Source organism: Tursiops truncatus, chromosome 3 (genome assembly GCF_011762595.2).
Source record: "Tursiops truncatus isolate mTurTru1 chromosome 3, mTurTru1.mat.Y, whole genome shotgun sequence".
Lineage (NCBI taxonomy): Eukaryota > Metazoa > Chordata > Mammalia > Artiodactyla > Delphinidae > Tursiops > Tursiops truncatus.
Genome location: NC_047036.1, coordinates 165,467,596 through 165,530,933, shown reverse-complemented (window position 1 = coordinate 165,530,933; position 63,338 = coordinate 165,467,596). Strand labels below are relative to the sequence as shown.

The 63,338-nt window shown below is 58.3% G+C and overlaps 6 protein-coding genes and 2 long non-coding RNA genes across 26 annotated transcripts; 5 read left to right on the top strand and 3 right to left on the bottom strand.

Moving 5' to 3' along the window:
* Positions 1-3,183: 3,183 nt before the first annotated feature.
* LRRC8E (leucine rich repeat containing 8 VRAC subunit E) lies at positions 3,184-11,251 on the top strand. 2 transcript variants are annotated; one of them, XM_033854477.2, is made up of 4 exons: positions 3,184-3,319; positions 3,433-3,513; positions 6,903-7,045; positions 7,720-11,251. In XM_033854477.2, the coding sequence occupies exons 3-4, from the start codon at positions 6,908-6,910 to the stop codon at positions 9,967-9,969; spliced, it is 2,388 nt and encodes a 795-aa protein (XP_033710368.1). In that variant the 5' UTR covers positions 3,184-3,319; positions 3,433-3,513; positions 6,903-6,907; the 3' UTR covers positions 9,970-11,251. The 2 variants fall into 2 exon arrangements, with proteins under 2 accessions (XP_033710368.1, XP_033710367.1); XM_033854476.2 differs by lacking the exons at positions 3,184-3,319; positions 3,433-3,513 and having other exon boundaries at positions 4,250-7,045.
* Positions 11,252-11,370: 119 nt separating this feature from the next.
* MAP2K7 (mitogen-activated protein kinase kinase 7) lies at positions 11,371-22,388 on the top strand. Of its 5 annotated transcripts, none has more exons than XM_073803309.1 (13): positions 11,371-12,762; positions 14,568-14,615; positions 17,599-17,740; positions 17,904-17,970; positions 18,087-18,200; positions 18,273-18,392; positions 18,517-18,624; positions 18,760-18,912; positions 19,017-19,097; positions 19,220-19,362; positions 20,003-20,048; positions 20,171-20,301; positions 20,477-22,388. In XM_073803309.1, the coding sequence occupies exons 1-13, from the start codon at positions 12,639-12,641 to the stop codon at positions 20,841-20,843; spliced, it is 1,644 nt and encodes a 547-aa protein (XP_073659410.1). In that variant the 5' UTR covers positions 11,371-12,638; the 3' UTR covers positions 20,844-22,388. The 5 variants fall into 5 exon arrangements, with proteins under 5 accessions (XP_073659410.1, XP_073659409.1, XP_073659411.1 ...); XM_073803308.1 differs by having other exon boundaries at positions 12,292-12,762; positions 18,733-18,912; XM_073803310.1 differs by lacking the exon at positions 14,568-14,615 and having other exon boundaries at positions 12,300-12,762; positions 18,733-18,912.
* On the top strand, positions 21,606-26,945 carry TGFBR3L (transforming growth factor beta receptor 3 like). Of its 9 annotated transcripts, none has more exons than XM_073803315.1 (9): positions 21,606-21,742; positions 22,631-22,854; positions 23,376-23,522; positions 23,853-23,989; positions 24,067-24,375; positions 24,718-24,844; positions 24,947-25,105; positions 25,313-25,385; positions 26,811-26,945. In XM_073803315.1, the coding sequence occupies exons 2-8, from the start codon at positions 22,671-22,673 to the stop codon at positions 25,378-25,380; spliced, it is 1,131 nt and encodes a 376-aa protein (XP_073659416.1). In that variant the 5' UTR covers positions 21,606-21,742; positions 22,631-22,670; the 3' UTR covers positions 25,381-25,385; positions 26,811-26,945. The 9 variants fall into 9 exon arrangements, with proteins under 9 accessions (XP_073659416.1, XP_073659417.1, XP_073659418.1 ...); XM_073803316.1 differs by having other exon boundaries at positions 26,786-26,918; XM_073803317.1 differs by having other exon boundaries at positions 26,713-26,841.
* LOC141278393 (uncharacterized) lies at positions 22,064-24,953 on the bottom strand. Its single transcript, XR_012331105.1, has 2 exons — positions 24,793-24,953; positions 22,064-24,445 (listed from the first exon to the last, which is right to left on the bottom strand). It is a non-coding gene; the product is annotated as an uncharacterized lncRNA (long non-coding RNA).
* On the top strand, positions 26,858-29,555 carry SNAPC2 (small nuclear RNA activating complex polypeptide 2). Its single transcript, XM_004324578.4, has 5 exons — positions 26,858-27,040; positions 27,738-27,857; positions 28,007-28,075; positions 28,369-28,660; positions 28,753-29,555. The coding sequence occupies exons 1-5, from the start codon at positions 26,858-26,860 to the stop codon at positions 29,082-29,084; spliced, it is 996 nt and encodes a 331-aa protein (XP_004324626.1). The 3' UTR covers positions 29,085-29,555.
* A 1,313-nt stretch (positions 29,556-30,868) lies between these two features.
* CTXN1 (cortexin 1) lies at positions 30,869-32,674 on the bottom strand. Its single transcript, XM_033854467.2, has 2 exons — positions 32,356-32,674; positions 30,869-31,992 (listed from the first exon to the last, which is right to left on the bottom strand). Exon 2 carries the CDS (start codon positions 31,970-31,972, stop codon positions 31,724-31,726), a length of 249 nt encoding a protein of 82 aa, XP_033710358.1. The 5' UTR covers positions 31,973-31,992; positions 32,356-32,674; the 3' UTR covers positions 30,869-31,723.
* A 451-nt stretch (positions 32,675-33,125) lies between these two features.
* Positions 33,126-60,708, bottom strand: TIMM44 (translocase of inner mitochondrial membrane 44). Of its 4 annotated transcripts, XM_033854455.2 has the most exons (16): positions 53,005-60,705; positions 51,748-51,838; positions 49,461-49,509; positions 47,170-47,298; positions 45,281-45,382; positions 42,322-42,492; positions 41,246-41,326; positions 40,374-40,523; positions 39,271-39,410; positions 38,891-38,976; positions 38,177-38,269; positions 37,956-38,080; positions 36,538-36,588; positions 34,714-34,803; positions 33,989-34,099; positions 33,126-33,676 (listed from the first exon to the last, which is right to left on the bottom strand). In XM_033854455.2, exons 4-16 carry the CDS (start codon positions 47,254-47,256, stop codon positions 33,557-33,559), a joined length of 1,407 nt encoding a protein of 468 aa, XP_033710346.1. In that variant the 5' UTR covers positions 47,257-47,298; positions 49,461-49,509; positions 51,748-51,838; positions 53,005-60,705; the 3' UTR covers positions 33,126-33,556. The 4 variants fall into 4 exon arrangements, with proteins under 4 accessions (XP_033710346.1, XP_073659400.1, XP_073659401.1 ...); XM_073803299.1 differs by having other exon boundaries at positions 51,748-60,705; XM_073803300.1 differs by lacking the exon at positions 49,461-49,509.
* On the top strand, positions 47,458-49,804 carry LOC109549611 (uncharacterized). 3 transcript variants are annotated; one of them, XR_012331103.1, is made up of 3 exons: positions 47,567-47,726; positions 48,660-48,802; positions 49,650-49,804. It is a non-coding gene; the product is annotated as an uncharacterized lncRNA (long non-coding RNA). The 3 variants fall into 3 exon arrangements; XR_012331102.1 differs by lacking the exon at positions 49,650-49,804 and adding an exon at positions 49,373-49,587; XR_002175949.3 differs by lacking the exon at positions 49,650-49,804 and having other exon boundaries at positions 47,458-47,726; positions 48,660-48,819.
* Positions 60,709-63,338: the final 2,630 nt, after the last annotated feature.

The window sequence follows — 63,338 nt, the reverse complement described above, 5'->3', positions numbered from 1 at the left end:
CCTCTCCCCACCCCCTGCCATACACACCTGCCCCGGCCCCCACCCCAACTGCTTGGCGACCAAGGCCCGCCTGGACGCGGATAGGTTGGGCCCTGGCAACCAGGGGGCGGGACCATCGCACCTCGTGCCCAATTGACCAATCCGGCCGCTCGGTGTCCCAGGCCCTGTCCTCGCTTTTGCGACCGCAGAGGCAGGCCCCCCAGGATTCTTGGGGCTTCCGCCCCTCTCATACCCAAAGGGTTTTCACAAACCCCAGGAAACCCCGTGCCTGGTTGGGCTAGGGGGACTGGTGGGAGAATGCAGCCCTGGGAATGTAGGGGTAGACCCCAGATTTGGGGGAAGAGAGGAAGAAAGGACAAGAGCGAGAGACGGAGGATGGTGAGAGATGACCCAGCCTTCTGCAGGGCAGAGCACCCCCCCCACTCGCCACACCCTCCCAGGTCACACGAAGTCAAGTCAGCAAAGGTTTCCTGGCAGAGCCGGGATTTGTGGGGATGAGATTATGGGGGGCCTGGAGGTATAAAAACGGGTGCAAGAGGAGCCGAGAAGATCCCGTCTGAGGTTTCCCAGCCCAACCTGAGGGAGTAAGAGGTGTCATTTTGGTGACCCGCCAAACTGGTGCAGAGGCCTCATGGAGGACCTTGGTAGGGGACTGTGGCATTGAGGGGGTTGAAGCAAGAAGAGGAAGATGGCCATCCTCAGCTGCCCACAGCTGGCCAACAGTGCCAGGTGCCCTCTTGCACCTCTGCTTATACTCAAGGCCACATGGCTCCCCACACACACACTCACACACACTGTGCTCTCTGCCCCCAAGCCCCATCTCTTCAGACTCTTAGCCACTCACTACCCCATCCCAAAGAACCAGCTCCTTCTGCCTCACCCCTTCCCCCATCACATTTGTACATACATACACAAACACAGAGTATCCACCGTACGATTCCATTTATATAATGTTCTGGAAAACACAAGCTAATCTATAGTGACAGAAAGCGAATCAGTGGTTGTTGGGGACAACCGGGGGAGGGAAACTTTTGAACCACCAATTGAAGCCACTCTGATTGATTCCTGACCCTCAGAAACTATGTGAGACAATAAATTCTTGTTGTCTTAAGGTGCTAGGTTTGGGGGCAATTTGTTACACAGCACAGTAATATGTAACTATCTCAGGCTCAGAAAACCTTAAAAGCTGGGTATAAAATATCAAGTGTTGGTGAGAATGTGGAGAAATTGGAACAGTTGTACTGTTGGTGGGAATGTAAAATGGTGCAACCACTGTGATTCCACTTATATGGGGTCCCCAGAGGATTCAAACTCATAGAGATGGATGGTAGAATGGTGGGTGCCAGGAGCTAGGGAGAGGAATGAGGAATATGAGTTCAATGGGGACAGAGTTTCAGTTCTGCAAAACAAAAAACGTTCTGAAGATGGATGGTGGCAATGGTTGCCCAACACTGAATGTACTTAATGGCACTGAACTGTAAACTTAAAAATGGTTAGGATGACAAATTCTATGTTATGTGTGTGCTCTACCACAATTGTTTAAAACCTGGACAGTGTCCATGCGGGAAAACTCACAAACTACCTGTGGGAATGTAAAGGGGGCAGGCTTTCTGGAGGACAGCTGGAGAGCATTGTATGCGTGTCATATGACTGAGACATTCCACTCAAGCGTCTGTACCTGTGGCAGTGCCATACAGCTCCTTCCATATCTCCTGAGCACCCAGAGTCCCCACCTGCAGGAAAGTCAGAAGTGTCAGGGCCTTAACACTCCCTCCATCCCCCTCTCCAGAGCAGCCCTCAGCCACGACAGGCAGGAGCTGGTACATCAATGCTTCAACTCCCTCACTTCTTGGGTGGGAAAACTTGGAGGTGTGTCCTCCACCATCTCCCAGAGCTCCCCCGCACAATGGAACCCCAGTTGCCTATATTGGCAGCCTGCTCCTTCACCCTCATTAACACTACTGGCTTCCTTCCCTTCCCCACTGCCTCACCTTCCAGAGAAACTATTTGCATCTAATTCCTTGCCTCAGGATCTGCATCTAGAAGGGCCCGAACTAAGCATCCATCCGTCCATCATTTACTGAATGCCCACTGTGTGCCAGGCACCATCCCAAGTGCTGGGGACACAGTAGGGAACAGAAGAGACACGTGTCTGGGGATCACGGGGCTTCGATTCCAGTCACCACAGAGACTCTTGCACAAGTGCGCAAAGCGTCGTTTATGAAAACACTTATCCCAACATAAAGCCGGAAACAAACCGCCAGGGTATGGATCTCAAGGAGCTTCTCCCGAGGCTAGAGGAAAGGGAGAAACTACTCACCTCAAAAGGCCCCTGCCCCCTTGCTACCACCTCACCTCACCCTATTTTGTTATATACACAGCATTTGTCACAAGCTGACATTACCTTGTTCCTTACTTATTTGCTTCCTTATCTCTGTCTCCGCCAACCGCACTCCACCCCCAATCCACACACACAGCAATAGAGCAGAAGCTCTGAGAGAGAAGGTTTGCCTTTGGGTAGCCTGTGGCCGAGCCCACAGGGACTTCTTCAAGGGTCGCGCCCATTGCAGGGTTTCACAGGGGAACTGAAGCTTAGGGGATCCCAACCCTCAAGGTTTCGGAGTGTCTCTACCCTGGTGAACTTGTTTTCTTTTTCCCCATGGGAGATGGGGCCTCCCTCTGCCACCTGGTCCAGGTCCCCTCTCCCTTGAGTTTTGCAGACAGGGCAGACCAAGGTCAACTGTCGCCTAAGACCCAGCTCAGGCCTCCCAAAGTGGGGAGGAAATCATGGTGTGGAGGGGAGGCAGAGTCTCCCTTTGAGAAGCCGGCCTCCCAGACCGGACTCCAACCCCGGCTCCCAGAGCCCTCTGACCCCTGTGCCCAACCCCACCAGGACCCAGGAGCGGCTCACTCCCTCTCCTCCCCCAGTGGAGAGCTTCCCCTGGCTGGGTGGTCAGAGCAGGAAGGGGGAAGCGCCGTGCCCTCTCTTGGGCCCTGGTCACTGATTCCTTGGGTGAGCCTCCAGGCCAGGTAGCTGCACCTGGGAGTGAAGGGAGGAGGAGGGGAAGGAGGACTTCCACGCGTTCCTGACAAGGTCTATGCAGCTGGGCTCCCGGAAGCGTGCCTTCAGGTCGGCTTTGGGAGCCCAGCGCCTCCAGCCCTCCTCAGTTTCCCCCGTGCCAGGTTTGCCTCACTGAAGCGGAGCCCAGAATTCTACGGTCCCCGCTCTTCCGACCAGCCCCTCGCCCACCTCGGAGACACCAGGATTAGGATCGCCCTCCTCCCGCGATCCCGCGGTACCAGGAGTCGGGGGCGACCTGTGAGCGCCCTAAGGGAGGCGGGGCCGAGACGGCTGGTGGGCGGGGCCTGGCGGGGCGGAGCTGCTCCCGGCTCTTGTTCAGGTCGCCCGCCCTCCCGCCCTGACTCACCCAGCCTGTCCCGCGAACTCAGCGGGAGTCCCGGCCGCTCCGCTCCCAGAGACACAGGAGTTGGAACAAGCGTCCGGCCCGTGAGGTGAGTAGGTGGCTCTCCGCCCCTGGGGACCAGGTGGCGGGGTGAGGATCTGGCCCACGGGAGGACCGCCCCAGGTGCGGCTGGCCCTGTGACCTGAGCCCAACGCCGTCTGGGGCACAGAAGGAGCTAGGGGGTGGGCTGGGGGGGTGCAGAGAGAGGCCCCGCCGTGGCCAGCCCAAGGGCGCCCGTCAGGGAGCCCGGCAGGCCTGGCCAAGGACGGAGTGAAGATAAACAGGCTGGGGTCCACCCGAGGGTCTTGACCGTGCTCCCCTCTCCTCCGCTGCTGACGACTCAACCCTGTGAGCCCCTCAATTCCCAGAACCCTACCACTTGGGAGCCTCACCAGGCTGTCCCTTCTGGGACTCTTGAACCTCAAGACTCCCCAGACGCCCCTAGTCCTGGCAGGACAGCTTGGAAAAGTACTGGGTTGGGAGTCCCCAGGCCTGGGGCCCAGAGCAGGATCCGCCACTACGGGGCCACCCTCCCCCACCCAGGCCACGGTTTCTCACTTGTGTAAAAGTCCAGAGTTGGACCCTGTGTCCTCCAAGACCCATTTCAGGGCTGACAACAGTCACTGTTTCTTCTTTGCCCCTTAGCATGGGCTGTGGGTGGGGACGGTGTGGGATGGCGCGCTGGTCCAGGAGCACCCGCCACCGCCACGTGGTCAGAGGCAAGCTGGGGGCTTGGGGAAGGCCTGAGAGAGAAGCAGAAGCAGGGTGAGGCATGGGTGAGTGGAGCTAAGGCTGGGTAGGGGGCATGTTCCTGGCCCTAGGCTCAGCCTGCTGGGCAGAGCAGCCGTCCTCCCTCCATTTCTTCTGCCTGAAGGAACCCCTTCTGAGGTTCTTTTGGCAAAGATGCTTCAACTCAGCGAGACGTTCTCGCTCAACAACGTGATCAGACAGACGGGACTTGGGGGAGTCTCGCCTCGAATGCCACGTGTCACAAGCTGTGACACGTTGAGCAAGTTATTTCACTCTCCTGAGTCTGGAAAAGGAGGGTCCCAACATCCACACTCCCAGAGCTGGGATAAAACGAGACACTGAAGGCATCTGGTGGTCATAAGTTCTCTGCTCCCACACCCCCATGAAGCCTTCTCCCCAAGCCCTCCCACCAGCCCTGTTCAGACACAGGGGGGCCAGCCTCGTGTCTGGGGAAACTTAATGGCAGATTCGGGACGATCAAGATTGAGTCGTGGAGGCAGATAATGATAACCCCATGTCTGCTTCTGAGGCTGTTGCGTATACACTTTGCTCTGTGGGTGCATCCCCTGGGCCATCTGCTGGGGACCCTGGGTGTGTCTCTGCCTTCTTGCCTTTGATTGTGGACCCGGGATGGCCAGTGGGGAGCTTCCACCATTATGAGATGGGTCCTGAAGGGTGGCAAGGACTCGGGGGCAGGCAGTTGGTCCCTGCCTCTCTGTGTGGCATTTTTGCTAACAGTTACCATTCTCAGGTGAAGCAGCTAAGCAGTGTCCCTCGCAGGGGTAGGTGGCCAGGGCAGGGAGAACAGTGGGTGGCCAGAACTGGAAGAGGGCATATGGCCGGCTCCCTGGTCCTGGGTCTCTCCTCAACTTAGTGTGTACTTGCCCTTTGTACACACATGCCCTGAGGTGCACGCTCCAGAATGCCCCCAGGGTGTCCCTTTCGGTGGCTGCAATTTGGCTCCTGGGGGCTGTTGAGCTGCCCTGAGTGTGTTTCTAGCAGATTCCCTGGTGTTTGAGCCTGTGACGCATGGGAGGCATCTTTACTCGGCTTATTGTTTAGGACAGGGTGTGAAACTGAGCACGAGGGATGAGCCATTGGGTGAGGGATCCTGTGCTCTGTCTGCACACCCCCTTGCATGTGCCGGCTGCTGGGTGAGTCAGGGCCTGAGTCAGGAGGCCCCGGAGCCTGGGTGTGGGCAGGCGTGTCCCTGTCCCTTACATATTATCCCGGGTACTGAGGTGGGAGCCTCTGATGGGATTAAGGGGATTAAGGACTGCCCCGACTTCAGCCTGGCGGGTGGGGCCTGCATCCCATATCCCCGCCCACTTCCACCTTGTCCTCACTCAGGAGTAACCCTAAGGCCTTCAAGGGTTGTGGAGACCAAAAAGGGAGGCAAGGAGGTGTCAGAGCGATTGACTGAGGTGTGGGACAGAGGCCAGTTTCCCTCCCACCCAGGAGACGGGTGGGAGGCTGGAGGACCAGCTGGTGGCCCAGATGCCTCCCTTCTTTGCCCAGCCTGTGCCCAGTGACAGGTTGTCAGGATGAGGACCGCAGGCCGCAGGAAACCTGCCTGATATAAAACAAGATCTTTATATTTGGGAGCATGGATACTGGGGAGGGGGGCAGACGCCTAGGAGCCCCCCCAGAGGCGGCGAGGGGCTTGCTGCCTCCCTTTCCTTCGCCCCTCCAGCCTCGGAGGTGGGGGAAAAGGCTCCCGACTGCCTGTCGGGGAGGGTGATGTCCCAGCCCGTGGCCCACGCCCCCGTGTGACTTGCGCCTAGTTGTCTGTATCTGGAATAATGATACCTTGGTCTAAAATGAAAGCCTGGGACAGACAGAGTGGGCTGGCCGCCCAGGAGCCTGGCAGCCCAGCCCTGTCCCAGTCGTAGGTGTCACCCTGGCTCTCTCCCTGTGAGTTTTCCATTTCCTGATCCTCTGCCCTGTCCTTGCACCCCCCTGCCCCTGACTCTCAGAGGCCAGGTCTCTGTTTTCTGCCGCAGATCCTAGGCACTTGCCCCACTAGAAACCCAGGTGTCCTAGTCACTCCCACCCCCCAGGGCTGACCAGCCTTCAGCTTTGCCACTCCCTGCCCCTGGGGCCCGAAACCAGAGCCAGGCTCCAGCCAGGCTCCAGCCAGGCTCCAGCCGGCTTTTCCGGTTGGAGGTTGGAGGTGGTGCCCGGAGCGCCCCTGAAGGGAGTGCGGGGCCCATGCCCCGGAAGTCTCCGTGTCTCTGGGACTCTCTCCGGTCCAGTGGTGGAGGGAGCCGGGGCTGGCCGCCTGGATACCGGGTACCTGGGGTCAGAGAAGCAGAGCGAAGTGTTTCCAATTGGCGTCAAGGGTGGGAGAAGATGCCTGGGCCCCGGGAGAAGGCCACACGGGCAAGCTGTGGGGCAGCGGCCCCGTGGACTGCCCCTCCTGAGCTCTGAGGGCAAGCAGAGTCCGACCGAGGCAGGGGTCCCTGGGAGCAGAGGTGGTGAGGACAGTAGTTGCCCGGCTCCAGGAAGGAGGCGAGGTCTGTGGGGGGAGGGGAAGGAAGCGCACAGCTTGTGGGTTCTGCCAGAGTTTGGCAGGGCCGAGCGCGGATTGGGAGCAGATGCGTGTGTCTGGCTCTTCTGGGGACCCGGCACCGGGCGCCCTTTCCTGAGGGTCTCTCTCTGCACCCTCCACTTCCCGCTCTCCCACAGGCGGGATGATTCCGGTGGCGGAGTTCAAGCAGTTCGCGGAGCACCAGCCCAACTTCAAGGTGCTCAAACCTTGGTGGGACGTGCTGGCCGAGTACCTCACCGTGGCTATGCTCATGATCGGGGTCTTCGGCTGCACCCTCCAGGTAAGGGGCGGGGCAGGGGCGGGGTCTCTAGGGGCGGGGTCTGGGAAGTTCCGGAAGTCTTCCGTTATCCTCTCTTAGTTCTGGAGACTGGAAGTCTGAAATCAAAGTGTTGACAGGGTTGGTTCCTTCCGAAAGCTGTGAGGGAGAATGTGTTCCACGGCTCCCTTCTAGACTCTGGTGGCCTCAGGCATTCCTTGGTTTACAGATAACGTTCTCCCTGTATCTTCAAAGCATCTTCCGTGTGTGTGTGTGTGTGTGTGTGTGTGTGTGTGTGTGTGTGTGTGTCTGTGTGTGTCTGTGTGAGTCTGTGTCCAGATTTCTCCCTTTTATAAGGCCAGAGTCCTATTGGGTTAGGGCCCACCCCCAATGACCTCATCTTAACTTGATTACATCTGCTCTGCAAAGACTATTTCCAAACAAGGCAACATTCACAGGTATTTGGGGGTTAGGACTTCAACATCTTTTCGAAGGACACAAATCAACCCAGCCCTTTTTTTCAGACAAAGTCCGACGCTCAGAGGTTTACTGACTCTTCCAAAGCTGGGGAACAAACTGGGGACAGTTGGGGGTTGATGGAAACCCCTCTTGCCTTCAGCCTGCTTCCTCCCCCACCCCACAACTTCCCAGGCCGCCCCAGATCCTTCACCATCTTTCACCCTCTCTCCCATCCCCAGGTGACACAGGACAAGATCATCTGTCTGCCCAGTCACGGACCCCGGGAGAACTTATCAGAGGCCTCGTGCTGGCAACTGCTGCTGCGGGGGGTCTCCGAGCATGTGGGGGACCTCCAGGAGTTGAGCGGCCTCAGGAACAACCTGGACCTGCAGCAATATAGCTTCATTAACCAGCTCTGCTACGAGACGGCCCTCCACTGGTACGCCAAGTACTTCCCCTACCTGGTCGTCATCCACACGCTCAACTTCATGGTCTGCACCAGCTTCTGGTTCAAGTTCCCCGGCACCAGCTCCAAGATCGAGCACTTCATCTCTATCCTGGGCAAGTGTTTCGACTCTCCGTGGACCACGCGGGCCCTATCCGAGGTCTCCGGGGAGAACCACAAGGACCCTGCCGCCGCCGGGCGGGCAACGGTGACCATGGCAGCAGCGGCGGCAGGACCAGGGAAGGCAGGTGAGGGTGAGAAGGAGAAGATGCTGGCGGAGCCTGAGAAGGTGGTGACGGAGCCACCGGCTGTCACCCTGCTGGACAAAAAGGAGGGTGAGCAGGCCAAAGCCCTGTTTGAGAAGGTCAAGAAATTCCGTATGCACGTGGAAGAGGGGGACATCCTGTACACCATGTACATCCGGCAGACGGTGCTCAAGGTCTGCAAGTTCTTGGCCATCCTGGTCTACAACCTCGTCTACGTGGGGAAGATCAGCTTCCTGGTGGCCTGTACAGTGGACACCTCGGAGGTCACGGGCTATGCCAGCTTCTGCTGCAGCCACACCAAGGCCCACCTCTTCTCCAAGCTGGCTTTCTGCTACATCTGCTTCGTGTGCGTCTATGGGATCATCTGCTTCTACACACTCTTCTGGCTCTTCCACCGGCCCCTCAAGGAGTACTCCTTCCGGTCCGTGCGGGAGGAGACGGGCATGGGCGACATCCCCGACGTCAAGAACGACTTCGCCTTCATGCTGCACCTCATCGACCAGTACGACTCACTCTACTCCAAGCGCTTCGCTGTCTTCCTCTCCGAGGTCAGCGAGAGCCGCCTGAAGCAGCTCAACCTCAACCACGAGTGGACGACCGAGAAGCTGCGGCAGAAGCTGCAGCGCAACGCCTGCGGCCGGCTCGAGCTGGCCCTCTGCATGCTCCCGGGGCTGCCCGACACGGTCTTCGAGCTCAGCGAGGTGGAGGCCCTGCGGCTGGAGGCCATCTGTGACGTCACCTTCCCCCCAGGCCTCTCGCAGCTGGTGCACCTGCAGGAGATCAGCCTGCTCCACTCTCCGGCCAGGCTGCCCTTCTCCTCGCAGATCTTCCTGCGGGACCACCTGAAGGTCATCTGGGTCAAGTGCGAGGAGCTCCGAGAGGTGCCCCTCTGGGTGTTCGGGCTGCGCAGCCTGGAGGAGCTGCACCTGGAGGGGGTCTTCCCACCGGAGCTGGCCCGGGCAGCGAACCTCGAGAGCCTCCGGGAGCTGAAGCAGCTGAAGGTGCTGTCTCTGCGGAGCAACGCCGGCAAAGTGCCCGCCAGCGTGACCGACGTGGCCGGTCACCTGCAGCGGCTCAGCCTGCACAACGACGGGGCCCGCCTGCTGGCACTGAACAGCCTCAAGAAGCTGGCGGTGCTTCGGGAGCTGGAGCTGGTGGCCTGCGGGCTGGAGCGCATCCCCCATGCCATCTTCAGCCTGAGCGCACTACAGGAACTGGACCTCAAGGACAACCACCTGCGGTCCATCGAGGAGATCCTCAGCTTCCAGCACTGCCGCAAGCTGGTCACACTCCGGCTGTGGCACAACCAGATCGCCTATGTCCCCGAGCACATACGGAAGCTCCGGGGCCTTGAGCAGCTCTATCTCAGCCACAACAAGCTGGAGACACTGCCCACCCAGCTCGGCATGTGCTCTGGCCTCCGCCTGCTGGACATCTCCCATAACGGGCTGCACTCCCTGCCGGCCGAGCTGGGCCTCCTCCAGAACCTGCAGCACCTGGCTGTCTCCTACAATGCCCTGGAGCTTCTGCCCGACGAGCTCTTCTTCTGCCGCAAGCTGCGGACGCTGCTCCTCGGCTACAACAACCTGAGCCAGCTCTCGCCCCAGGTGGGGGCCCTCGGGGCCCTCAGCCGCCTGGAGCTCAAGGGCAACCGGCTGGAGGCGCTGCCGGAAGAACTCGGCAACTGTGGGGGACTGAAGAAGTCAGGGCTCCTGGTGGAGGACACCCTTTACGAAGGGCTGCCGGCAGAGGTGCGGGACAGAATGGAGGTGGAGTGAAGCCAGGGAGGGGCAGGTTGCGGTAGAGGCCTTCCAGATGCTATCACCCTGGAATCTCTACTGTTATCTTCAAGGGAGGGGGCCAAGTGAGCCCAGGCCGGGACAGGAGGAGCAGACGTGCCAGGCTGGTGGAGCCCAAGGCAAGATCCTAGGATTGGTTTGCCTGGGAGGCTGTGGATCTAGGGTGGAACATCCTGGAGGGATTAACTCAGTCATAAGACTCTCAGAGCAAAACCACACCTGTGTCTTTGGCTAGCTTGCCTGCCCCCAGCCCTGGGCCAGAGCTGCTGCTCCCCCAACCCACTCCGAACATTCGGGCTCAATCAATGCCACATATGGGGGTGGGGCTCATCCCAATGGGATTTCAACCCTCTCTTCCTGACCAAAACAGCTTACATCTGGGGTTCTCTCCCAAGGAGGGGACACAGACGCAACGGACAAGCTCCCCCCTCCTCCACCTCCAACTTGGATGTTAATCCCCTATTTTTTTTTCATTTATTTATTTATTTTTTTGCGGTACGTGGGCCTCTCACTGTTGTGGCCTCTCCCGTTGCGGAGTACAGGCTCCGGACGCGCAGGCTCAGTGGCCATGGCTCACGGGCCCAGCCGCTCCGCGGCATGTGGGATCTTCCCGGACCGAGGCACGAACCCGTGTCCCCTGCATCGGCAGGCGGACTCCCAACCACTGCGCCACCAGGGAAGCCCAATCCCCTATTTATAAGTTGTTTGCTATGGACACCTGAACTCAGAAAAAATGGTTTTCACATTTGGCTAGGCATCAAAGTCAACATCAAAACAAAACATCCCAGGCCCCACCCCTGAAAGACTGACTCAGGAGCTTTGCCTGGAGGCCAGGAACTTGCCGGTAAATATAAGCATCCCAGGTAATTCTGACAAAGACAGTCCCAGGCCTGTGTGTTGGAAAATGCTGACCTACAGAGTCAGATATCTGGGTGTCTAGAGTAGGGATTCTGAACTTTTGTTTAGATCCCTAGATGCTTTGAGAAACCTGATGAAAGCTGGGCACCTCCTTCCTCAGGAAAATGCTCACGTACGTGAAAAGTTCTGCAAACAACTTGAGGCAATCAACAGATTCCCCCAGATCCCCTAGAGGGCTGTTTATGGACATCCTAAGGATCGGAGACCCCAGGTTAAGAACACCTGCTGTGGAGGGTACATTTTTCTGAAGACAGGCTGGGACTTAGTCTTTCACATGTTCCCTATGCGAGGGAATGTATATCAGTGGGTGCTTAATAAATGATACTAACTATGAGAACTAGAATCTTGATCCTTGTGTCCACTCCTGTGAGTCTAAGCCTTCGATTCCACCAGACCAAGTACAGGGAAGTGGCGACAGTCACATTCCAGAATCAAGGGTATCAGTGCATCCCGGAAGCAGAGGCAGAGAGAGACCTCAGCTAACCAGGAGAAATCAGGTGGCATCATCTGCCTAGGTTTTTTCCTGGAGAACTGCTCTTCCTCTACCCTCCCTGTTAGTCTCCCGGCTCCACAGTTTTGGATCTGCTCCACCTGTAAGTTGTCACCAGAGGAGTCGCCACAAGCCTTCAACGCCCATCACAGTGTCCCTGTGCTGGAGCGGGCAGGGCACAGCCTGCCCAACCCTGACCTCCTGGGATCACCACCTCCATGGTGTCTGCAAAATGCGAGCCTCCTCCTGGCACCAGAGAGCAGAGGCAAGGTGCTCTCCAGGGGCCCCAGGGTTCCAGATGGGGACATTTTCCCAGCACTCTTCATACCAGCTAAAGAAAATGTGTAGGCCACGGAGGCGCCAGGTAGAGGCACCAAACCCCGGGGCCTATCTTCTGCGTTGTCCAGGAGCTGGGAGCAAATTCTGGGGGCAGGGCAGTTGAGGGAAGTCTTAAAATGTCCCACGCAAGTCTGATTTGGAACTCTCGGACCTTGACCTTGGCCCCCCTACCGGCCCCCCAGTCGCCGAGGGCAGGGGTCACGCCACTGGATTCCCAGGGTCCTGACAGTGGCCCGAGCCCTACACCGCCCATCCTACATGTCCTCGGCCAACCCTGAGCCTGCTGAAATGGAAAGGGCTTGCCCCGGGTGCCTAATTATGGTGAGGAGGCAGCAATTAAGCATAACAGGGATCCTAAGGAAGCACTGAGATGAGAAAGGCAGTTCCGAGAGGGAGTAGGTGCCAGCGATGGCCGGGCCGAGAAGAGAAAGAACGAGGCTGAGGACACACAACCATGGCGACCACCGGGGACAGCGACAGGGGGGAAAAAAAAAAACAAAGTCACGAGTGCGCATGCGCAGCAGAGGCCACGGGCGTGACCTGGTCTCCTCCTCTGTACGCTTGCGCGCTGCTTTCTCCGCCCACCGCTGTAAGCGGAACGGTGAGTGGGTTTCCAGACAGCGCCTCTTGCCGGAGCGCTCGGGAATTCACGCATGCGCCTCACACTGAGAGGATTCGCACGTTGCCAGCAGCGAGCTCTAGGCGGCGTCATCCCTCCGGTCGGGACGAAGCACGCACGCGCGGAAGTTCGCACGCGGGAAGGGCGGGTGTGCACCGCGAGCATGCGCCCTGCTGAGCGAGACGGCGGCTCGGCGGGGTCATCCGAGCGCAGGCGCAGTGCGGTGTTTGTCTGCGGGACTGACGGGCGGCCGGGCGGTGCGCGGCGGCGGCGGCGGGGAAGATGGCGGCGTCCTCCCTGGAGCAGAAGCTGTCCCGCCTGGAAGCAAAGCTGAAGCAGGAGAACCGCGAGGCCCGGCGGAGGATCGACCTCAACCTGGATATCAGCCCCCAGCGGCCCAGGCCCAGTAAGCACGGCGGCGTGGGGGAGGGGGCGAGCGGGGCGGGGCGCGCGCCGCGGGAGGCCCCGCCCCCGCCTCCAGGCCCCGCCCCCGCTTCCGGGGCGCTCTAGCTCCTTCTCTCCGCCCCGCTCCTCGCTATCGGCCAGCGGTGAGAGGGTCACGGTGACCCGGGAGGCGTGGGGCCCGCGGGTTCCCGGGCAGCCCTTCCCCTGCCTGGGGGTTCCCCCTTAACGGGGCCTGGGAGCCCAGTTACCCGGCTCCAGGCGAGGCCCCCCACCTGATGACCCGCCCCCAATCACCGGGATCCTCGGAGCCTCTGTCACCTACCCTGAGCCTTGCTTCTCCTACTTCATGCGACCGTGACTACATCCAGGTCCTCCGCTAACATGTACACATCCCTTTTCACCAGCTGATTCTACTCCCGCCATCTCACTGATTGTGTCAAGAGGTTCCCCCCTCCCCGTTCCGCACCTTGGTCCGTGTCTGGGATCTTGTCATTGGGCTCAGCGGACTCCCTCCCACATACAGTTTACCCATATACACCAGGCCCCCTCATACTCCTCTGACTCGTTTCACTGTTGCCATCTTTCTGGCTCCTCCAGAAATAAACACGCAACTCCCAAGCGCGGCGACTTTGTCATTTAGAATCAAGTGACTTCCCCATTCTTACACACCCACACCCATCCAGCCCGGGGATACCTGAGGCCAGTGCGACTTTATCTAGGCATCCCAGGGCACGTACACCTCCTTTCTGGTCCCACAGTCCCCGTGTCTCCCTGGCGTCTTGTCATCTGGAGTCAAGAGCTACCCCCCAGCACGCACACCTGGCTCGGAATCACCGTGACCACATCTAGTCTCCTTGTCATTTCCTGCATGATCCCCTCCCCATATCCTTGAAGCTCAGAGGGAGTCAGATTTTTCCCCTTCCTACAGACCTGATGAACAGCAGCCCACACACATGCTTTCTGTTTTTGTTTTTGGACGCACTGCGCGGCATGTGGCATGTTAGTTCCCCCACCAAGGATCGAACCCGTGCCCCCTGCGTTGGAAGTGCAGTCTTAACCACTGGACCACCAGGGAATTCCCCTGCCCACACACCCATGCCTTCTGTGTCTCTCTTGATCCAGCAAATTGCTCTCCTTTTTATCCCCTCTGATATGACTCCTGTGGCTTATGTAGCTCTCTGTGGAGTCATCCTGACAGGACGGGGAAGACACTTCCTCATCTGGGTTCCCCCACCACTGCCTGCTCACCCAGCCTGGCGCCCCCATCCTTGTGTAGGGTCCACTCCCCATTCTCCCTTTCCTGACCTGGGCCCGTGTGGGTTTCTCACTGGATTGGGGGTGTGTGTGTGTGTCTCTTGGGGCCCAGAAAAAAACCCGAGGTGGCAGTGCTGGCACTGGACACTGCCTGGGGTAGGAAGCCCAGCCAGGACTGGAGGGTCCCCGCTGGTCTCTGCAGTGTTACTCCCCCTCCAACCCCAGTGTGGACAAGACAGGCCTAGGTACGGGGCCTGGGGTGCCTTGCAGGGTGGCTGTCCCAGATGGAGAGCGAGGCACGGTGAGACCCATGGCGAGCAGGCCGCGGGGAGCCCCCTCCAGGCGTCTGTGTCTGTGTCAGCTCCATCCCATCCTCCCAGTTCTCCCATCTCTGTCGGTTTCTACCCATCTCTGCAGTTTGGTACCGCGTGCCTCCCCCTCTTCTCTGTTATGATTTGATTTGATTTCTTTTCTTTTGGACAAATCGGTGGTTTCCGTTGTGATTTATCGTGGTGTTGTTGTTTTTTTTTTTTCTTCCTTTTCCCCATCCAGTTATTGTGATCACTCTAAGCCCTGCTCCTGCCCCGTCCCAACGAGCAGGTACCAGCCTTTTTATCATCGCTGCTTGGACCTCTGCACCATTGACCTAACCGCTGCCCTGGCCGCAGAATGCCATCCCCCCCTTCCCCCTCCCACGTGCTCCGTGTGTGCGTGTGCGCGTGCGCATCCCCCCCTCTCACCCTCACTCTCTGTCCATCCACACCGTCCGCGTCCGGCCCACCCGGCCACTTCCTCTGTCTTCTCACCTCCCGCTCCTCCCTTCCTCTTGGGCTCAGGTTTGGATTCCCTGGAGGAGGAGACAGACTCCCTCACCGGCCGGGAGTCTGTCGCCTGCCAAGGGGGTCACGAGTGTCCGTGCGTGTGCCTGCAGGCGTGTGCATGAGCGGGGGGGAGGGAGAGCTGCTCATCCGCCTCAGCAGCCCAGCGGACCCGTGTCACCCCCTGGGCTGAGCCATGCTAGGCTTGGACTGAGTCCCTGTCCTCTCAGGGCTGGCGCGCCCCAGGGGGTGGGGGACCCTGGGGGTTGGAGGGCAGTGAGCACTGAGGGCCTCCGGGCGGGAAGTGGAGGAGTCCCCGGCGCCTTGGAGGGAAGGCCGGGTGGAGCAGGGAGCAGGGTTGCAGTCGGGAAACCTCTGGAGAAGGTGGAATTTGAGCAAAGTCTCCTGGGAGGTGGGGGCAGCGCAGGGATGGAAGTAGAGGAAGCAGCCCCCCTAGGGGCGGAGGGCAGGTGCCAGTGGGTCTGGGAGCAGACGGGTGTGGGACATGCCTGTGCGAAGGGCGGGGGTGCTGAGAGAGATGGGGTGGGGGTCTGGCCTCATTGGTCCTTGTGAGCAGGACTAGGTTGGGAAGTGTGTGTGTGTGTGCACGCGCATGCGTGCGTGCGCGCGTGCGTGCGTGTGTGTCGGAAGGTGAGGGGCTCTGTGGCTCTGCTGGAGACCCTGTGGCATGTCGTCTGCCCATCTGCGTGGGTTTGTGCCATGCCCTGTGTGCGTGTGCCTACGTGTGTCGACTGACAGCCTGGTACGTGTGTGGCTCCTGATGGCCGCGTGCTCCCCACCCCCCACCCCCGCCCCGTGTCCTTTCTCGTTCTCTCTCATTCATTCTTCTCTCTCTCTCTTTCCCCTTCAGCCTCTCGCTCTCATTCTGCCCTCCTGACCTGCCGTGGGCCCGGTACCACCTCTGTGACTTCTGTTCTCAGGGTCTTTGTCTACCTCCCTCCACCCCACCTTAGCCACCCTGCACCGGCCCCGCTCACACGCCTACCGTGCGTCAGTTTGCGGGGCTGGCTGGAAGCCTCTGTCCCCCTACAGCCTTGGCCCCGGGTTCTGGGGCGGCCCTCAGAGGGCCCGGTGGACTGTGTAAGGGAGGGGACCGACAGGACACCACACCGAGAGGTGTGGGTAGGAGAGGGCTGTGGTCCTCACTCAGAAAGGGGGCCCTGGTGCCCCCAGGGAACCTGAACCTGACAGGGATCCAGGGTCCCGGTGCAGGGGGAGCTCGAGGGTCCTCGGGAGCCCCGGAGGTTGTCCAGCCAGAGAGGGAGGTATTACGACTGGGATTCTGGCCCCGGCAGAGCAGAGCAGCAGGGAGGGCACGGGAGGAGAGGCCTCCGGGCCAGTGGAGGGGACTGGGCCCGGCCACGTCCCCGGGGTCCCCAGAGCTCTTCCATCACTCCCGCCAGGCCCTCCTAGGACTGCAGGCCAGGCTCATAGACCTGCCCCTCGCTCTGGCTGCGGTCAGGGTTGCAGGCCAGCAAAGCGCCTGGGCACCAGGTGCTGAACATACCTGTCTCTACCCGTTGATCACTGGGCCCACGTCACCAGGTGCCTGGAGAACTGTGGGAGGAGAAGGTGGGCCATGCGGGAAGTGTGGAGAGAGGAGGGGGCGTCAGCCAAGGGCTAAGGAGGATGGCAGGCCCCCAGCTCCTGGCCTGCTCTCCAGGGGAAGGTGAACCTGGGAGGTGCTTGTAGCCTGCAGCCTCCTCAGCCAGGGGCTCCCCTTCTGGAGGCCGAGTGCCAGGGTCTCCGGGGTTCAGGGGTTCACTGGAGGGTCATCACCCTGGCCCCCACTCCCCACCCTGGGGCCTGCCCAGCCCGGAGGCTCCTAGCCCCTCAGGGAATCCGCTCTCCTTTCCCAGGCCCCTCCCCGGCCTGTCTCTGCAGCGCGTCCTCTGGGCAGCTGGGCCCCGAGTCTCGGCTCCCGGCTGTCTGTCTCCCGCCCTCCCGTCCCCTAATGCCGCCTGCCCGTCCTGGGGTGCCCGCTGCCTGCACGCTGCCTGCCCGCTGCCTGCCTGTAGCATGCCCGAGCTGTCCGCATGCAGGCTTCTGGAAAGAACCAAACTCGCCGCCTGGCCTGGCCCCTGGAGGGGCTGTGCCACCTGGATCCCCTCACCCCAGCCTGGGGTCCTGCCCCTGCCTCGTCGGCCCTAGCTCCGCAGGCCAGGCCGGGAGGCTCACCGATGAGCCCGCAGGCCAGAGGGCGGCCCTCCCTGACCCTGAAACAGAGTGCTGGGCGAGGCAGCTGGAAGCCTAGGTCCCTTGCCCACTCTCTCCTCAGGGTGGTCCAGCCAAGGTCAGGCTGCCCACAGCGCCAGAGCTCGGGCTGATCCCAGCGGGCATTCCTGCCTTGTGTGATCCAGAGTGTGGGTGTGGTGGCCCTGGGCCTGCTTCCCCGGCGGAGGTGGGGAGGAAAGGGACACAGCGGGGAGGCTGCCTGCCCGAGGGACGGCATCCGCCTCTGGGCCTCCGTTTTCTGTCAGGGGAGGCTTGGGGATGAACCCTCAGCCTCTGGGGACCAGCCCACTGCAAGCCCTTCCAGGTCAGAGGAGTGGGCGGGGTGCGGGGTGGGAAAAGGCACCCTAGGAGTGGTCTGGGAGCGGGGAGCTCCTCCAGCCCAGCGGGGCAGGGGGCTGTGCCGCCCTGCCTGAGGGATGCCAGGGAGGGTAAGATGAGGGTTCCAGGCCCTTGAGTTGGGGCCAGCTGGGAGCTAACCCCCTCCCCACCCCTGGTTCTCACCACCCCAGCCCTGCAGCTCCCACTGGCCAATGATGGGGGCAGCCGCTCACCGTCCTCCGAGAGCTCCCCGCAGCACCCCACGCCCCCCGCACGGCCCCGCCACATGCTGGGGCTCCCGTCAACCTTGTTCACACCGCGCAGCATGGAGAGGTGAGCGGCTAGGGTGGCCGGTGGGAGGGCCGGGAGGTTGGGGCCGGGGCAGGGCGGGGCGCAGGGCAAGCCTCAGGGAGGAGCTGGTGAGCTCTGTGGGACCCTGTGTGTTAGGGGCTGGGGTGGCTTCAGGTTGGTCAGGACCCGCTCTCTGTCCCCTCAGCATCGAGATTGACCAGAAGCTGCAGGAGATCATGAAGCAGACGGGCTACCTGACCATTGGGGGCCAGGTACCGCCCTTCCCTCGGCCCCCCCAGGGAGGGTGGGCAGGACGCTGCTGGTAGGTCTGGGCTGGGGGTGGAGGGCAGAGGCCCGGTGGACCCCCAGCCCTGGCTCTCCTCGCCAGCGCTACCAGGCGGAAATCAACGACCTGGAGAACCTGGGGGAGATGGGCAGCGGCACCTGTGGCCAGGTGTGGAAGATGCGTTTCCGGAAGACGGGGCACGTCATCGCTGTCAAGGTGAGCCCGCCCCCGCCCCGGGTGGGCCCCGCACCCCAGGCTCGGCGCTAAGGCCCCTGCTGTCCCGTGCAGCAAATGCGGCGCTCGGGGAACAAGGAAGAGAACAAGCGGATCCTCATGGACCTGGACGTGGTCCTCAAGAGCCACGATTGCCCCTACATCGTGCAGTGCTTCGGGACCTTCATCACCAACGTGAGCCGGCCGCCCGCCCCCCAAGCCTCCCGCGCCCCCCGCCCCTCCCCCAGGACCCGAGCCTGTCTGGGGTGGGCAGGAGGGTACAGCCACCCCGCCAAGCCGCCACCTGCTGTCCCCGCAGACGGACGTCTTCATTGCCATGGAGCTCATGGGCACGTGCGCCGAGAAGCTCAAGAAGCGGATGCAGGGCCCTATCCCTGAGCGGATCCTGGGCAAGATGACGGTGGCGGTGAGCAGCTGGGTGGGGCGCGGGCGGGCGGGTGGTCCCCAACCGCCCCCCCGCCCCACCAGGCCCCGTCCCTGCCATCACTGGTGCCCTCCTCTGCCCGCGCCGCAGATCGTGAAGGCACTCTACTACCTGAAGGAGAAGCACGGCGTGATCCACCGGGACGTCAAGCCCTCCAACATCCTGCTGGATGAGCGGGGCCAGATCAAGCTCTGCGACTTCGGCATCAGCGGCCGCCTCGTCGACTCCAAAGCCAAAACGCGGAGCGCGGGTTGCGCTGCCTACATGGCAGTAAGTGGGGCCCAGCAGCGCCCGGCGGGCGGGCGGGCATGAGGGGCGGTGAGCCCACCCCAGCCACAGGGGTACATCCACCCTCTCCTCCTTCCCGCCGGCAGCCTGAGCGCATCGACCCCCCGGACCCCACCAAGCCCGACTACGACATCCGGGCTGACGTGTGGAGCCTGGGCATCTCCTTGGTGAGTTGGGGTCCCTGCTCTCCGAGGCCAGGGGTGGGGTCTTCTCGGGGTACGGAGGCAGGTGGCGGGAAAGGGCAGGATCCTGTCCTTGGCCGGCCCAGCCCTGCCCGTCTCTCTCCCAGGTGGAGCTGGCGACGGGACAGTTTCCCTACAAGAACTGCAAGACGGACTTTGAGGTCCTCACCAAAGTCCTACAGGAAGAACCCCCGCTCCTGCCCGGTCACATGGGCTTCTCGGGGGACTTTCAGTCCTTCGTCAAAGACTGGTGAGGGGACTTGCCTGGTGGCACAGCGGTTAAGACTCCACGCTCCCGATGCAGGGGGCCCGGGCTCAATCCCTGGTCAGGGAACTAGATCCCACATGCATGCCGCAACTAAGAGTTAAAGACTGGTGAGGAGCCCCGCCCCCGCCCTCCACTCTGGAAGGCAGGGTGAGGTCAGATGTGGCCCTGCACCCAGGCCACTGGGGAGGGGAGAGGGGCCCCAGGATGGTGTGGGGGCTGGAGCCCGAGCCCCGGGAGCTAGGAGTTGGGTTTGGACTCAGCCTGAGGGGACACCTGGCCCCAGGGGTATTTGGCAGGGTGGCCCTCGGGCTTCACCTTGGGGGAGCTGTGAACGAGCAGAGGCGCCCCAGGGCTAAGGGCTCTGAGTGTCCTGCACCAACTGGCAAGAGTAGCGCACGCGGGACGTCCACATTGGAGCCTCCCGTGGGGGAGCCCACCCACCCCTCCCATGGGCGTCTCACGGCCCACATAGGGCTTCTGTCACGGTGGGGGGCCCAAGCGCAGGCCCGGGAGGGTGTGGGCTTCTGCCCACAGATCTTGCAGACCCGACAACTCAGCCACGAGGGCGGCCAGGCCTCTCCTACCTGCTCTCACTTCTCTTCCTTTCCTCTTCTCCTTCCAGCCTTACTAAAGATCACAGGAAGAGACCAAAGTATAATAAGCTACTTGTGAGTACCCGGGGCCCTCCCCAGCCCCCATCCTAAGCCCCCCGCCACACTGGGCGCCGGGCCTGAGCAAGGCCAGCAGGGAAGACGCCCTCGCCCTAAGTGCCCTGCCTTGGGCCCCACAGGAACACAGCTTCATCAAGCGCTACGAGACGCTGGAGGTGGACGTGGCGTCCTGGTTCAAGGATGTCATGGCGAAGACCGAGTCGCCGCGGGCGAGCGGGGTCCTGAGCCAGCATCACCTGCCCTTCTTCAGGTAGCCGCACAGCGGCGGCCAGCCTACTGGGGGCCGGGGGCGTGGCCACCGGCCTCCCCTTCCCCACCCGGCCACCCAGCTGCCCGCCAGGGGAGCCCTGGGACCTGGACGGCCGCCGAGGGCTGAGGACAGAAAGTAGGGGGCGCCAACCCACCCCTGACTCCCTGCCCACCAGCCATGGACAGATGGGCCCACCAGGCCCCAGCCCTTCCCGTCCTAGGATCAGCCGGCTGTGCGCATCCCCTCCGACAGACACTGTGAACGGAAGACAGCAGGCCGCGAGCAGACTCGCTATTTATTCAGTTGTAACCTCTGGGCTGGGGCGGCCCCCAGGGGCCGGGAGAGAGCCGCCCGTCCTGTCCCCTCCCCTCCACACCGCGCTGTCCCACCGCCGCCTCGCACGCACATGCACCCTGGCTCCATCTCCCTCTCTCTGTCCCCTCCCTCTCTACCTCTCTGGCTTTCCCTGTCTCCCTCCCTGCTTCTGCCTCTCTCCTGGCCCAGGCCCTGCCACCCCCGGCGGCACCCCTGGGTCCGTTTAGGTCTCCGGCAAGCCATGAGTCAGTTGGCTGGCGTCCTCGCCCCGGGCAGGCGGGCTGGACGTTGTGACTGCAGCCAGACCCGGGCTGGTCTCTCTCTTTCTCTTTTTGATCTCAGGGGGTCCTTTTTGGAGTTTATCGTATTTTATTGTACTTGGTGGGGTGTTTGGGGGGTGGGGGGAGGAGAAGAGCTTGTTCTCATGGGGTTTGTCGGTACCTTCAGAAACTTTTACCAAAGTCATGTTTAGCTGCTTGTGGTGGCAGCCCCCCCGATGGCCCACGGGCGCTGGGGGGCTGGGGGCCGAGCCTTGGGGGCCTGGGCCACCCCGCCGGGGAGAGACTAGTCCCAAAGGTGGGCTCTGGGTGGGGGGCGGGGTGCTCCTCCCTCGGGGCTGGAGACTGGCCACAGCTTGTAGGGGTGAGTTGAGGACCTCGGGGGGTGTGGAGGGAGCCCAAGGGGCCGTGGCCACACAGGGTGGCCTTCAGGGAAGGCAGGCGTGGGGCATGGTGGAGGGCAGCAGGTGCCGGTGAGGCAGAGGCGGAGGAGGGAATGGGTGACAGGAGCGGGGGCCATGGGGCCCGGGGAGACAGGGATTGAGGGCACGTGGAGTGGACGTGGGGGGTCTGAGGATGTGTGACAGGGACAGAGGTGGGGCAGGCCGAGGGCTGGGCGTGTGGAGGCAGTCACGCCCTCGTAGTGGCCCTGAGCGCCCCTCGACTCACCCAGAGCTGGCCAGTCCCCAGCCCACACCGAGGCCCGGGCCCTGGGGAGCAGCGAGAGCAGGAGGAGGGGGTGTGTTTCCTTTTTGTTGGTGATGCATGCAAATCAAGTGGACAACGAAATAACAACAAAAAACAAAAGAAAACTCCAGAAAAACCACAAAAAGCAACCAACACCAAAGGTGAGGAAGCTCGCTGGATGTAGCTGAAGCAATCTAGACTAGGCGTCACTGTACCCTCCATCTAGCTCACCGACTGTAGTTACTACTAGGATAGTCACAAAACGCCGCATGTTTTAAAAAGTACTCGAAGTCATCTTTTCTCTGCCCCCCACCCCGGGGGTGGCCACCTTCTTTCGCTCCAATCCCCTTTGTGAGGGGAGGGGGGCAGGGTGCGGGGCCAGTAGGCCTGGCTCCCGCCCTCCCTCATGGGCCCCAGCCACAGGGGCCTTTGTGGGTAGCCGGGAAGGTCGCGTGGCTGGCCCCAAGGGCCAGCTGCCTGAGTTTATTTTTATTTAACTTTATTTTCTGTTTTGTGAGTGTGTGTCGGCCCGTTTCCCCTCCCCGCCTTCAGTGTTAAATGGGAGCCTCTCCTTCCCCCCTACCTTTCCCATGTCTCCCCCCCTCCACCCAGTCACCAGTCACCAGCCATCCCTCTCCATCAGGCAGAGGGTGAAGTGGGCAGGTGGGGGCCTGGGGCGGCCTGGGCCCAGCCCATGGTCTACAACCCCTTCTCAGGCCGCCAGTACTGCCCCGTCCCTTTTTAAAACGAAACGCCCTCGTTTGTAAATCCTTAGATGCTTGAGAATAAAACCCCTCCCTTTTCTTCTGTGGTGTCTGTGGTGTGTGTTGTGAGCCTGGCAGGGCCTGGCAGTGAGGTGGGGAAAGGGGCCAGGGAAGGGGTCGTGAGCCCCGACCTTGGGGCTTGGGGGCTGGTGGATGGGGCCTCTGCAGCGAAGAGAGACAGGCAGGGCTGGGGCCTGGGGGGGAGGTGTTTGTAGTGACTAGCCCCATATCTAATGGCCATTGTGAGGGACCTCCCCCCAGCCTGATAGCTACGGGTCTGGCCAGAGAGCCCTTAATCCCCAGCAGGCCTTGGCCGTGGGCTCTGATGTCGGCCCATCAGTGCACCGCCCCCGCTCCTTGCCTCCCCAAATGGCCCCCCAGCCAAGGCCAGAGCCGCCTGCCCGCCTGCCTGGCCCAGTGCTGCCTCAGCCGGTCCAGCATGCTGGGCACCGCTATCCTGCTGCTGGCCCTGCTCCCAGGGATGACCACCTTGCCCAGCGAGTCAGCTGGTATGTACAGGCAAGGGGACGTGGCCCAGCACACCCCAACTCCCGTGTTACTCTTTCTCAGTGCACCCTCTCATCCACCCCGCCTGGGGGAACGGGGGTGGGTGGGAGGTGGGGTCTGCACCGTCCCCCGTTTTCCAGGTTCTCTGGGATCCCCAACTTCTTCGAAGTCCCAGCAGCCAGGTGAGACCAAGGGCTGTGGGAGGGGAGCAGTCTGCGCCAATGCTTTTAGGGAGTGTCTGTGCCGGTAATTCTGGACATTTGAGAACATCCTTTGATGAGGACCCCAGCTGAGCGCCTCCTTAAGGCAGAGGTCTTTGTCAGTGTGGTGCATGTGTGTGTGATCACACACCCCAGTGGAGGCTCCCCTGTGCCTCTACCCTTTGCCGATGCTGCCCTCAGCCTGCGAGTGAGTGAGGAACACTGACAAAGGGAAAAGGCCCAGACCCGTGTGGCCGGGCTGGGCCTCCACGATGCCCAAAGGGCTTGGGGGAGAGCGCCTTGCTATTCTTCCCTCCCCTTAGAAAGGCAAGAATGGGGCCAGCACCCTCCCCCCAAACGGCCCTGCTGTGACCCCAGAGGAGCCCCTGGTCCTCGGTGGATGAGCGAGGGGTTCAGACTCCAGAAGGGGAGGGCCTTTGACCTCACCCAGGCTGACCCTCCACCATCAGGTGCCCCTCGACCCCTTCCGGGCCAGGGATTCCCTCGCTCACTGGGGATGGTGAAGTAGAGGTCTGGGAAGGGGGCTCCTCCCCAGGAAGGCGCAGCTTTGCGCCCAGGCTCAGGGGCTGGGCTGGGATGTCCCCCAGGTCTCCAGCGGGTACATCCCAGCTGCTTTACGGCTGGCGGTGGGAAGCGCGGAGCCGAGCGCGGGTGAATCCTCCACCGCAACTGCATCCATTTTCCAAAGTAGGCAGTGGAGGCGAGGTTGGCTCACTTGCCAAGGGGGCCTAAGGGACAGCGCATCCTCCTTCCCCTGTGCCACCCTTTCTCCCTGCCAGTGTCCCCGTTCCGCGCGGCGCCAGGGCCCAGGCTGCGCCGACCCCTTTTCAGTCTGGAGCTGTCGGACGCGGAGGACGCCTTCCCGCGCCGCGCGGGGCCGTTGGAGGTCCCGGCTGACAGCCGCGTGTTCGTGCAGGTACGGGCGCGGGGCTCACCGAGGCCGGGTGGCAGCCGGTGGGGGCAGCCAACCCTGACCGCGACCCCGCCCCCCAGGCGGCCCTGGCCCGTCCCTCCCCGCGCTGGGGCATGGCCCTGCACCGCTGCTGGGTGACACCATCCTCACGCCAGACCCCGGGCCCCGCCCTGGCGCTGCTGCGCGGGGGCTGTTCCGCTGACTCCTCGGTCACCTTCCCGCCACCGCGGCCGCTCCCAGGTGCCGCTCGCCCCGCGCGCTTCAGCTTCCGCCTGCGCCCGGTCTTCAACGCCTCTGTGCAGTTCCTGCACTGCCAGCTGAGCCGCTGCCGCCGCCTCCGGGGAGCCCGCCAGACGCCTGCGCCTCTGACGCTGTCTCCACCGTCGCCGGTGCTCGGGCACGGGGCGGGGAATCTGGGCGCCCGGGCCCGTCGGGGCTGGGCACAAGAGCCTCTGGCATCTGAGGGAGAAGCCTCTTAGGGTTTGGGGATCTGAGGGTCTGGGAGCTTTTGGACCTGGGGGCGGAGGTACCTCGAAACTGGGAGTAGGCACTGGGTCTCAGGCTGAGGTTGGGCGCAGGGGCGTCCGAAGGGGCCGAATTTCCAGGGGTCTAGTATTGCGACACCTGGTTGCAATATAGTGCTGGACGCTTAGATCTCTTGGGAGCCCTGGGGACCCGCCCCTGGAGCCGGGGCCCTGACGTCCCCGCCTCTTGCCTCCCCCTCCTCCCAGTGTCTGCCTCGGGATGAGGCGTGCGCGGGCGCCGGCAGTGGCCGCGATGAGAGTCTGGGTGCCGACAGCCCTCACCTGCACACGCTGACGCAGCCCATCGTGGTCACGGTGCCGCGGCTGCCCCCCAGTGAGCACGCAGTAGTCCTCAGCGGGGCTCTCTGGGGTCGGGAAGGGGGATGGGGAGGACATCTGAGGCATGAGCCCGGTCTCTGCGTTGTACTCCTCACAGGGCCACCCAAGGGCGTCCCCGGCAGAGCCGTGCGACCCGAGCCTCCCGCGCCGGCCCCGGGGGTCCTGGAGCCCGCGCCGGTGGTAGCACTTGTGTTGGCCGCCTTCGTGCTGGGCGCCGCTCTGGCCGCCGGGCTCGGCCTCGTCTGCGCTCACTCAGGTACCAACCTGCGTCCGCCGGGATCTCCGCCTGGCCCCCAGCCTATTCCCACGCGTCCGGACCCCTGGTCGCGGCGATCCCAGCCTGCTCGGGCCTGACCATCCCTAGACCTGCTTCCGCTACGCCTGCAGCAGCCCCCCAGGGGGCGCCCTTGCCCCGGCCCAGCGCGCAGCAACCCCTACTCCTCAGACTGCCTTTCCTCTCCAGCGCCCCTGCCCCCCGGCCCGCCCCCGACAGCCTCGCCCAGCGGCCCCCCGCCCAGCAGGCCCCAGTGAGGCAGGTAAGTGTTGGGGGGAGGGAAGAGGGGGAGTGTAACCTGGGGCCGGTAGGACGGATGGAGGAGGGAGGTGATAATGACTCTTCATAGCGCGTTCTCTCTGCCAGGCGGAGTACCAAATGTTTTACGCATATTAATCCTTGTAACAAGCTTCAGGTAGATACTCCTATAATCCCCATAATAGATATTTAAAAATGAGACACTCTCTGAAATTAACTTGCCAAAGATCACAAAATGTGGTGGAGCTGGGATTAGAAATCACGTAGTGGGTGACTCGCGGCCGACTGAGGGCTTAGTGTCGTAAGAAAGCACCTCAACACCTCAGACAGGCACACTAGGCAAGGAGAATTCGGGTTTCAGACCTAGCACCCACCCTCGCCCCGGCACACAGACTGATGGGGCGGCCAATGATCGGTTGGGAAGGGGGTGACCTGCCGTAGCGTCCTCTACCCTGCTCAGCCTGAGTCGCCCCTCTCCAGAGATAGCGCGCCCCCAACAGGGTCCAGAGACATACCAGCCACAGCCTTGGACCAGGCCCGCCAGGACCTGAGACTCGATGGGACTAAGATCCCTGCGCCCCGCGCCCCCTCTTGCTCCTCCTCCCACCCTCCCACCTGGGCTCAGAATAAACATCTGGCCTGAACTGCAGCGTTCTGAAGTCTGCGTGCGCGCGTGGCGCGGGGGTGGGGATTCCGGGGTGGAAAAGGTCCAGACTGGAGGGGTGGAGCTCTGGGGCGGGGCTCATACGCCCTTATATATCCGTGTGCGGTTACCGCCCAGGGGAGCCCCAAGGGCATTTTGTCCCAGACAAAAAAGGGACACCCAACCCCACCAGCTTAAATTTAAAAATAAGCCTCGCCTCCTTCTCCACCCCTGCACCGCCCACCTGCCTTCTCAACCCCAGGATTTCTCCGCTCTCCACTCCCACCGCCCGGACCCTGCCCTCGCTAGGGCCTCGAGCTCAGGCCTCTGCTCCAGTCTCCTCTCCGTCTAGCCTAAAGGTCCTTAAATCCCTCCTGCCCGAGCTCCTCCCTCCCCAGAGCATAGACAAGGGGATGACTATTAGCGCCATTTTACGGTTGAGGAAACTGAGGTTCGGCAAGGCCAAATCACTTGCTCACCAGTCAGGGCTGGCCGACCCCACAGCCCAGGCTCTTGGCTACAAAGCACATAATAGGAGTTTCACAAGACGTAGTTCTGGAAGGGAGGGAGGGCACGAGATCTAAGAACTTGGCTCCAGTTCACGAATGAGATAGAATGCGGGCGGGGGGTCTCGTTCGCCCCCGCCTCAGTTAGACGCCAGTCTCCCCATTACTTCCCGGGGAAGCAGTTCCCTTCGGCCCGCAAACGCAGAGCCACGCCCCCATCTACTTCTGCCTCCGCGCGGGGTCTTTTGGCCCCAGCGGCCGCCGTAACCCCGCCCACTAGGGAAATGGCCCCGGAACGACGACACCGCCCTCACCCGGCTCACCGGCATGAAGCCCCCGCAGCGGCGGCGAGCGGCCCCGGCGCGCTATCTGGGTGAGGTGACCGGCCCCGCGGCCTGGAGCGCCCGCGAGAAGCGGCAGCTGTTACGACTACTGCAGGCGCGACGGGGCAAGCCGGAGCCGGACGCCGCCGAGCTGGCCCGGCAGCTGTCGGGCCGGAGCGAGGTCGAGGTGAGAGGGGTCTCGGGATGGGAGCGAGGCTGGAGGTGGGGCTAGGATGTGTTCGGGGCTGGCGGAGGGGCGGGCCCTGGGAGTTGGCGGGACGAGAGTGAGGCTGGGGGCGGGGCCTTGGAGTGGGCGGGTCGAGGGTGAGGCGGGGGCGAGGTTGAGGAACCGGAAGAACGCCGGAGGAGGCGGGATTAGTGCAAGGCTGGGCCTTGTGTGCCTGCGAGAAGCTGAGGGCGGGGCGAGGGCGGAACATAGCCGAGAGGCGGGGCGAGGAGGAGGCAGTGCTGCGGCAGGCTGAGGGGCGGGGCGAAGCCAAAATTTAGGAGCGGGGCGAACTCTGAGTTAGAGCGGAGGCCCCGGACTGCGTGGAAGGCGCAGAGGGACTGGGCGCGAATGAGGTTGAAGTGAGTCAGGAAATGGGGCGGAGTGGACGAAGCGGGCAGGTGACTAGGGTAGTACTTAGCAAAGGGTGGGCCCTGGCTGCGGGGAGGAGCCAGAACCAGCCAGGGCCTTACATCTTTGTCAGGTAGCTGGTCACACCTGGGGCCTTGGCCCAAGACCCCTGGGCAGAGTCCCTATGACCCTTAACTCCGGGCCAGCGGGAGGCTAGGGAGCAGTGGCCGGCCCTGGAGCAGGCAGTGGACTGCCTAGCCCTGGGCTTCTAGAAGGTCCATTTGGCCTCATCCTCTCACTTCCCCAGATCCAGGACTTTCTCCGGCAGCTCAAGGGCCGAGTGCTCCGAAAGGCCACTCGGAGGATGCATCCAGGTGGCCCACAGGGTCCCAGGCGCCGGGAAACACAGACCCCGGCCCCCATCGAGGTGAGGCGGGGCGAGGCTCCCCAAGGCCGGCCCCTGGAGGATGAGGTGGGAGTTGGGGGGATAACCTGGTCAGGGGAGCCGCAGGAGGGGTAGGGCTTGGGGGACTCCTGAAGGTTGATCCGTGAGCACCTTCTGGTTACTCCACCCAGGTGTGGATGGATCTGGCTGAGAAGATAACAGGCCCGCTGGAGGAGGCCCTGACCGTGGCTTTCTCACAGGTACAGCCATCTGCCAGGAAGGATGGGGGTATCCCGGGGACGGGGTCATATATGTGAGTCTCATTAAGCTGGACCTGGTTCCTGGGTCCCTTCCTCTTGCCAGCTCTGTGACTCTGGTCCGTCACCGGACACCCTAGCCTCAGTGTCCGCCCTTCTGAGGCCCTCTGCTGAATGTGACGCCTTCCTCAGGGTGGCAGGGAGGATTTGGAGGTGGAAGGCTGTCTCCTGCAGGGCAGGGGAGTAGCCCACGGGGACACTTCTGCCTTTCCTTGCCTGATCTCTCTGCCTGCCAGGTGCTCACCATCGCAGCCACGGAGCCCATCAGCCTCCTGTACTCCCAGCCCCCCAAGCCCACGCAGGCTCGTGGAAAGCTACTGCTCCTCAGCGCCCCTGGAAGGCAGGAGGACCTGGGCCCTGAGGCTCCTGGCCCCGCCCCCAAGACACAAGGCCCTGCCCCTGAGGCATCCTCTGAGTCCCTGGCTGGCCCGTCCGCTGAGGAAGACTTTTCTGTGGACTTCGAGAAGATCTACAAGTACCTGTCGTCCATCTCCCGCGGCGGCCAAGGCCCGGAGCTTTCCCCAGCTGGTGAGAAGGGAGGGGCTGACGATCTGGGGGTGGGAGTCTCCGGCGGCAAGCCCCGCCCTTCCCTCACCCGTTCCCTTTCCATCCATCACCAGAGTCAGCTGTGGTCCTTGACCTGCTCATGGCACTTCCTGAGGAGTTGTCCCGCCTGCCCTGCGCTGCCCTGGTTGAACATATGTCAGATACGTACCTACGCCTGATGGCCCCCCAGCCCGACCCTGCCAGTGGGGGCCTGGGGTCTGGGGCTGAGGATGACGGGACAGGTTCCAGGGGGCAAGAGGAGGCTGGCCAGGCCACTCCTCAGGCCCCCGAGAATGCTGGGCCCAGCGAACCGATATCCACTTGGCAAGCAGCTGGGATCTGCCCCCTGAACCCATTCCTGGTACCCCTGGAGCTTCTGGGCCAGGTGGCCACCCCTGCAAGGTGAGGGGCCCGGCACCTCACCAGACACACCAGACATCGGTGAGCCCCCAGGCCCTCAGTCCTGCTTGGGCTGGCACTGGGTTGTCACTGAGGATCTTGGCACGGCGGAAGGTCCCTGATGCAGTGTGCAGTACAGGTCGCCTTTAAGGTGCTCGATACAGCGTGGGTCTCAGAAATGGAAGCACAGGGAATTCCCTGGTGATCCAGTGGTTGGACTACACGCTCTCCCTGCCGAGCGCTCGTGTTCAATCCCTGGTTGGGGAACTAAAAGCCCACAAGCTGTACAGCACAGCCAAAAAAACCCCCAAAACCGAAGCAAAGTTGTACAGGGTTTCAGCCATAGAACTGGGGTGGGGGGGTTCCAGCCAGATGGCTGGGCTAAAATCACCCTCAAATACTCCCCCCACTGGTTTCTCATCCCTTCTGAAGTCCTGTGTCCGGTGTCCTGTAACTGTGAATAAAGTTCTGGTCTATACCCCTGGCTGTCTTTCTCCTGTGAGTGAAAGGTGGGAGGGGGCCTAGAATCAGAGGTAGGGAGCCATAGCTTGGAGTCCTGGGGACGGAGCGGGGACATGCCAGGGAGGAGGGTGTGGTTTTCGGTAAAGGCCACTGCACCAAGTCCAGTCTGATGCCATCTGGAGCGACCTTGGCTTGGCTGTGAGGGGACCCTTGGTGATTGTTTGGACGGTCTAGGCCTGAGCCTGACCCGTGTCGGGGAAAGGTTTTCAGAGCCCGATGACCCTCCATCATACAGACGGAGGGGAGAGGCTAGCAGAGTGAGGGTGGCCAGGTCGGGGGAGCTGGACTCCTGACCACCGGAGGGTTAAAGGTGGGCTGCCCATGTGGCAGGAAGTTGGAGGGAGGGGAGTGAGTCCCTGAGGTAGCCTTGGGGAAGCAAGTGGGGGAGGGAGGGAGAGCTGGAGGGGCCTTAGGAGCAGGAAAGGGGGGGCAGAGCTGGGTGGAGGAGGGGGCTGGGGTCCTGGCCGTGACCCAAGGTCTCCAAGTTCCAGAGGTGCTGCCAGGTCTCCCTGCGCGGGGCCCCCCTCCCTCAGCCTCGATGAGCGTGTGGATTCAGGGGCAGGTTGGTGAGGGCCGGGTGAGGGAACCGGGTGTCCTCCTACGGCACCACCTTCCCCCAAATCGAACCAGTCCTCTGAAAGCCAGTGAATTTTCTGTTCGCAGAGCCTGTGCATTCACACAGCCTTCCTTTTATAGCCACGCTCGTCTCTCCCCACACACACTGCACACGGCTCCCCCCGGGGGCGCACAACACATCTCGCAGGCGGGCCGTGGAGCGGAGCCAGCCCACTCCATGCCCAAGGACTCACAGCACCAGCCCCTTGGTGTCCAAAGTGCACATGCTGATGGTGGGACAGAGGGACCAGGCCAGAGAGGTTTGGGGCTGCGGGTGTGGTCACAGTACCAGAAGGCCGTGCCAGTTCTTGGAGACAACCTCCAGGGCTGGCTGAGGGCACCCCATCCAGGCTCCCTACTAGCCCAAGTCCATTCCACGGCCCCCAGAGTCTCCTCAAGTCAAGGGAAAGAAGGGTGGTCCTGGCTGTTCCTGGAGCGAGGGGGATGGATTATGCCTTGGTCCCCCAGAGTGTACATCTGGGTGTTTCGCAGCCCTGGGCAGCTGTTAAGAGTGTGCAGAAGTCAGCCCTGGGTTCAAATTCTAGCCTGGCTAGAAGCCAGCTATAGGCAGGTCACTCAACCTGCCTGGACCCGAGTCCCCCGGCCTTGTAGAATGAGGATGCTAACAGGGTCCTGAAAAGAGAACAGACCAAGTACAAGAGGAGCTACCTCAGCACGCTGCTTGGCATGCAGTAAGCGCTCAATAACAGCTTTTATTAATACCGTGGGCTCAGAGGCAGGGAGGAGTGAGAAAGCAAGGGGAGAGCCTGGGAGGGGGGGGTTGCAGGAGGAACCAGGGGGAGGTGGCAGGAGGGCCAGTGAGGGGTGGAGGTGGTGACAGAGGGAGGGGCGCGCTGACCTGAACTGGGGCCTGGGCTGGGGGCGGGAGGGAGCCTGTCTGCCCTCTCCCCCCCATGGAAGAAGCCTCGCATCCTGGACACAGCAGCCATTGTCGCTCTTCAGTCACTGTCTCCGGAGCAGGCCCCGCAGGTCATATTGGTATGCAGCGTCCACCTCATGGGCCCAGGAGAGCCCGCAGGCCCGGAGCCCGAGGAGGGGCTCAACACTTGGCGGGGGCGGGCGGCGGGGGAGTGAGGATGGCCAGAGGACAGGGGAGGGAGGGGAAGGGACACGGGGGTCCCCGAACCCGGGAGCGGACATGACACTCATGCTCGGCGGCAGGGCAGTAGCAGAGCCACCTACACGCTGGGGGCGGAGGGGCGGGCGTCCTCTTCCCACCCAGGCTTTAGAGTCGGGGGCCAGCCGGGCCGGTGAGTTACGGAGAGAGGACAGGGCGGGATAAAGGCACGAAGTGGGGCTCCGGCCTGGCCAGGAGGGAAGATGGGAGGGGTGTGAGGGGGGAGGGGTTGGACTTATCCTGACGCCCTCCCCCCTCGGGCTGCGGGCTCGGGGGCAGGATCCTGAGCGCGGTCCAGGCCCGGCGGCGCACCGTCGGATCGGCCCCGGGAGAGAGACCCCGCGGAGGGCCGGCCGAGGGCGCCGCACCGCTCAGACCAGCGCGTAGTCGAACTGCCCGCGCTCGAGCGCCTCCTTGTGGTCTGTCCAGGACGAGGCGGGCATGCGGCTGTAGGGGTCGAGCAGGATACGCACGCAGCGAACCATCAGCAGCACCAGCACCACGAGCAGGCACAGCACGAAGGCGAACACGGTGCGCTGCTCCGCGTCCAGGCCCGCGCCTACCGGGGGCCCCGTCGATGGCGGCAGCGGCTCGGGGGACAGCGTCCACGTCGCGCTCATGGCTCACATCGCCGCGCGCCCTGCGGAGGAGGGGGCCCGCCCGTGAGGCAGGGATGAAGCTGCGCCTTCCCGCGCCCCCGCGTCGTCCCCACCCGCCGCCCCCCCACACACCCTGCCGAGCCCCAGCCCCCGCCCGCGCCTTTGTCCCCTGGCTACGCCCATGCCTGGCCCGCGGGCACCCAACTCCGGGCGTGCGCGCAGGTGGGGACGCTAAGAGCAAGGAGAGGAAACCCCGACCCGGCCGGCCCGCGCACAACAGGTGCGAACGCGCGGCCCGGGCTGCGTGGTGGGGGGCGAGACCCGGTTCCCCCACCCCGCTCCCTTTGTTCTTGCGTCCTGGGGACCCCCCTCCCCCACCGCCCCCGCCCCGCCGCGCCCCTCACCCTGGCCTCGACCGGGACCGGGACCAAGCGGCCGGCAGCCGCGCTCTCTTCCGGGACCCGCACCCGCTCCTGGTCTCTCCCCGGTGGCCGCGGCGGCGGCCCGGACTCTGCCCACCCCACCCGCCCCTGGAGCGGCGGAGACCGAGGCAGGCGAGCTCCGCGCCAGCCGGGCCGCCGCGGCTGTTCCCATGGCGACGGGGGCGGGGCCGCCGCGGGGGGCGGAGGCTACGCAGGGAGCGGCGCTCGGGCCCGCGACCCCGCCCCGTCCTCCGGGAGAACCGGGCCCCGCCCAGAGGCGCCGGGGAGACCACCGGCCCCAAAGAACCATGAGCACCGAGGGCCTCGCCCTCCCACCCCCACAGGCACCCCCCACCCCCACAGGCACCCCCCCAAAACCACCCAGCCCGACTTAAGCTCCCACAGCCCCATTCTCCTCTGCAACCGACCCCTCAGACTCCCTGTTTGGGGGATCCCAGTGCCCCCAAAACTCATACAGGCGCTTAAGGTCCTCCAGCCTCGGGGACCCCAACCCTCAAGCAACCCCAGCCAGGTTACTAAAAACCTCCGTAGCTTTTCCAGTCTCCTTCCTCCCCCCCCTCCCCCCGCCCGACAACATACTCAGGGTGGGCAGGGTCCCGTCCAGGTGAGTCCTCCCCCTCTTCTGTTAGAGTTCCTTCAGTGACCACGACCGCCGCCCCATGACCACTGGGCTGCCCACTCCCAGTCCCAGCTCCCCCCACCCCAGTGACAGACACCTTGGACTACCCAGGTTGCTCTCCTGCACTTTGGTGTTTTATTATTTCCAAATCTCTGCATATGTATAGGATAATAATAAGGGCACTATTAAAAAAAAAAAAAAAAGGCTGAAACGGCCTGGCTGATGTGGCCAGTGGGCCCAGGCCGCACCACTGGGTCCTGGGAGGGTACCCCTGGGCTGGGGGCCTCTGGGCACTGCCCGTAGCCTGGGTGCCCACGGCCCAAGCAGCCCCCATGGGGCAGAGGGGCGGTGCTGGGGCTGGCGTTGTGCACAGCAGCCCCTCCCTTCCCCGCCGCATCCCGCTAGCTCTGCAGCAGTCCTGGCACGGCGGGGGCACAGCTGACAGTCTTGTCCCCAGAGGTCTAGTTGCTGCAGGTGGACACCAGTCCCCCGTGTGTCTGCAGTGACGATCCAGCCCCGAGGCCCCACTCGTGGCTGCTGCGCTCAGAGGACCTGCTCTGTGCTGGAGGCGGAGATGTCCAAGAGCCGCCAGGCCGCATAGGGGTTGAGCTCGCCCTGGTCTCGGCAGAGAGCCCACACGCACAGCATTCGCAGTACCTTGTCCTGCAGAATCGGGGAAGGGTGAGGGCTAAAGGCAGGGTGCGAGCCCGGCACCCACTCCAGGACGAGCGCAGGGCACGGAGAGAGACACTGCCAGCTCAGGGCACTGGGAGGGACCAGGGAGTGGTGCTGCGGGGTCTGGGGTCCAGAGCAGAGGCAGGAACAGAGGCTGTAACTCAGGACTTGGTCAAACTGGAGAGATCAGCTACCCTCCACCAGGCCCAGCTCGAGGTGCTGCCCTGCCACGCCGCAACTCCTGACTCTCAACTGGCCTCACTGCGTGTTCCCGCCCCGTCCCCTCCCCCGCTCACTCACCGGGTCACCCTCGACCACCTCGCCTTTGGGATTCTTGATCACCATCACCAGCTGGGCCTGGAAGGTGATGATCAGCACAGGGCCCTGCTCCATCATCTTGCCCATGGCCAACTGCAGGGGCACGACAGGGCAGGCAGGCCTGAGAATGGTCCCCAGCCCCTTCGCTGCCGCTCCCCCCTCCAGGTGCAGACCCCTGCTTCAGCACTCCAGGGCTGCCACCTGCCACTGGCCCGTTTCCGGGCGGGCACTTCTCAATTGTGAGGAAGAACGTGAACCACTGAGGACCCACACAGGCTCCGCGGACTGAGGCTGTGCAGGCGTGTAATGGCCTCTCGGAGCCGGCTGTCTCGCGCACACGTGTGGTGGGTGTGCCTTCAGCTCCCCACGGGGAGGAAATCGAGGGGATCGTGGCAGAGCAGACCAGTGGGGGACCTGAGCGGTCCTGACAAAGCCTCCTCAGTGAAGGTGCAGGGATAGCCCTGGCTTCAGGGGCCTCAGGGGACCCTGGGTCTGGGCAACAGCACCCCCTGGGCCACCACTTGCCTGAGAATTCCCGACAGCAAGACTGTGGAAACCTTCCACTGAAAGGGACCCTGGAGGTCACTTAATCCAAGCACTGGAACTCCTCCAGGGAGGGGGAGCTCAACCCTCCCAGCTGAGCGCAATTCAGAGAAGCACCCCTGCCCACCCTGGGGTCCACCTGGGCCCCCGGAAGAGGCACTCACGTCGATGTTGTCGATGTCCAGGATGCGGGAGTGGAACTGGAGGCCCAGCGCCTTGGCCTGCTGGATCGGGTGGGCCAACTGGCTGTAGGTCTGCAACAAGAAGCCAGACACAACCGTATGGCCGCCCACCTGTGCGTGCGACCCAGGCCAAGGCACTGCACCGCAGGGGAGCCGGGGGCTGTTGCGGTGTCTCGGGAAGCTCCCTGTGGGCGAGCTCACCATGGGGTTTCAGGCTTTCAGCTCTTGTACCTTCCAGAAATGGCTCCCGGCTCCTGGGTGTGCGGCGCCAGGAGTGGCAGATGCCAGGAGCATGGGTCCAAGGAGGGAGGCCGGTGCCACCCGTTGGCTGGCTCGAATCACACACTGCCCTCTCATTATAAGGACAGCACCGTATCAACGTTATCGAAAGCGGTATTAATCAGTGAGTCTGGTTAGTTCTCCGGGAACGCGATCTGGAATACACTCCCAGAGGTAAGTCGAGGCCTCTCTGGCTGACCCTGAACATTCCCATGTTCACCTCACTGTGAATCTTGGCCTGGAACCAAACGCTTTTTCTAGGATTCATCCTACCCCGCGGCTGCTCTGGGGTGAACTGCCTGGGTCTACTGCCTTGTCACTGACCAGCCCCTGTGGGCGGGTCTCGGCCACTGGCAGCCTCTTCCTCTTACGGGGGCAGTGGTGCCCCAAATGACACCCTAACCCTCTTGTGCCTGCTCCCAAGCCCGGGACACAGCAGCCAGCAGCTTTATATCTCAACAAGCAACCATGACAGAAGACATTCCAACCGCATTCACTCTTTATGGAAGTAACTGATCCACCAAGTGAAAAAAAAGCGCCCATCTTGTGTGGTTTCTTAAAGATGACACTTTCAAAACACCCCTGTGTGAGCGGCTGCAACTTCAGCTGCGCTTCCAGGGGCACCAGCAGCACCTTGCTGGCAAAGATAACCAGCTACATCCTAATGGTCCCAAAGTAAAAAAAAAAACCAAAACAACAACAACAAAAACCAAACCACTCATAAATGCCCGCTGGATTAGTCACCGTGCAGGGGAGTATTTAACAAGGAAAGCTGACATCTTCTCCTCTGCTTTTTCAAGTTGTTTGTGAGCTGGGTACAGAATAAAATCAGCCAAGAGACTCTGGATTGCTCAGTAAGATGCTGGTGGGGGGGGGGACGGGGGGAACAAATGCTGTGAAGACACAGGTCAGGGAGTGAGCAGGGTGAGGTGAGGTGGCCTGATGACGAGGACGGGGAGGCTGCCAGGAAGGGGCAGTGCAGACAGCATGCTCCCAAGGACGCCTGAGCTGCCGCCATGCAGCCCGGCAAGGCCTGTGGCCCGGGGCCCAGAGCCCGGACTCCAGGAAGCAGCCGGGCCTCGTCAGGACACGCGGCTCTTCCCGGGTGGGAATCTATCAATGTCTGTTTGGATGTGTTTGAGGATCTTGCAATGAGAACAGCTAATGAATACATCCAGCGCTGCATGTGCTGGAGCGCTGCCCTTGTGTCCCCAAAGCATCCTCACGACCCCCATGAGATGAGCCCGATGATGTAACTCCGGCCCAGGGAAGGGAGGCTGTGGGGCCTCAAACCCCACTTGCCCGCCAGCACCCACCACCCCCGTGCACTGAGGGAACATCGAATGCACCCTCCGAGTTATCCGCCGTCCCTTTCTGCCCACCCCCTGACCCCTGGGCCCCCAGCCTGTAGCCACCCCCGCCCCTGACATCTCAGCCCTTCTCGGACTGAGCCACCCAAGCAGATCTCCTCTGAACTGTGATTTCTTCTGAGGCCTGAATAGGGGGGGGAAGCAAGCAAGCACTTACAGCTTCATAGCACCAGTCTTTGAGAATGTCGAGCTCTCCAGAAATCATGGCCTAAAAAGGGAAAGACAAAAAAAAAAAGTGTGAGAATGAGAGTGGGCTTTTGAGGCAGGTAAACTCTGGAGAATACTCTCCAGTTAGAACCTTTCCTCTGCAGACACCCGGCCCCAGCCTCCGGGTCCTAGTCTGGGGAAGGGAGACTGGGCCAGGCTGCAGCAGTGGGAGCAGAGCCCCCGCAAGTGACAACGGGGCAGCCCAGGCTGGGTCCCAGCGGCCTGCTGGAAGGAAAAGGAAGGTGGCAGCGTTTCGGGCTCTCGCCCTGGCCGGGAAACCAACCCAAGGAGGCCAGGCAGGGCATTCTACCTCCCCTGGGGACGAAGAAGCCTTAGGCAGCCAGGTCCACGCGGGACGGGGCAGAGGGGGAGTGCAGGGGAGGGTTCCCAGGGTGCAATGAGAGAAGCTTCCACAGGAACCCAGAGACAGGGCTGGATCTGGTGAGGGAGAGGGTGGGTTTTGGGGGGAGTGGGGTGGTGAGATGCTGGTGGGAAACCACAGGGAATCTGGGGGCTGAGATAATCTCAGCCCAGAAGATTCTGCCCGTGCTTGGGCTGCTGCTTTGGGGAAATGCTACAGTTTCACCTCCTCCCAACCCCGCCGAGTGTCGTGAGGGATCTGGGAACTCGGAGGCGGGAGAGGGGGCCAGGCAGACGCGGTGCGGGAGGAAGGGACGGACATCCTCACGGGGCTGGACTGGCTGCCTGCGGCCCCACTAAGGCCGCGCCAACAGCCCCTGGCTTGGCTGGGCTGCAGGATGCCGAGGCTCCAGCCCCAGCTTGGGGCGGGGGGGCCTCGAGGAGGGTGACCTTGAGCAGGTCGCCTCCTCCTTGTTTATGTGCCAAAAGGAGAGGCGAGAAGACCAGAAGATGAGCTTCAGGGCTCCCAGAGAGGAAAGGCCCCTGGGCTGCTGTGCTGGTCCCGCCTCCCTGCCCTGAGTCATGCGCTGCCCCCGCACCCTTGAAGCAGCAGCCGGCTTCTCCCAACTCCTGAAAGGCCCCTGGCCTCTGGGAGACAAACACCTGGCCCCTGGCAGCTTCAAGGGAACAACTTCAGGAAGAGAGCTCGAGGGAAACAAGCCACGGGGCTCCAGGCTCCAGTGGGTGAGAAACTCAGTCCCTGGGGCAGACACACCCTGTGGGCGAGGCAAGAATGGTCAGGGCACCGGCCCAGGGACCAGCGGGGGCTGCAGGAGACCACAGCGGCCTGGCTTTCTCGAGCTGCTCGACTAACAAGGGCTGGGCGTGTGGGGTGCTCAGGCCTCTGTCAACACTGGAGCCACCTCTCCGCTCAGAAGCCCTGTCCACAGCCAAGCGGCCCTGCCAGAACTCTCCACAGGGCCGCGGCCCTGCCAGCCGCACACCCACCTCCAGGACGTTGGGGATGATGTCGTTCTCACACTGCTGCAGAAAGCGGTCCTTGTCGAAGGCGGGGTCCACCCGCAGGATCTCCGTGAGCACCTCCGACATCTCCGTCTTCGAGAACAGGCCCCCTGGGGCAGCCGAGCCAGGAGTGGGGTGAGGGCCCGGGACCCCCTCCCACCGCCGGCTCGGGCTGTGGGGGGACGGTCCCGGGGCAGCCCACTCACCCAGCAAGTCTGTGACCTTGTCTGTCAGCAGGCGAGACGCCCGGATGAAAGCGTTGTCGCTTTCGTCATACTTCATCTTCATCTCGAAGAACCCTGTCGGGGGTGGCGGATGGGGTCATGGGCCCCTTCCGGAGAGACACACCCACTCCATCGCAGCCCCCTCCGAGCCTGCTGGCCGACCCTGGGAGGCTGCAGAGACCCCTCCGCCAGGGGCTGAGGGGAGGCGAGTGAACGCCGGGCGCCACCCCTGCTGGCTGTGGCTTTCGCTACTGAGGGAACACAGGCCTCTGGACATCCTCATTTGAGGAGGGCCAGGGCTCCCTGTCAGCGCCTGGGAAGCCACGTGCCCCAGACTGAGCAGAGAGCTCTGGGCCTTGAGCTGGCTCCTGGCCCGTGAGGGGGTGTGTCGAGGCCAAGTTCACATGGGGGGTGGCTGGCGCGTGCACCTGGCTGCCTCACAACGACACTGGCTCCAGCCAAGGTGGTGGCTCAGCCCTGACGGCGGTAGCCCGCCGCCCGAGAGGTACTGGGTGCTCCCCCTCAGGCCGCCTGAGGCCTGCGCTCCGCTGCTCACTCGCTGGGCAACCCTGTGGGAGTGACTGGTCCTCTCTGACCCCGGCCTCCTCCTGTCTTGTGCCCGGCCCTCGGGGAGCACTTGGTAAGTGTCCGTCACCGGCCTGCTGTCAGGCAATTCTCTGAGATGGGAACACTCACGATTAAACACCACGTTGTTGTCCCTGAAGTCCTTCCACTGCTGATACCACTTGGAGTCCTTGTGCAGCACGACCCCCAGGGCCTCCCTGGGGAAGATCAGGGAAGCCAGTGAGCGCAGCCCGGGAGCCGCTCCGCTCATGGCAAGAGGGGGCAGCAGGACGGTGTGATGACCCCGGCCTCTTGCCTTCTCTTTCCCCCTTCCTGCCACCCTACCCTTCCCCTCCCGGTTCTCTCAGGGTGCCTGGGAACCTCGAGCAGAAAGAAACCCCACAAACTGACTTGGGTAGGAACCCTCTGTGGGTCCTGGGAAATGGACAGCAGTGCAGGTGCTGCAAAGGGAGGTGGTGAGAGGTGGGCCCCTTGGCAGGTCTGGTACCTACTCATTGGCCTCAAACACTTTCTCTTCCTTGAATTTCTCTCCCGAGAACTCTTTCCTTTTCCTGAGCCGCTCGGGCCGCCTGTAGGGCCCGGTCTGCCCCAGGACACTCTCGTCGATCTCCTTCTTGACGGACTCCACACCCTGCAGAGCACAGCCGGCCATGTGGGAGCTGGGGCTCCCCAACACCCCAGACCAGCAGCTGTGGACCCACCCCGGGGCCATGCCTCCCAGGTCTCAAGGTCACGTGACTCGCAGGTGCAGGGCAAGGACACGCCCAAGCCTCGGGGGGAGGCAGAGGGGAGACCCCAGCTCTGACTTCTGCCCCCACCTGCCCCCCGCCAAGAGCTGCCCCCAGATGACCCTCACATTCTGAGGCCGATTCCACACTCTCGCTGGAAACTTCCTTCACATGGACCAGAAACTGGACAGGCGTCCTGAGAGGCTGCCTCTGCCCCACCACCTCCATCCGAGCTGACCCAGCCTCTGGATCCCACCTCCGCAAACCTCTGGAGCCCATTTCCCTCCTGGCTCCATCACCCAAGACACTCTCCGGCCTCCTCTGAGCTGCTGCCGGAATCCTCACTGGGAGGCTGTGCTTTCAGGATGAACCTAAACTCCCCCGCACAGCCTCCAGGACCCTCTGATGTCCCTGCAGCCACTCTGGCCACACCTAGCTGCGTGGGGCGCCCCGAGCCGGTGGTGCCCGCTCCCCTGGCCCGGCGCCTTCCCCGAGCGTTCCTGTCATGTGTTACTTGGAACTGCCTGCCCCTTCCCTGTCCCTATTCCTGTCCCAGGATCCTTTGAGAGCAAGAACTCGGACCTTCTCTCCTGAGGCCCCATGGCCAGTAGAGGGCCCAGCGTGTGGTAAGTGATATTTACGGAATGAATTCAGGACCTCAAGTGACCCAGAGCCCGACAGTCTCTGGATGTGAGCTAAGGGTGTCAGCAGCTGACATCGGGTTATGTGTAGCTCCCTAGGGGCTCTGACTTGCCCGAGGCTGCTCAGCCAGGAGGGGCTGAGGCCTGGTGTCCCTGCAGCCCTCGGTGAGGTCTCTCAGGGCTGAGCCCAGAGCGCCCGCGGGCACAAGCCCCAGCCCAGCTCACCTGGGAGAGGGCTTTGAAGGCGGCGGTCCTGCCAAGCTTCTCCCCACCTTTGGACACAGACTCAGCCGACTGCTTGGCGGTCTTGGCTGCTTCTTCCACACCCTCCTTGATTTTCCGGCCAAGGTCACTTTTACTGACTTCGTCAAGACTCTACTGAGACAGAGAAGAGGGAGGTGTTGGCGTGGCACCCGGTGGGGGCCTGCAGGAGCTCCCCCCGAGCTAACAGCAGACCCGGCCTCCAGAGGGCGGGAGCAGGTGTCCTGAGCCCATTCTGGCTCATGGAGCCGAGACTGGGGTGCACATGCCCCAGAAGGATGCCTACGATTTCTGGGGCGCTGGACCCTAGGGCTCCGGCCTGGAACACGCAGGAAGGACAGCACAGGAGCAGCAGCCCCGGGGTCAGGACACGAAGGGGAGGTAGGCGTGTCCAGCGCGCTGGGCTGGCCTCGAGGTAAAGCCCTGCCCCTCTCTCCAGCCCAGGAGAAGCAACAAAAAGAAAGTCTCCCAGGCCCTCTAGGAGTCTCACCCCCACCTCCACCCTCCCGGGGTGGGGGGCGGGGCGTGCAGGGTCCCAGCTTCCTTCCAGCCTAAGGCAGGGAGAAAAGCATCCTCCTTTCACCCTCCTGTTCTTGCTTGTAGTTCAGAGGCTTCTAACCTAAGTGGTGACTCGCAGGCCAGTGGGTTAGTCTGAGCTCTCCCTCCTTCCCAAAGGCATCCTGCACTTTGATTCCGGAAGCCTCCCGACCGGGCAGCCTCCCCCGCCTGCTCACCCCCGGCTGCCCCCAGCATTGCTCCCCGGCTCCTCCGCCAGAGGTGAGGAACAGATGGGCTCCGGGGGCCGTCAGGGGCCTTGGGGGTCCGGAGGCCATTACCTCCTTCACGGTGCCGGTGATCTCCCCCAGCTTCTTCCTGATCACCTCGCCCGTCCGCATGGTTTCTGATTCAATGGTTCTCTAGGGTAAAGGATGTTGGATCTTTGTGTTGCGACACACAGTCTAAAGAAGCGTTTTCTCAGAAGTCCCTTCCTTCCTCCCCAGACACACCCCGTTCTTCCACCCCCTCAGCCTGTCCACCCGGCCCCTCCCAGCCCCCCAGGGTCCCTGGCTGTAGGCTGGGACAGGGACCTCCTGAGCACAGGGCCCCAGGCCCCGCATCTGTCTCTGGGCGGCAGGGGGTGATCTTGCCCATATGCTCACCAGTGATATATTGGGGGCGGGGCGGGGCATTCTCAGCGTCATCCTGCCTGGCTCTGCCCCCTCCCCATCACCCGGCCCCAAGCTCGGCCTGAGCTGCCCCCAGACAGACACCTCGGCTCACTCCTCTTCCTTAATGAAAAGGAAGGGCGATCTCCCGCAGGGTCGGATCCCTCACAGGTAGTTACATACAAGTGAGTGACTTGGGGAGACTCAGGGGTACAGACGTCGCCCATGGCCTGGGAGGGGCGCCAACAGAACAAAACCCCCGAGGGGCCTGGGGCAAATGCCCACAACCCCAGGCTCAGCTGCCCACAGGTGAGATGGGGGTGCCGCCGGGCAGAGCCCTCAAGGGCAGACAAATAAAAGGAGCCAAGCCCATCCGCTGGCGGGCGCCTGGCAGCTGCTCCATGAGAGACGGCGGCAGTGATTAATATAATGATTACACCAGCCCCGCAACTCACTTTCTACCCATTTCAGTCAGAGGCCCTCAGGAGCAGCGTATCTCAAACCTAGTGCCCGAGGGACCCGTGGAGATGCAGATTCTGATGCAGCAGGTCGAGAGGGCTCTGAAACCCCGTCAGTGCTGCTGGACCGTGTGTAGAGAAGGCTGCAGTCTCACGGCTGAACTGGAAGGCTGGGGGCCTGCTCCTGTCCCCTCACTCCCCGGCCACCCCAGCACTGCACTGGGAGGGAACTCCTGGCTCTGAGAGCAGTGTGACTGCCCAGGGGGACTCAGAGCAAAGGGGACTCACGTATTTCCTCCTGGCTTCCTGGAGCGCATCGGACTCTTCCAGCTTCCGGGCCTCGTCTCGGAACTTTTTTATACTTTCTTTCATTTCTTTGTTTTTGGCTAATTCTTGTTTGATATTATCTAGCAAGCCGGAGAGAAAGCCTTTCCTGTTTCCAGAAGAATAGGATCTGGACTAGAAAGAATGTAAAAGGAACGAAGAAGTTTTTCATTTTCTCCTTTCTGTTGATATAGGTTTAACAATGAATACAAGCCGCACGGCGTGGCCAAAAATACATAAATAAATAAAAAATTAAAAATAAATAAAAACAATATTTGGGAATTCCCTGGCAGTCCAGTGGTTAGGACTCTGCGCTTTCACTGCCGAGGGCCCGGGTTCAATCCCTGGTTGGGGCACTAGGATCCTGCAGGCTGCTGGTGTGGACAAAAACAACAACGAAAACGAAACAAAGCAAAACAAAAGGCAAAAAAACCCCACAATGAATAGTTATCTCTTTTAGAAGAGATAACAGACAAAGTAAAAAGCCACCAGGTGGTAAACCGTGGGACAAGATATTCAGCAAGAAAAAGAAATGAGTTGGGCTTCCTGGTGGTGCAGTGGTTGGGAGTCTGCCTGCCGATGCAGGGGACACGGGTTCGTGCCCCGGTCCGGGAAGATCCCACATGCCGCAGAGCGGCTGGGCCCGTGAGCCATGGCCGCTGAGCCTGCGCGTCCGAAGCCTGTGCTCAGCAACGGGAGAGGCCACAGCGGTGAGAGGCCCACGTACCGCAAAAAAAAAAACAAAAAAAAAAACAAAAAAAAAAGAGAAAGAAAGAAAAAGAAATGAGTTATCAAGCCATGAAAAAAATACAGGAGCCACATGACATGTTATGTCAATTACATCGCAATAAAACAAGATGCGGAGGAACCTCAAGGGCATATCACTAAAGGAGAGAGGCCAATCTGCAAAGGCCACAGGCTGTAGGATTCCAACTCTAAGATCCTGGAAAAGGTGAAACTATGAAGACAAGGAAAAGGCCGGTGGTTGCCAGGGGCTGGAGGAGGGGAGGGAGGGTGGACAGACAGAGCACAGAGGATTTTCACCGCAATGAAACTACTCTGTAACCGTACTGTTAACGGTAGATACGTTATGCATTTGTTCAAACCCATAAAATGTACAACACAGAGAGTGAACCCAATGTCAACCACAGACTAAAGTCAACAATAATGTGTCAATTTTAACAAATGTACCGCCCTAACTGCAAGATGTACAACCGGAGGAAAACTGCGTGCCGGGTGGGAGGAGAGGGGGACAGGAGGTTGATGGGCAGGCCCTGTACTTTCCACTCAATATCCCTGTAAAACTAAAACTGCTCAAAAAAATAAAGTCTATTAAAAAACAAAAGAAAATGCCAGGCCCTTCTCTCTCTGGGGTGAGAGACAGGCACAGCTTGGAATCCTCATGGGGCCTCACACACGCCCACCCAAGGAAAAGGCCAACACCCAAAGGGACCCTCGTCCCAGGACTTAGAGTTGAAAGGACTCTGTGGCCCCTTATCCCAAAAGAGCCGGCCCAGGCACTACTCCAGGGGCTTCTGGGCCCAGGGTAACTTCTTCCTTTGGGGCCACTCCCGAGTCCCCAGCCGGGCCTTACATGTCACCCAAAGGCCTGGGGACTGGCACAAACCTCCGTCTCTTGGCCCACAGGATCACAGTCTCTGAGAGCCCGAGCTCAGCGTCCCCCCTCCAATCCCCACAGGAAAACCCAACCGAACACACCCAGAGGCCAGAAGACAGCCTGAGGCCCTGCTCCAGGCACCGCCCTACCCGAGACGCAGGCTTCTGGGTCAGACACAGCTGGCTGTAGATGCCTGCTTCGCCCCCCCGTGTAACTACGTGAAGGCTCGGGAAAGAGAAAGCTTAGAGACTGACTGTGAGCCAGTAAGTCACAGGGAAATAGCCGCACGTGCTCAGCTGCTCCCACCACTCCTGCCGGTGTGCGGGGTCCGCTGCAGCGGCTGGGGGTTCACCCTACCAGTTTCAGGGGCGACTGCTTACCCGGTCCCTGTCCAGCCCCAGGGAGAGCAGCAGCAAGTCTGGGTGCTGCCCCACAGGTGTGGTGGCCTGGCCTGGCAACAGCAGGCTGCTGTCTGGTCCAGATGTGCCCTGACGAGCCTTGCTCCAGGGCAAGTCCAAGTTCTAAGACTGTCAGGGACTGCACCAGCTCGCGGCAGCCCCACGGCTCACTCCAGGGCTGCAAACTGGGGGTGAGGGCGGGGCTGGACAACTAAGGGGAAGCGCCAAAGGGCATGTCCCAAGCCCACAACAGCCCCAGGACAGGATCTGGGAGATAAAGCATGCTGAGGGTAGAGGATGAGATGAGACTCAGAAGGGAAGGGAGGGTGTGGGCTGCCTGAGCATGCGGATTTGGAGACTGTGAGATTTCAGGCTTTCTTCCCCATGGTGGTAAGGAACCAACAGAAACGTGGTTGAAGAGACATGACAGGGAGGGCAGAAAAGCTCTAGAAAATGCTCTCTGTGACGAACAACATAAAGAGGAAGGGAGATATGGCCTGGGGAAACCCAGCTCCAGGAGATGGATGGGTGACTCTGCTCAAATGCCCAGAGGGCTGTCACCCAGCAGAGGGCACAGCCTTGCTTAGTGAAGGCCCCACACGTGGGAGCCGCCGGGAGGTGGGTTTCAGCTCAGTCAGAGGAATGCCCTTCTCGCCATCAGAACTGAGACACGCAACTTTGTGTGAGGCAGGAGCCCTACCCCTAACAGTGTCGAGCACTTCCCGGGATACCAAGAGGACCAGGCCCACTGGGCTCTGTAACTCCGGAAGACCTTGGATGTGGAATGCCTGCCAATCAGACACCCCCAGCAGTGTGGACAGCATCCTGCAGCCCTCTCTCCTGTCAACTAGGTCTGATTTTCACACCTTCCCCTCCTGCCGGCTTGCTTGTATCCTGAGTCACTCACCAGGGTCAGCTCTCCACTCGGCCGGGGCATCTGATAGGTACCATGGGGTAGTGGCACTAGGTTGTGGCTGGAGAGAAAACGGACTCCACCTCCAAGGCATCTCTAATTGAGGGAGAAAAGAGAAAGATGCATTTAGACTAGAGGGTGATGAGGAAGCAGGCCACGCTCAAAGAGCAGGGGTTGTCTGAGACTCATTTGACGATTTTTATCACATGTCTGCTCCATGCTAGATGCTTGACCATCTTCCCAAATTCTGAGAAGCCAGCGGAATCTGGTGGAAAGAGAAAACGCTCGATTTGCACCTCCGGGGCCCATATCTACCCTCCTGCCTCTGAACGTGGGGGAAACCGATGGGTCCTAGGAAATGCCAACCTATGGTGGAAGAAGGCTAAATATGCCAGTCTAGCTGAACACCTTAGTCTGAAAATGGGCAGGCTAAGACTCGATGCTGGTGGCAAGCAGTCTTCTCTCACCAGCCCACCCTACTTCTGCCAGCCTTGGAGGACCAGAGGCCCGGGCTTCAAGGGGTAAACACTGCTAACTTGTCCCAGGCACAACCCTGGAATAAAGCTACCATGTCCTGGTCCAGGGTTGAGATGTGAGCAGGGCAACTTAGGGGCGTCACCTGAGCAAAGATGCTGCCAACCTCACGTGCAGCACCTCTTTGGTAAGCATTTCTTCTACCAAATGATGAACTTAAAGCTCCATGAGGGAAGCTCCGTGCAGGTACTGTTCAACGCTACACCCTAGAACCCAGCACGGAGCGAGGTACACTGATGTCAATGACCTGACAGAACCACTCTTCCATTTCCACATCCCCTGGGCCCTTCCTCTCCCCATTCCATGCTTCCTGTCTCCAGTCACTCTAAGCAACACCCCGAACTTACACAGATGCCACACTCTCCTACAGCTACTCAAGAGTAACTCTTGGGAGTTTAACTAACTTGTTTTACTCCTCTGAATGCCTACACCCATTGATCCTGGAGCCACTGACTTCAGCAACAGCCTGAAACAGAAGTGGATGGTTGTCTCACTGAGGAGAAAAATCCCCCAGCAGGACCAAACCTGAGGGTGGTTCTCCTTAGGACGTGCCCAAATCCAAACACGTGCACATTCAACCTTTAAAACCTGCCTCAAAAGACAAGCAAGCCCAGAAAAAAAAGCTCAGTCCTGAGTCAAAAACACCTTCTTTGTCCTGACACTCAGATTCCTGGGAGATCTTTTCCTTCCTCCAGAGTCTGGCTCTGGCGTCAGACTGACCTGAGCTTTGGACCAGGTCAGCCACCCCACTAAACTCTTGAGACCGTGCGCGGCTTGCTTAACAATTCTGAGTTCCCAGCTTCCTACCCTGTGAAACAGCGACAAACAGCTGCAACGTGAGTACTATTTTCTGAAGCCGATTTACACGCCTTGACCCCCAGGGCATCTATGAGCCCAGGCTCTTAGCCAGGGCGACAACTACCTCCCACACTTTCAGAGGATTAAGAGGGGCGACGCAGGAAATGCTCCTAGCAGGGGGACGTGGCATATAAAGGTGAGCTGTGACTGTCACGGTTTTTTGCCTTTTCCTCGCTACTTTTTCTCCACTGAGCACAACGGACACCATTCACTCCTCGGTACACATGGGGTCAGCCAGGAAGTGAGGGGCGATCCGCTCCCGGCCCGGCACGCCCGGCCCCCGCCCTCCGGCCTTGCTTCGGGACCCACGTTCCGAGGCCTCGCTCAGGGGCCCCCGCCCCGGCCTCGGCTGACCCAGCGACCAAACTCCTAGCCTCTCGCCAAGCTCAGGGAAGAGCCGAAGGGGTCAAAAGCCTGGGGAGAACGAGGCCCTGGAGGTCACGGGTCCGGAGCTCCCTAAGCCCGCCCCCACGGCCCCGCACTCTGCTCACCCGCGGGCAGCGGCACCAGCATCCCCGCAGCGCCGCCGCCGCCGCCGCCATGCTGGAAGATCCCGTGTGACCTTCTCGCGGCGTCATCCGATGGCGTCATCCGCCGCGTCGGCCTAGTGCGGCCTGGGCCTGGGAAAAGCGAGACCTGTGGGTGGGGTTTGTGGGAGGGAAAGGCCTATCACTGGACAGGGCTCCCAAGGAGGGCGGTGCCGTGGAGGGAAATCCACTATGGGGGCGTGGCCTAATGGTGGGCGGGGATTCCTAGAGAGCTAGGCCTCTGATAGGGCAGAATTTCGGAAGAGCGGGGACTGTGACTGGATGTGGCCTGGGGGGCGGGTACTCCTGTGAGGCAGAGACGTATGGTTGGATAAAACAGCGGGGGGGCGGAGCCTGAGGGTGTGGATTCTGTCGCGAGCTGTGATTCTCCGATTGGCAACTCGGGTTTCGCGTGGCCGGAAGAACGGGTAAACAGAACGACCCACACCGACGCACCAGCCCGAAAGCCACTGACTCTGGCTCTCACTGACAATGATGGACAGTGACCAACAGACGGGCAAGTGAGTTGCTTCACGAGCAAGGGCGAATGAGCCCACTTTTGTACAGCACTTTGGGAAGGCGCCTGTTGGTTTTGGTCCAGAAAAGGAACGGGAAGCTGAGACCTGGGTGGGGGTGGACTACTCCTCCCTCCATCGATTCATTGTGAATTGATACATCTGGCCCTGAAAAAGCTCAAGCCTCTGTCATGTCAGCACCCAGATACTATTTTCCATTTAGAGAATGCCGCCACCAAGTGACGGTACCTTGATACGGCCATGCAATCTGAGGCTGGGGAGGGGTGGTGGGCTGGTACCCCGGGGAGAGTTAATGTATGTTGCCTTTGCCCTATTGAAACCTTTTGCATTACTAAACTGTGATAAGGTCTATGGGACTTGAAAGGGAGGCAACATACATTCCCTGGCTTCAGGATTGGACAGATCTGCGTTTCCTGTAACTCAGGACCTCCACCTCGAGGTGACAGAAGGGATGAGGGCTTCCACTCGGCTTTGTTTGAAATGTCTTTACTGCAAGAGGAGCAAACTAGTTAAGAGGTTGGGATATACAGGTTTGTTGTTGAGAAAAAGGTCTGGGCTTCTTAGTTGTAGTTGAAACCGTGGAGTTGGACAAGGGCACCCAGGGGAAGTATGTCAGAGGGGCACATCAAAGCCCCATAGTCAAATGGAGGAAGAAGAGCCCTTAAAGGAGACTGGGAAGGACTGGTCAGCAGGTCAGAAGAGGACCTAGAGGGCCTTGGAAAAGGCAGGTAGAGTAAACAGTGCTAAATGTTGCAGAGAACTCAAGCAAGGCAGACCAGGCCAGAGCTCTATCTATCGTTCTTTTCATTTTGTAATATGGAGGAGGTCCCTGGGGAGACAGGCTGGAGGGTTTTGGTTGAATGGTGGCTGTGGAAGCCAGGTTTCAGTGGGCTGAGATTTTTTCTTTTTTTTTTACAGAGGTGTGCTGGAGCCAGCTTGTACTGCCTGGCAAGAGCCAACTATCAAATTTTCAGGAATTTTGGGGCCAGTTGTTAAACACAGCCATTATTTAAAAATTGATTGTATAAACTTAGGATCAACTGGATTTTATTAAAACAAAGGTAATAACTACTCAAAACTCAGCACTTCTTAATTATGTTACTATCTATGCTACTGAGGTTATTTGCATATATCACATCTGTAGGCTGGAAATACCATACTATCTATATGCGGTGCATCTCTTATGCATTTTGTCTTTAATGACACCACATTAATAGCCTGAAATTGGCCGTGGTGGGAGTATTTACTCCCGTGGTGGGAGTATTTAGGAATTGACAAACACTACAGATCGGTCGCTTTCTGGTTTGTTTGGAGGGCCAGTTATTAAATGTTTAACCACCACATAGAGAGGGAGAACAGAGACGCCTCCAAGGAATCTTTGCCGTGCTTAGAAGGTGAAATGATGACAGCTGGAGGGACATATGGGGTAGAGTGAGGGTGGTTTGTGTTATTCCCACCTTTTTATTTTGAAAATTTTCAAAGCTACAAAAAGTTGCGAGAATACTATAATGAACACTCACATACCCTTCACCTAGATTCATTTTGCTACACTTGCTTTAGCATTCTTTCTCTATGTATATGCAAACGAACATATGTATGCAAACAAATATATATGTGTTGTCAAACTCAAGGTTGTGTGCCCAAGGAACAGTGAGGCAAACAAACCGAAACACTGGACTTTGGAGCAGAGAAAGGTTAATTAGTTGAAGAGGCACCAACCTGGAAGATGGGAGACGTAGACTCATCTCAAATCCATCTTGCTGGCTGGCTGTGGGCACAAGGTTTTTGTTTTTACTGAAGTATAGTTAATTTACAGTATTGTGGTACTTTCAGGTGTACAGCTAAGTGATTCAGTTATATACATATATGTATATGTGTAATGATTTAAAAAATTTTTTTCCATTATAGTTTGTTACAAGACATTGGAAATAGTTCCCTGTGCTATACAGTAGGTCCTTGCTGTTTATCTATTTTATATATAGTGGTGTGTATCTGTTAATCCCATACTCCCAATTTATCCCTCCCCCCCTTCCCCTTTGGTAAACATAAGTTTGTTTTCTATGTGTGTGAGTCTGTTTCTGTTTTGTAAATAAGTTCATTTGTACTATTTTTTAGATTCCACATATAAGTGACATCATATGGTATTTGCCTTTCTCTTTCTGACTTGCTTCACTTAGTAAACTTTTCTCTAGGCCCTTCCATGTTGCTGCAAATGGCATTATTTCATTCTTTTTTATGACTAATATTCCATTACTTATTATATATACCATTACGTATACCACATCTTCTTTATCCATTCGTCTGTTGATGGGCACTTAGGTTGCCTCCATGTCTTGGCTATTATAAATAGTACTGCTCTGAACATTGAGGTGCATGTATCTTTTCAAATTAGAGCTTTTGTCTTTTCTGGGTATATGCCCAGGAGTGGGATTGCTGGATCTATGGCAACTCTATTTTTAGTTTTTTAAGGAACCTCTATACTGTTCTCCATAGTGGCTGTACCAATTTACATTCCCACCAAAGTGTAGGAGGGTTCCCTTTTCTCCACACCCTCTCCAGCATTTGTTATTTGTAGACTTTCTAACGATGGTCATTCTGACCAGTGTGAGGTGGTACCTCACTGTAGTTTTGATTTCCACTTCTCTAATAATTAGCGATGTTGAGCATCTTTTCATGTGCCTGTTGGCCATCTGTTTGTCTTCTTTGGAGAAATGTCTGTTTAGGTCTTCTTAAAGGCAAAAAAAAGGTAAAAGGGAAGGGGTCTTTGTGATTTCAGCTCCTTGATAAGACCTCGGTTGCAGACATACCAGCTTCGTCTTGTGACTTGGTGTGTCATTGGTGATTGTGATCGATCTACATGTTCCTGCAAAGCATACTAGTAAATCATGGTCTGTTGTTGAAGCCACCAGTGGGTGTGGTGTTTTGTTATAGCCGCCCTAGCTGACTAAGACAAGTCTGTTCTCCCAGATCAGTAGACTAACCCCAGGCTGCCTGGAAACCTTCCCAATGCCGTCCAGTGAGTGTGTGTTACAGTGGGCTGGGCACAGTCAACAGCAAGGCCAGGAGTGGGACATGGACCAAGGCAATGGGGAGTGTGTGCATGGCAGTGTGTGCATGGTGTCCCCGGAAGGGCAAGATCTGGGGCTAAGATGATCACTGAAAGACTCTTTGTATTATTCATCTACTGCTCTGCAACAAATTACCCAAAATGTAACGGCTTAACAGAGAGTAGGATGGTGGTTGCCAGGGATCGGGGGTAGATACACAAGATGCGTGAATTCTAGAGCTCTCTCATACAGCCAGCTTGGTGCCTACAGTTAATAGTCTTGTACTGTGCACTTAAAACATTTCTTAAGAGGGTAGATCTCAGTAAGACAGAGAAAGAGAGATATCATATGATATCACTTATATGCAGAATCTAAAAAAAAGTGATACAAATGAACTTATTTACAAAACAGAAACAGACTCACAGACTTAGAGAACGAACTTGTGGTTACTAGGGGGGAAGGGTGGGGGGCAGGGATAGATAGCGAGTTTGGGATGGACACACACAAAAATTGTAAATCACTATATTGTACACCTGTAACTTATATGATATTGTACATCAACTATACATCAATCAAAAAGAAAGTGAAAAAAAAGAGGGTAGATCTCATCCTCCCCACACCCCTCAAAACAAACAAACAAACAAAAAGCCACACACAAATCACAAAACAAAGGGATACATAGAAAACTTTGGAAATGATGGACGTGCTCATCACCTCGATGGTGGCAACGGGGTCTGTGTGCAGATGCCCCAACTCATCAAATTGTATACACTGAATGTGTGCAGCTTGTGTATATCAATGGTACCTCAATAACGCTGTGTGTCCTCACATGGTGGAAGGGGCAAGGGATCTCTCTGGGGCCCCTTTTATAAAGGTACTGGGGCACTTTGATGAGAAGCATCCGGAAGTTTGCCCCCCTAGGCCCAACTGGGGGAAGGTTCTGCTCCAAGGTCACTCACGTGGCTGTTGGCAGGATTCAGTCCCTTGCTGGCTGATGGATGAAGGGCCTCCGCTTCCCACTGACTGTTGCCTGGTGACCCTCTTCAGTTTCTGCTTCCATTATGGCGGTTGGCTCCCATCCGAGGGTGAAAGAGAGGGCCAGCAAGACAGTCTTTTGTAACCAAATCTTGGCTGTGACATCCCACCACATTTGTCATATTCTGTTAGTTAAAAGGGACTCACTAGGTCCTGCCCACCCTCAAGGGGACAGGATCAGACCAGAGCGTGAATATAGGAGGTAGGGGGTCCTGGAGGCTATGTTAGAGGCTGCCCCCCACCTACACTCTTTGTAAGTGTTAGAGCAATTTGATTCTATGGCCTGGGGAGGCCAAGATTGAGGGCTAACTCAAACGTTATTTGTTACAGTTGTACCAAACAGAACCTGGGCCAGAAAAAGGACATTAGGGGAAATCTGAGAAAATCTGAATAAAGTACGGACTTCAGTTCATTATAATGTATCGGTATCAGTTCGTTAATTGTAACAAATGTCTCCTACCAGTCTAAGATATTGCTAATAGGGGAAATGGTGTCTGTGTCATTATTTTTAATGAATAGATGCATAATTTTAATGTATTCGCCTTACTAGTCTCAATATAGGCATTAACGTAAAAAAAAATAATTAGGAACCATTCTTCGTTTTCTGTTGGGTTTTTTTTTTTGGAACATAAAACTTTGTTTTTTAGAGTTTTAGGCTCATAGCAAAATTGGGCGGAAAGTCCAGGGAGTTCCCATATAATCCCTGCCCCCCAGCCGCCCCACACAGCCTCCCCGCCACTGTCAACATTGGCACCAGAGTGGTGCCTTTGTAACAATCAATGAACCTGCACTGACATATCATCGCCACCCAGAGTCCATGGTTTACATTAGGGTTCACTCTTGGTGTTGAACATTCTATGGGTTTGGACAAATGAACAATGACCTGTATCCACCATCACGGTATCAGACAATAATTTCATTGTCCTAAAACTCCTCTGGGCTCTGCCTATTCATCCCTCCCTGCCCCATAACCCCTGGAAACCACTGATCTTTTTACTGTCTCCATAGGTTTGCCTCTTCCAGAATGTCATAGAGTTGGAATCATACATCATGTAGCCTTTCCTGATGGGCTTCTTTCACTTAGTCACGTGCATTTTAAGTTTCCTCCATGTTTTCATGGCTGGGTAGGTCATTTCTTTTGAGTGCTGTCCAGATATACCACAGTTTATTTAGCCACTCACCTGCTGAAGGACGTCTTGGTTGGTAATTTTGAATAAAGCTGCCGTAAACATCCACGTGCAGGTTTTTGCGTGCTGGTAAGTTTTAACCTCGTTTGGAAAAATCCCAACAGGGGCAACTGCTGGATCAATTACTTGTTTTTTATGCACTCAGTAGGATGATATTCAGTTCTCGCCGCAATGAACGCCTCTGTCAATGTCTTCTAGTCCTAACATTTTTTTTCCATTTTATTATTGTATGTTACGAAGGCTCTAGGTTTAATAATGCCACAGCTCCAATTTTACGGTAACGGTAATCATTATATAATCAGGTTCTTAATATTTTTGACCTCATTGATATTTTTTTCTGAAATTAATATCACTGATCAAATAACCCTTAGAACAATAATAGCTACGATTTGTAGAGCTCTTCCTGGGCTAGGCAGGGTGCCAAGTGCTTCACACATAGGGAGGCCCTCTGTGGCTGGAAGGAGCCTGAGTGTGTGGGGGGGACGGGCATCTAACCCTGCAGCTGGGCCTCATGGGCAGAACTGAACCGTCCCTCCAGCCTCAGCCTGGGATGCAGACACTCCGTTATTAAGAGGAATCTGTTGTCTCCAACCTTCCTGCTCCCCTTCTCCCAACGACCCCCTCACCAGCTGTAATAGGCTGAGTGGTGTCCCTCCAAAGTCATGTATTGAAGTCCTAACCCCAGGACCTCAGGATGTGTGTTTGGAGGGAGGGCCTTTGAGGTGGTAATTACGGTAAAATGAGGTCACTGGGGTGGGACCTAAGCCAGTATGACTGGTGTCCGTATAAGAAGAGGAGATTAGGACTCAGACACACACAGAGGGACGACCATGTAAAGACACAGGGAGAGGACAGCTGTCTGCAAGGCTAGCAGAGATGCCTCAGGAGAAACCAACCCTACAGACACCTTGACTGTGGACTTGCAGCTTCCAAAATGGCGAGAAGATTAATTTCTGTTGTGTAAGCTGCCCAGACTGTGGTCCTCTGTTAGGGCAGCCCATGCAAACTCAGACAACAGATCCTCTACCTCTCCCCTCAGGCTCAGAGCCCCTGCGCACATCCAGCTTCTGCTGCCCACGGGCCTCCGCCATCTGTCTCACTTCTGTCTGGCCTCCTTCCCACTTCTGCTGCCCCCTCTACCCAGCTGACTCTCTCCTCCTTCTCCTGTTCCCCTTCCTCAGGAATAATAATAGCTGCTGGCACTGGCTGTGTGCCTTCCCTGTTCCAGACGGCGCGCTAGGCCCCAGGAAGCGGTGTCTCATTTAGCACCAGCCCACCAGCCTTCAAGGCGGATGCTATCATTAGCGCTCTCGTACAGACCGGCACCCAAAGCTTGCAGAGGGAAAGGAAGCTGCCCGTACTGACCACGTCAACAAAGAGAATCTAGCTGGCCCGGTTAGGGCAGAGCCTCGGACCCAGGTCACAGCATAGACCCCTGGCCCCGTCGGCTGTGCCCAGACCAGGTGATGTGAAAGCAAGGGCCGTCTGTAAGACAGGCTTTGAATCCTCCTTCATATCTGTGAAGCTGGTGGCATCATTCCCTTTCCTGGCAAGGAAGCAAAGGCCTCCAGAAGTTAAGCCACTCAAGTGCTAGGATGGGGAAATCGAAGGCGTTTGAAAGAAGCCATAAAGGGCAGCTAGACTAGAAGGCTTGCTGTGGGGACGGCACCAGCAGGGGATGAGGACAGATTGGGGAAATATCAGGGGGAGCAAAAGAGCTTGGCCGGAGAGACTAGGCAGGGACAAGATCACGAGGGTCGCCTAAGCCAGGAGCTCCGGGGAGTTTTAAATGGGGCGTGGCGGGGTGTTGTGTGAGCCATACGGTCAGTTCTGTTTTGTGGAAAGATTCCCCCTCTGGCTCCAGTGAGGAGGCCACTGTGGTCGCTAGGAGATCACAGTGTCCCAAACGAAGGGGACGTGGCAGATGGGCCTGCTGAGCAGCCAGGAGTCAGGGCGCTCAGGACTCAGGGACAAGGAAACCTTTTATGGTGCAGGTCGGTGGCACACCTGGTTGTCAACCTCCAGGCGCGGCCGTGGTGCAGTGCCCTTGGCCATCGCAGGCGGGCGATCGGGAGGGGCTTCTAGCATCTCCAGTGGCCCTTGAGGACACTCTCTCTCTCTGGAACCTCATCTCTCTTCTCACAATTATTTGCGCTTATTAGAGTCTATGGAGGGTGTGGGTGGAACAGTCAGGCAGCAGATGCAGGGCTTCTAAGGCGATCAGGCCTTTCAAAGAACCAGGCCTGACCTCTTAGCAGGGCTGACCTACCTATTAGTTGCCTAGGGCCCACGACACTTTGGGGGCCCTTGCAAATGTTTCACTTTTTTTTTTTTTTAATAAGAAGGGAAATATATATAATCTAGCTGGAATTATAGTCATCTTTATGCCAACTTAGTTGTAAAATATAATTTAAAATTTTTTTTCTTTTTTTCGTGAAGGATGGGACCCATGAAGGCAAAAGTGCCTGGGACCCATGAAAGTCACAGTGGGGTATGATTTTAGCTTACTTCTTTGGCCTTATCATGCTAAGGTCTGTCTCTTCAGTCTTGGGGGCCATTATCAACTCCTTTGTTACCATGACCCAGGAAGGGGAGGTGGGGAGGGAAGAGAGAAAAAAAATAAACAGTGGGACCAAAGGGGTATTGGCACACCCATGTTCATAGCAGCATTATTCATCATAACCCAAAGGTGGAAGCAATGTAGGTGTCCACTGATGAATGAATGGAAAAACGAAATGTGGTCCATCCATACGATGGAATGTTATTCAGCCTTAAAAAGGAATGAAGTTCTTTTCTCTTTCCTTTTCTTTCTTTCTTTCTTTCTTTTTTTTTTTTTCTGGCCATGTGGATTGCAGGATCTTAGTTCCCTGACCAGGGATGAACCCGGGCCCTGGCAGTGAAAGCACTGAGCCCTAACCACTGGACCGCCAGGGAAGTCCCAGGAATGAAGTTCTGATACATGCTACAGCATGGATGAATCTGAAAACATTTGTTAAATAAGCCTACGGTTTCTGAAATGCACGAAACTCTACACGTAAAGAGCCATTCTCCTCTCAGCATTTGGGTGGGCTTAAAACACAGATCTGGTGGCCTCGCCTCCCCTTCCCCACTTAAAATACAGCATAGACCTACAGTTGGCTTGAATGTGCAGAGTTTTTCAGGAGGGAAACACACAGGCAGCTCGAGAGAGGAAAGCCAGGTGGCTGGGAAACCAGAGGGAGGGGGAGCTTTCCTTCACTCATCTTTGGACCTTGTATGCTTTGCACAGTGAACATTACTTATTAAGAATAAACACAGGGTTCCAAAGAAGACATACAGGTGACCAATAGGCACATGAAAAGCTGCTCATCATCATTAATTATTAGAGAAATGCAAATCAAAACTACAATGAGGTACCAGCTCACACCTGTCAGAATGGCCATCATTAAAAAGTCTACAAATAACAGATGCTGGAGAGGGTGTGGAGAAAAGGGAACCCTCCTTCCTATGCTGCGGGTGGGAATGTAGTAAACTGGTGCAGCCACTGTGGAAAACAGTGTGGAGGTTCCTCAAAAAACTAAAAATAGAGTTGCCATATGACCCAGCAATCCCACTCCTGGGCATATACCCAGACAAAACTATAATTTGAAAAGATACATGCACCCCAATGTTCCTGGCAGCACTATTTACAATAGCCAAGATATGGAAACAATCTAAATGTCCATCGACAGATGAATGGATAAAGAAGATGTGGTGCTTATACAATGGAATATTACTCAGCCAGTAAGAAGAATGAAATAATGCCATTTGCAGCAACATGGCTGGACCTAGAGATTATCATACTAAGCGAAGTAAGTCAGAAAGAGAAAGACAAATACCATATGATGTAATTTATATGTGGAATCAAAAATATGACACAAGTGAACATATTTACAAAACAGAAACAGACTCACAGATATAGAGAACAGACTTGTGGTTGCAAAGGGGGAGGGGGAGTGGGGGAGGGAAGTATTGGGAGTTTGGGATTAGCAGATACAAACTATTATGTGTAGGATACATAAACAACAAGGTCCTACTGTACAGCCTAGGAAACTATATTCAATATCCTGTGATAAACCATAATGGAAAAGAATATGAAACAGAATATATGTATGAATACCTGAATCTCTTTGCCGTACAGCAGATATTAACACAACGTTGTAAGTCAACTATACTTCAGTAAATTTAGAAAAAAAGAATATACACAGGAAATGGCGAGTTAGTGATTAATGGGGACAGAGTTTCAGTTTGGGGTGATGAGGAAATTCTGGAGATGGAGGGTGGGGATGGTTGCCCAATAAAGTGAATGTACTGAATGCCACTGAACTGGACACTTAAAAATAGTTTAAATGGAATCTAAAAAGTGACACATAGTTACAGAACAGAAATAGACTCACAGACATAGAAAACTTATGGTTACCAAAGGGTAAAGGGGGGGAGGGATAAATTAGGAGTTGGTGGCCAGGGTTGGTCAGGAGGTGGGGGGTGGAAGGTGGGGCTGGCGGGGAGCGTGTGCAGCAGCCTTTATTGTGGTTTCCATGGGGAGAAATGGGCAAGGAAGCGTAGGCAGGCTTACGCTTGGCTAATTTGAATAACTTCAGCAGGCTCTGGGTGTAGGGGCTGGCCCTAGTTGTCTGGCACCTGGTGCTGGGGTGATCAGGGCAGAGGAATATTACCTCCTGGAGTGTGAAAGCCTGATAAAGGAGGTGGTTGCCGCTATCGTCTCTGGACTGGTGGATTTGTCCACCAACACAAAAGGTGCACTTGTTGGTAAGTTGCTTACTCTCTCTAGGAATTAGCTAGCCCTGGGAGTCTCTCCCAGATCACCAAGGCCCCAAGATGTCAAATCATCAGAATACAGAAAATAAAGGACACAGTTAATATGCAAGGAACAGGAGTAGCGTTGCCAAAGGACAAAGACAGGAAGGCTGGAGCAGGACTGAGGGCAGGTTCTATGACATGGGTGATGTGGGAGGCTGGGATCATCAAAGCTGAGACTTCCCCCATCCCTCCCAGGCCCTCTGCCTTTGAGCCTTCTGTGGAACAGAGGAGCTGAGGGGATTGCCGGGACCAAGCTTGGGGTCCGGGCTGACAATGCCGGCACCACCAGGGGTCTGTCTTCTTCTGGCTTTGCTTACGGCTTCTGGCAGGTGCAGCTGTGTCTATGGACGGAGTCGTCCCAGGAGCCCTGCCCCACTGCCCTTGGATTCCTCCTGCCCGGCTCCGCCAATGGCTTCTCCGTCCTGCTCCCTACTCTGACCCCTCCTGATTGGATGAAATCCCCGCCAGTTGCTTGAGCCCCCTCTAGATTGGGCCCCTCTGCTGTTCCTTCTTGAGGCTCACTGTTCTTCTCTAACAATGTATAGTGAAGCATCAGGTTGTGGTTGTGCTTCTTTTTAAATTGCCAACCTCTTGTGAAGCAATGTGCGGTTCTGCTGTATGTGGCCAACACACAGCTGGGAAAGTGCCAAGCGACTTCTAAGATTGGCTTCGACCCTGGGCAAGGAGAAGGGTTAGCTGAGGATGCGCTTGGAGGTCGCAACAATATCAAACGGCTTCCCGCATTTCTAGACACCCCTGCTCCGGTCCTGTACTTGTTTGCTGTGCTCAGCCTTGACCAGCGTAGCACATGCTCAGTGCGGACAGGGACTGTCCTTTTGGGCTCATCTCTGTACTCTCAGAACCAGCGCGTTGTAGGTTGTTATGGGTTGGATTATGTCTCCCCAAATTCATGTGTTGGAGTCATAACCCCCAGGCTCTCAGAATGTGACCGTATTGGGAAATAGGTTCATTGCAGACGTAATTCATAAAGATGAGGTCATACTGGACCCCAAATCCGATAGGACTGGTGGCCTTATTTGGACACAGACGTGCACACAGGGAGAATTCCATGTGAAGGTGAAGGCATAAATTGGAGTCAGGCTACCAGAAGCCAAGGAATGCCAAAGATTGCCAGAAACCATGGAAGCTAGGAGAGAGAGATTCCCCCTCACAGCCCTCAGAAGGAGCCAACTCTGCTGACACCTTGATCTTGGACTTCTAGTTTCTAGGACTGTGAGAAGTTTTTCTGTTGTTTAAGCCACCCTAGCAGACTAAGACACGTCTTTAGTTAATGCCTGTTGCACGCTAATATCTGTGCATGAATAGACTTAATATTCCCTATGTGAGCTGACCGATTTGGAGTGCCAAATGGGGTCCCCACATGGGCTGAGCACGCATGATTGGGTCAGCTGATCCACCACGAATGTCAAACTCTTGGCAGTGGAAAGCCCTAAGGTGATTTTTGTTTTTTTAATTGAGATAAAATTCCGGTATCAGAAATTTCTATTTTATTCTATTTTGTCTTATTTTATTTGCTGTGCTGTGCGGCTTGCAGGATCTTAGTTCCCCGACTAGGGATTGAACCCATGCCCTCAGCAGTGAAAGCACAGAGTCCTAACCACTGGACTGCTAGGGAATTCCCAGAAAATTCCCCATTTTAAACTGAACAGTTCAGTGGACTTCCCTACTCACAAGGTTGTGCAACCACCACCTCCATCTTGTTCCAAAACATTTGCTTCACCCCAGAAGGAAACCCTGTGTCCATTAAGCAGCAGCTCTCGTTCCCTCCTCCCCCAGCCTCTGGAAATAACTGATCTACTTTCTGTAGATCTGCCTGTTCCGGACATTTCACATCAATAGAATCATATAATGTGTGGCCTTTTGTGTCTGGCTTCTTTCACTGAGCATCACGTTCTCTGACTTCATCCATGTTGTAGTGTGTCTGTCCGTGTTTCATTCCTTTTTACGGCTGAATGATACTCCACTGTATGGATGGACCACACTGTGTTTATGTTCGTGTGTTGATGGCCCACCTGCCTTAAAATGTTCTACCCAGTGAATATGTGAGGACTGAAAAAAAGAATGACTGGAAGGATAGAGGTTGAGGACAGGTGAGCTGTGGGGACAGAGGCACAGGTGGCCCAGGCCCTGCCGCCCTCCCTCAGGGCCAGGAGTCCAGCGGGGACTCCTAGGTCAGCCAGGGGAGCATGGGAGAGGGGGGATGTGGGGTAGGTGATGGGGGGAGGGGAGCAAACTTCGTCCTCGCTCAGAGCCGCGCCTGACCTGCTCCCCTCTCTAGGTGACTGTGGCCGAGGCCCCCCCTTGGGGTCCTTCGGTTGGGACCCCAGCAGGGGCAGTCCTCCACCTGCAACACCCAGACCTTGTCAGGAGGGAAGCCAAAATTCTGCCCCTGGGACCCGATCACCACCCAGCTTGCTTCTCTGCCAGCAAACGCACTGTGGATTTTCATACAGAGAGACCTGGGCTGCATCTGTCCAGGTGCTGAAAACACCAGCTGTGGGGAGCAGGTGTCTCCCCACCTGGGCACCGAGGGCGACATCGTCTTGGCAGCACTGAGAGGTCTGCTGGCTGCACCAGAGGGGGATGCAAGACGCAGCCAACTGGGGCAACGTCTGGTCCCCGGGCTGGTCCGTGCTCAGTTTCATGCTCTGCTGTTGCCACCCTGAAATTCTTAATACATCTTAAAAAACTTTATTTTAAAGTGTGGTAAAATACAAATAACATAAAATGCATCACTTGTAAAAGTGTTCAGCTCAGCAGCAGCGAGCACATTCACACTGTCGTGCAACCATCCCCACCATCCGTCTCCAGAACTTTCTCATCTTCCCAAACTGAAACTGTCCCCATCAAACACTGACTCCCCCTCCTCCTCCCCCAGCCCCTGGCTCCCACCATCTACTTCCTGTCTCTGTGGATCTGACTCCTCTGGGGACCTCGCATAAGTGGAATCAGACAGTATTTATCTTTCTGTGACTGGTTTATTTCACTTACCATCATGTCCTCATGGTTCAGCCGTGTTGTAACGTTTGTCAGAATATCCTTCCTTTTAAAAGATGAATAATAGTCCATTTTATGTATATACTAACATTTTGTTTATCTGAAATTCTGAATAATTTGTGAACAAGGGGCCCTGCATTTTCATGCTGCACTGGGCCCCCCAAATTACATAGCCTGTCCAGCTGGCCCCTGTCACACGAGATCCAGTAGGAGAAATCCTTCCAGGCCCAGCCGACAGCTTACTCAGTCCCCTCCTCCCTGAAACTCCCTGAAGGGAACCCAGAGGGGGTCAAATGACTAACTCCCCCCCATATGCTGCTTTGGGGAAGAACTCGGAGAAGACCCAGTGACAAATTTTGAAGGGCCTTTTATGGGTTGAATTGTGTCCCCCACAAAACGTATGTTGAAATCCTAACCTCCAGGACCCCAGAATGTGACCGTATTTGGAGATACAGTCTTTCGAGAAGTAATCAAGTTAAAATCATTGTGGGCCCTAATCCAATAGGACTGGTGTCCTTATAACAAGGGGAAATTTGGATACAGAGACAGACATGCACAGAGGGAAGACGACGTGAGGACACAGGGAGGAGACAGACATCTACAAGCCAAGGAACGGCGCCACCCCTTCCGCTGAGGCTCGCACGGGGCAGGCACGGGGAGAACCCAGGCCTGTGTGAACCCACCTGCCTGTGGATGCCCAGGGGCGGCTGGGATGCTCTCAGCCTCTCCCTTCCCTCTGTCCCGACTCCCTGACATGGTGCCCACACCTTCCCGTCTGATGCAGGATCTAACCTGCACTGGGCAAGGGAGGATTCAAAGGGCCTGTAAAGGGGGAAGGTGAGGAAAGGGGTGCTATACACACATCGCGTCTTTAAATTGAAAATGTTTACAGGTTGCATCTTCGTGTGGCCAAAAGGGTTTAAAAAGAACTTGATATTTTTTTTAATTTATTTTTTTGGCTGCGTTGCCAGTCGTTGCTGTGCGCGGGCTTTCTCTAGTTGCGGCGAGCAGGGGCTACTCTTCGTTGCGGTGCGCGGGCTTCTCATTGCGGTGGCTTCTCTTGTCGTGGAGCACGGGCTCTAGGCGTGCGGACTTCAGTACCTGTGGCATGTGGGCTCAGTAGTTGCGGCACGTAGGCTCAGTAATTGTGGCACACGGGCTTAGTTGCTCCGCGTCATGTGGGATCTTCCCGGACCAGGGATCGAACCCGTGTTCCCTGCATTGGCAGGCGGATTCTTAACCATTGCGCCACCAGGGAAGTCCCGAACTTGATACCTTTTAATGTTCTTCTTCAGTCACGAAAGCAGATGAGTGAAATGCTTTAAGATTTTTAAAAATTACCAAAAAACCCCACAAGAGACCAAGCCTTTTGAAAAAGCATATTTAAGGTTTATGCTTTTGGTTTTCTGTGGGTCCGGGGCCCCGATGCATCCACAATCAATGATCGTCCTCCTTCGCGCTCTAAGAAGCACGTTGATACCTCCATCTGGGTCACATCTCTTTGTAAGTTTCCCTTTATTCATTCACATTTTATTGTCACCTTGAAACGCTGCCCTGTGGTCCATTTGTTCCTTAGCCCCAGGCCTCCTCAGTCAGAGCACAGGCACCACCGCCAGATGCCCTGGGAAAACCCTTTAGTGGCGTTGCCCCCTCGCGCCCCGGCCCAGTCCATGCAGCCCGGGAGGTGGAGTTTATGCTGAAGAGCCGACATGAGATGGGCAAGGCCACTCCCAGCAAGGGGAACAGCAAGGGCCAGGCCTGGCATCCGAGGAACACGGACCCCTTCACTGCGGGTGTGACCTCAGCATTCGAGGCCTCCACCGCCTTGACTTGTGAACCTTGAGATAGACACACCCAGTGCCCCGTCCCCGGGAAAGGCCTGCGTGCCCATCTATGCCGTCTTGCAGGGTCTGCCTTGAGATTTCTGTGCAAGCACACATGCATGGCTCTCTGAGGGGCCCTGGGCTTTTGGTTGCCGTGCATGATGTATGTCAGGTGACACATCCCCATCAGGCCACTTCCCTGTTTTCCAGGCATGCGGCGATTTTATTGATGTGGATGTGCATTTGCCGGTCACAGCTGGCTTTAGTTTCAGAGCCTCTGGATCCCAGGGTCTCTCCCGCGGGGCCCCGGTGGTCCTGGAGCTCCAGCCCCTGCACAGATGATGTCTGAGGACTCGCTCTGCCCCGTTCCTCGGTGCTGCCCCGGGGGCTGGCTGCATGGCGTGGGGCGGGCAGGTGGGTGGTTTACACAGTTGACCCACCAAGCGTCTCCAGGAGGCTTCACTTGACAGAGAGAAGAGGGCATTCGTGCCTGTGCCTGCCCAGCCCCACCTCTTGTCCTGGGATCCCTCCAACCGGAAATGTCCCTTCAGCGGGGCCTGCCCCGAGCCCTGGTCCCTCTCCCCGACACCCACCCAGCGGCTCTCTGAGCTGCAGTTTCTTCTGGGACCCAGGCCCTCACACCGCAGG

What these genes read in the sequence shown, in the direction of transcription:
- LRRC8E (XM_033854477.2), top strand. Translation starts at nt 6,908, where the DNA reads ATGATTCCGGTGGCGGAGTTCAAGCAGTTCGCGGAGCACCAGCCCAAC. An exon ending in TCTTCGGCTGCACCCTCCAG is followed by an intron (nt 7,046 to 7,719) that starts GTAAGGGGCGGG and finishes TCCCATCCCCAG; the next exon opens with GTGACACAGGACAAGATCAT.
- MAP2K7 (XM_073803308.1), top strand. Translation starts at nt 12,639, where the DNA reads ATGGCGGCGTCCTCCCTGGAGCAGAAGCTGTCCCGCCTGGAAGCAAAG. An exon ending in TCGGGACCTTCATCACCAAC is followed by an intron (nt 18,393 to 18,516) that starts GTGAGCCGGCCG and finishes CTGTCCCCGCAG; the next exon opens with ACGGACGTCTTCATTGCCAT. An exon ending in GTTGCGCTGCCTACATGGCA is followed by an intron (nt 18,913 to 19,016) that starts GTAAGTGGGGCC and finishes TCCCGCCGGCAG; the next exon opens with CCTGAGCGCATCGACCCCCC.
- TGFBR3L (XM_073803313.1), top strand. Translation starts at nt 22,671, where the DNA reads ATGTCGGCCCATCAGTGCACCGCCCCCGCTCCTTGCCTCCCCAAATGG. An exon ending in GGCTGACCCTCCACCATCAG is followed by an intron (nt 23,523 to 23,852) that starts GTGCCCCTCGAC and finishes TCTCCCTGCCAG; the next exon opens with TGTCCCCGTTCCGCGCGGCG. An exon ending in GGTGCCGCGGCTGCCCCCCA is followed by an intron (nt 24,845 to 24,946) that starts GTGAGCACGCAG and finishes TACTCCTCACAG; the next exon opens with GGCCACCCAAGGGCGTCCCC.
- SNAPC2 (XM_004324578.4), top strand. Translation starts at nt 26,858, where the DNA reads ATGAAGCCCCCGCAGCGGCGGCGAGCGGCCCCGGCGCGCTATCTGGGT. An exon ending in CGGGCCGGAGCGAGGTCGAG is followed by an intron (nt 27,041 to 27,737) that starts GTGAGAGGGGTC and finishes TCACTTCCCCAG; the next exon opens with ATCCAGGACTTTCTCCGGCA. An exon ending in TGACCGTGGCTTTCTCACAG is followed by an intron (nt 28,076 to 28,368) that starts GTACAGCCATCT and finishes TCTGCCTGCCAG; the next exon opens with GTGCTCACCATCGCAGCCAC.
- CTXN1 (XM_033854467.2), bottom strand. Translation starts at nt 31,972, where the DNA reads ATGAGCGCGACGTGGACGCTGTCCCCCGAGCCGCTGCCGCCATCGACG.
- TIMM44 (XM_073803299.1), bottom strand. Translation starts at nt 47,256, where the DNA reads ATGACGCCGCGAGAAGGTCACACGGGATCTTCCAGCATGGCGGCGGCG. An exon ending in TCACCGGCACCGTGAAGGAG is followed by an intron (nt 40,524 to 41,245) that starts GTAATGGCCTCC and finishes CTGTCTCAGTAG; the next exon opens with AGTCTTGACGAAGTCAGTAA. An exon ending in CAACAACGTGGTGTTTAATC is followed by an intron (nt 38,270 to 38,890) that starts GTGAGTGTTCCC and finishes CACCCCCGACAG; the next exon opens with GGTTCTTCGAGATGAAGATG.